Source organism: Archocentrus centrarchus, unplaced genomic scaffold, assembly GCF_007364275.1.
Source record: "Archocentrus centrarchus isolate MPI-CPG fArcCen1 unplaced genomic scaffold, fArcCen1 scaffold_42_ctg1, whole genome shotgun sequence".
Classification (NCBI taxonomy): Eukaryota; Metazoa; Chordata; class Actinopteri; order Cichliformes; family Cichlidae; genus Archocentrus; species Archocentrus centrarchus.
Genome location: NW_022060268.1, coordinates 498,623 through 570,283, shown reverse-complemented (window position 1 = coordinate 570,283; position 71,661 = coordinate 498,623). Strand labels below are relative to the sequence as shown.

At 43.6% G+C, this 71,661-nt stretch overlaps 3 protein-coding genes and 1 long non-coding RNA gene across 4 annotated transcripts; 2 read left to right on the top strand and 2 right to left on the bottom strand.

Annotated features, from left to right (window-relative positions):
• Positions 1 to 2,718: 2,718 nt before the first annotated feature.
• LOC115777073 (E3 ubiquitin-protein ligase TRIM21-like) lies at positions 2,719 to 9,567 on the bottom strand. Its single transcript, XM_030724896.1, has 2 exons — positions 9,460 to 9,567; positions 2,719 to 4,727 (listed from the first exon to the last, which is right to left on the bottom strand). The coding sequence occupies exon 2, from the start codon at positions 4,716 to 4,718 to the stop codon at positions 3,063 to 3,065; it is 1,656 nt and encodes a 551-aa protein (XP_030580756.1). The 5' UTR covers positions 4,719 to 4,727; positions 9,460 to 9,567; the 3' UTR covers positions 2,719 to 3,062.
• A 31,958-nt stretch (positions 9,568 to 41,525) lies between these two features.
• Positions 41,526 to 48,352, bottom strand: LOC115777070 (E3 ubiquitin-protein ligase TRIM21-like). The gene is made up of 2 exons (XM_030724892.1): positions 48,245 to 48,352; positions 41,526 to 43,502 (listed from the first exon to the last, which is right to left on the bottom strand). The coding sequence occupies exon 2, from the start codon at positions 43,491 to 43,493 to the stop codon at positions 41,838 to 41,840; it is 1,656 nt and encodes a 551-aa protein (XP_030580752.1). The 5' UTR covers positions 43,494 to 43,502; positions 48,245 to 48,352; the 3' UTR covers positions 41,526 to 41,837.
• Positions 48,353 to 55,856: 7,504 nt separating this feature from the next.
• Positions 55,857 to 62,585, top strand: LOC115777042 (histone deacetylase HDT3-like). Its single transcript, XM_030724858.1, has 3 exons — positions 55,857 to 55,951; positions 61,841 to 62,013; positions 62,141 to 62,585. Exons 1-3 carry the CDS (start codon positions 55,857 to 55,859, stop codon positions 62,404 to 62,406), a joined length of 534 nt encoding a protein of 177 aa, XP_030580718.1. The 3' UTR covers positions 62,407 to 62,585.
• Positions 62,586 to 64,667: 2,082 nt separating this feature from the next.
• On the top strand, positions 64,668 to 65,340 carry LOC115777027 (uncharacterized). The gene is made up of 4 exons (XR_004019574.1): positions 64,668 to 64,776; positions 64,896 to 64,961; positions 65,056 to 65,144; positions 65,232 to 65,340. It is a non-coding gene; the product is annotated as an uncharacterized LOC115777027 (long non-coding RNA).
• Positions 65,341 to 71,661: the final 6,321 nt, after the last annotated feature.

The following is a 71,661-nucleotide window of genomic DNA, read 5'->3' as shown; positions in this document are numbered from 1 at the left end:
AAAACAGCTAACTGATCATCTGCAGAGGAACGGTTTATTTGAAGAGTTTCAGTCAGGTTTCAGAATTCATCACAGTACAGAAACAGCATTAGTGAAGGTTACCAATGATCTTCTTACAGCCTCTGACAGTGGACTCATCTCTGTTCTTGTCCTGTTGGACCTCAGTGCAGCTTTGATACTGTTGACCATAACATTTTATTACAGAGATTAGAGCTTGCTATAGGTATTAAAGGTACTGCACTGCAGTGGTTTGAATCATATTTATCTCATAGACTCCAATTTGTTCATGTAAATGGGGAGTCTTCTTCACACACTAAGGTTAATTATGGAGTTCCACAGGGTTCTGTGCTAGGACCAATTTTATTTACATTATACATGCTTCCCTTAGGCAGTATTATTAGAAAGCACTGCATCAATTTTCATTGTTATGCAGATGATACTCAGCTTTACCTATCAATGAAGCCAGATGACACACATCCATTAGTTAAACTGCAGGAATGTCTTAAAGATATTAAGGCCTGGATGACCTCTAATTTCCTGCTTCTAAATTCAGATCAAACTGAAATTCTTGTTCTCGGCCCCACAAATCTTAGAAACATGGTGTCTAACCAGATACTTACTCTGGATGGCATTACTTTGGCCTCCAGTAACACTGTGAGAAATCTTGGAGTCATTTTTGACCAGGATATGTCCTTCAATGCACATATTAAACAAATATGTAGGACCGCTTTTTTGCATTTGCGCAATATTTCTAAAATTAGAAACATCCTTTCTCAGAGTGATGCTGAAAAGCTAATTCATGCATTTATTACTTCTAGGCTGGATTATTGTAATTCATTATTATCAGGCTGTCCTAAAAGCTCCCTGAAAAGCCTTCAGCTGATCCAAAATGCTGCAGCTAGAGTACTGACAGGGACTAGAAAGAGAGAGCATATTTCTCCCATATTGGCTTCTCTTCATTGGCTCCCTGTTAAATCTACAATAGAATTTAAAATCCTTCTCCTCACATACAAGGTCTTGAATAATCAGGCCCCATCTTATCTCAAAGACCTCATAGTCCCATATCACCCCAACAGAGCACTTCTCTCTCAGACTGCTGGCTTACTTGTGGTTCCTCGGATACTTAAGAGTAGAATGGGAGGCAGAGCCTTCAGCTTTCAGGCCCCTCTTCTGTGGAACCAGCTTCCAGCTTGGATTCGGGAGACAGACACCCTCTCTATTTTTAAGATTAGGCTTAAAACTTTCCTTTATGATAAAGCTTATAGTTAAGGCTGGATCAGGTGACCCTGAACCATCCCTTAGTTATGCTGCTATAGGCCTAGTCTGCTGGGGGGTTCCCATAATGCACTGTTTCTCATTCACCTTATTTACTTTGTTTATACTCCACTCTGCATTTAATCAATAATTGATATTAATCTCTGGCTCTCTTCCACAGCATGTCTTTCTCTCCCCTCAGCCCAACCGGTCATGGCAGATGACCCCCCCTCCCTGAGCCTGGTTCTGCTGGAGGTTTCTTCCTGTTAAAGGGAGTTTTTCCTTTCCACTGTCACCAAGTGCTGCTCATAGGGGGTCGTTTTGACTGTTGGGTTTACTCTGTATTATTGTAGGGTCTTTACCCACAATACAAAGCGCCTTGAGGCGACAGTTTGTTGTGATTTGGCGCTATATAAATAAAATTGAATTGAATTGAATTGAATTGAATTGAAGAAGAGAGTGAGAGCTCTTCATGTCATGTCCAGGACCACACTGGGCTGTGAAGGAAGGAGTGTAAATAAGCTGCACACTGGACATACCATAAATATAACAATTCAAATAGAAATATAGCATCAAGTAGCATATTGCAGCATTAATCTTCACAACAAGGTGAAGGTGTTGAAATAACTCTGTACAGCAGACAGAAATAAGACTGCAGAGCAGAGAAACAACAAAATCAGATGGCGATGATTTCCTGGAAAAGAATGTGTGTTCTGGTCTGATGTTTTGTGTCTACAGGACTCAGATGAGGCCGTTAACAGGCGACAGTGAAGGGCACAGAAGGAGGAACTGATAAGCTGTTACATGCTTGCATATTTCAATAACTGTGTAACTGTGTCTAAGTCTGTGTATAAAAGTTGAACTGAGATAGAGAGCGGATTCAGACTTGTGTGAAGCTGCACCGACTGCATCAGGCAGCTCCAACAATTCTGAACCAGATTAATCTGTAAACTGTTTGAAATGGTTTTATTAAATTTAATAATTGGACTCCTTATTCTGATTGTTCTGTGTCAATTCCTGTTCGATGAAACGAACACACAGAAACCTAAAGGCTTAAACAGCAGCAGACACACTCTTACTATTTTAAATTTCTTCAGCTGGTATGCCGTTCTGACCCAGATTAATCTGTAACTGTGTGAAAAATGCTAATTAAATTTAATAATTGGACTCCTTATTCTGCTGTTTTGTGTCATTACTGTTCGATGAACGAACACACAGAAACTTATTGATTAAAATGACCACTTTATTAGTTTTTAACAATATTCATGGTTTGATCAGATCAGTTTATCAGTTATTTCTCTGGGCTGCTGGGGGGTTCCTATGAGGAACTGAGTGTTTCTTCTTCTCTCTGTTTATCCTCCACTCTTCATTTAATCATTAGTTATTATTAATCTCTGTCTCTCCCCCCTCAGCAGATGACCACCCCTCCCTGAGCCTGGTTCTGCTGGAGGTTTCTTCCTGTTAAAGGGAGTTTTTCCTTCCCACTGTCACCAAGTGCTGCTCATAGGGGGTCGTTTTGACTGTTGGGTTTTCTCTGTATTATTGTATTAACAAACTTTATTGTGAAATGAAGCTTTTTGACATTTATTCTCTGAGATTTTGTCTTCAGCTCGAGTCTCGATTAGTGGGAAAATTTCCTGATTCAACTTTTCTTCTGTTTGCATCAAATTCCAGGAGAATCAAATCAAAGTGTGAATCAGAGTCCACGATAATCCGATTCTAGAGGAAACATGGAAACTGTAGAGGATTCACACTGAATATGTTCATTTGGTCCCTTCAAGAAAAATCAATCAGTTCATCAAATAAAATCAGTCGCTGATCGACTCAGTTTGATTGACAGGACAGATGATCAGAGGAGCAGAATTTTCACCATCATCATTCAGAAAGGGACTGAAGTATGGGTGGAGTTTGTGAGTGAAGGAGCAGCCAGTAAAGGAGTAGATCAGAGCTGCAGCATCTACATCATAGAAGGAGACCAGACCCTCCTCATAATCCACAAACACCCCCACCTTCTCAGGACCAGGCTGAAGACAGAGACTGACTGAAGGACCAGCAAGAGCTTTGTACTCATTTCCATTTCTGAGCCACACAGTCCAGAATCCATCCTGAGGTCTCAGTGTGATTCCTCCCTTCCTGTTGATGGACTCTCTGGCCACTCCTAAATCCCAGTCAGTCTTTCCTTTAACCTGAACCTCAAAGTAAAATCTGCCTGAAGAGAAACTCTGCTTTCCTAAAACATTAACACACTGAGAAAATCTCTCTGGGTTGTCTGGAAGTTCCTTCGTCACATCACTATCGTGTACTTGTTTTCCATCATCAGACAGGATGAGATCAGGATGTGCTGTATCAGGATCAAGAGTCACATCCACTGCATACTGCTGGACCCTCCTCAGCTCAGCCTCAAGCAGCTTCTTCATGTCTTTCCTGAGTGTGTCCTCCAGCTGAGCCACAGCTCTCACCACAGTCCCCTCATATGATGGTGGATGGATGCTGACCTCTGTCCAGTCCTTGGTGGGTGGAGCAGCTTTGAGGGAGGAGAAGCTTTGGAGGAGGTGGAGGTGGTCTTCAGAGCGTGAGAGCTGCTCCACCTCAGAGCTTCTCTTCATCAGCTCAGAGACTTCCTGTTCCAGATCTTTGATGAGACCTTCAGCCTGTTTCTCTGTTGCTTCCTGTTTGTCTTTGATCTCCTTCATGAGCTCCTTCAGGCCTCTCTCAACAGACTCCATCAGAGCAGTGAAGACCTGAACACCTTCTGCTTCCTCTCTGTCTGCAGCATCTTTGCTCATCTTCACTGACTCTCTGATCTGCTGAATCTTCAGTCGTCTCTTCTGGATCATCTGCTGAATTTCAGCCTCTGTCTTCCCCAGCTCTGCCTTCTTTCCTTCATATTCTTCTCTCAGAGGAACAAACTCATGGTTCTTGTGGTCTAAAACAGGGCAGAGCGCGCAGACACATGTCTGGTCGGTCTTACAGAACAGCTCCAGAGGTTTATCGTGCTTCGTGCACATTCTTCCTTCCAGGTTCTCCTCAGGCTCCACCAGCTGATGTCTTTTCAGACCTTTCGTGGTCAGATGAGGCTCCAGGTGAGTCTGACAGTAGGAGGTCAGACACACCAGGCAGGACTTCAGGGCCTTCAGTTTGGTTCCAGTGCAGACGTCACAGGGAACTTCTCCTGGTTTGGCAGCTTGTTGCTCTGAGCTGCTGCTGCTGGCTTTCTGCTGAGCTTCACGTCTGAACTGAGCAACCATCTCAGAGATGAAGGTGTTGACCCTCAGCTGAGGTCTAGTGGAGAAAGTCTCCTTGCACATGGGACACTGAGACCTCTGATTGATGTCCCAGTGCTGGGTGATGCAGGTCTTGCAGAAGTTGTGTCCACATGGTGTGCTGACTGGATGAGTGAACACATCCAGACAGATGGAGCACAGAAACTGATCTTCAGATCGCAGATTGCTGGCAGCAGACATGTCTGCACTCTGAGGGAGGAAGAAGAGAAACACACTGGATTTAAACTTCAGGTTAAAGTTCATCTTTAAAAAGAAAGAAACCAGTGTCAGTATTAAACTCTTTACATGTGTCTCTGAGCAGTTTGAGTTATGGATGCTCTGCTGTGAGCTCATGCTACTGCATCTCCTCACAGACTGCATGAGTGTGAACAGTGAGGGGGTGTCAGTGAGGCTGCAGGGTGGAGAAGTGGGTCAGTCTGGGTGCTGATGATGGGTGGAGCTGCCTCAGCTTGCTCCTCCACACCTGCTGTGTGTCTGCTCATTAAGGCTGTGCACTAAATCACTGCTGGAGCTGCATTTCTTTGTCACCACCATGATGGGAATTTGGTTTTTTTTTTGTGCGTCCGTGTTTTTCCAGCCTGGAATTCCCTCGTGGTCTCCTAAAAGTCTCCCAGGTGTTCCTGTGAGAGTCTGCAACACCCAGCCGGCCACCTGCCTCTGTGTCCCCCTCAGCCAGTGCCTTTCTGTTAGTGATGAGCACAGCGACACCTGCTGGCTAATCACCACATCTTGATAACGCTGCTCTGTGAAACAGTGACACAGAAAAGCCCGGCACAGTCCCAAACAAAGCTGCGTATTATACCAACTATCAATAATTATGATTATATGATTATGAAATTCCCGTAACAGTAGCTGTGATTGTAAAGGGTCTCAGTAAATAGTTTTCTCTCTGTTGTCATTGGTGAGGCTGTTTCAGTTTTTAGTTGCCTCGTTTCCTGTCATCATGGCCTCGGGGAAACCCTCAGAGTTTGGATGTGTTTGGTTGACTTTAAGCTTTCTGGAGTTCATGTCATCAGGTTTGTTTCACACCAACAAAGCTAGAAGCTGGAGCAGCCTTAGACTTAATTCACAGTTAATTCAAAATGTCTTTAAATAAATAAAAATAAATATGTTTTCCTTCTTTATTAAAGGCTTTGTTTTGCCAGTTGGTGGAAGCTTCCACCTTGGTGGCCTCAGAGTCTCGTCTCTGCTCTTTGTGGATGATGTTGGCTTCATCAGGTGGTGGCCTCCAGCTCACAGTGGAACAGTTCACAGCTGAGTGTGAAGCAGCTGGTATGAGAATCAGCACCTCCATGTCTGAGGCCATGGTATCAAGGTAGAGTGCCCACTCCAGCTCAGGGAGCTGCTGCCCCAGGTGGAGGAGTTTAAGTATCTTGGAGTCTTGTTCACGAGCGATGAAGAAGGAAACGGGAGATCGACCGACAGATCGAAGCTGCGTCTGCAGTGATGTGGACGCTGCACCGGTCTGTCGTGGTGAAGAGGGAGCTGAGCGTAAAAACGAAGCTGTCGATTTACCGCTCGATCTAAGTTCCTACCCTCACCTATGGTCAGGAGCTCTGGGTAGTGACTGAAAGAATGAGACTGTGAATGTGGTTTCTGATATGCCTGTGTTTAAACTCCATATATGGTTTTCTTTAAGAGATGTAACAAAGCTGAAGGCCTTTTCTTTAAAGTCCTCTTCTCTCCTTTGACCAAATAAGGAAAGGTCTGCATTCCTAGGCTCCCTGTATGGCTGAAAACTGCCTGAAACTGGTTCTATTCATGGAGCATGAACAATGCAAACAGATGTTGGGGTCGAACTCTGTGGTATATAAAGTAGGAAATGCTGATGTTCAGGAGAGACAGAGATGACACTTGGCGGTCTCTCCCAGGCACAGACTAGGAGTGCTCGGTATGACACTGTTCTCTCTTGTAAATGAATCTGTTATTTTAAGAAGAACTTTGTCAGTGGAGAATTTCTTCACTACATCCACAACACGAATACAAGCAGCAGCAATGAGCTTCCTTCAAAGGGTGGCTGTCCTCTCCCTTAGAGATAGGGTGAGGAGTGCAGTCATTCAGGAGGGGCTCAGAGTGGAGCTGCTGCTCCTCCACATCTAAAGGAACCAGTTGAGGTGGTTTGGACATCTGATCAGGATGCCTCCTGGGTGCCTGTTGGGTGAGATGCTCTGGGCATTTCCTACCAGGAAGAGGGCCTGAGGCAGACCCAGGACACGGTGGGGAGATTATATCTCTTGGCTGGCCTGGGAACTCCTTGGGGCCCCCCAGATGAGTTGGTGGAGGTGGCTGGGGAGAGGGAGGTCTGGGCTTCTGTGCTTAGGCTGTTGGCCCCACGACCCTGCACTGCTGTGGATGTCACATCCTGTAACATGAGCACGATGTTTGAGTCAGTCTGAGGATTTGAACCTGCAGCCTTTCTCCTGCTGTTCAGGACATATTTACAGCAGACGCTGTCACGGTCCTGAGCCGTGTGCCCAGGTTTGGTTCTGTATTTGTTCCTTGAGGTTCTGTTTTTGTTGTATTTCTGCTGTTTCTAAGTTTGTGTACAGTTTACATTCTCAGTTTGATTTCCTGAGCCTAGTTCTTAATATTTCATTCCCTTTGTTTCCTGGTGTTCTTGTGTTCCTCTGCCTGTTTTATCCCTCTGTGTCCTGCTCCCTTGTGCTGTGCATCATATCTGTTTTTACTTCCTGTGTTGTGTCTGTATTAATCATATGTTTAGATTCCCTCAGTGTGCCTCCCAATGTGTCAGGTCTGTGTTTCTGTGTCCCTGTTTATTCACTTCCTGTTTTATTGTCCTACTGTCCTGTTTCCTGTGTGTTGTGTTCAGTTTTGCTTCCCCTGTCTTGTTAGTGTCATTCAGTCCAGCTGTTCTTTCCAGCTGTTTCCTCTTGTCTAGTTACCTTGTGTATATATATTGTCTGAGTTTTTCCCCATCTGTAACTTGAGATTTTGAGTTATGTATCTCAAATTTTCATGTTAATAACTTGAAATTTCAGCTTAGCACTGCCAATCAGGAAGAAAGAGCTAATTTGCTTATAACCTGGAAGCAGATGCTGCCAGAGCATGTGCACTAAAAATGGGGTCGCGACAGTATCAGTGAGCTAGCAGTTACTAGCAAACCTGAACAAATTGTTGGCATGTTTTTGACCTTCAATGATCAAAATGTCTTCTCACCAAAAACAGCTGCATAAAAGGTAAGGAACCAACGTTTTCATGTTGATCTGTTGGACAGCTGATACCTTCAGCTTCCTGCTTCCAGTTAACAAGGAAATGATGTACGGATCACGGAGCTTCCTGATTGGCAGTCCTAAGTAAAAATTTTGAGTTATCAACATGAAAATTTGAGATACATAACTCAAAATCTCAAGTTACAGATGATTTTTTTATTTTTTTTTAGTAGAGGAAACAAGCTTCCATAGACGACGGCACAACAAAGGAAAAAGGAAAAACTCAGACAAAAAATTTGGGTTATTAAGTCGAAATTTTGAGTTACGGATGGCGACTGTTTTTTGTGTCCTGGGTAGCTCATTTAGGAGTGCTGCCATCTGGTGGACATTTGATATCCAACAGTCCTATTGTTACGTTACACGCTGGCTGGCGGATCTTTTAGCATAAGTATGCAATTATTATGTCAAAATCAGAGGACTGAAGAAGCAGGAGCATGCTGAAACTGAAGTGCTAACATGTACAGGTGCTTCTGATTATGTTGCTCTAACAGTGGATCAGACTCAGCTCAGATCACCCAGAACACGTCCTCTATTTTCCACATCTTTTTCAGCTACTGGATTCACATAATGAGGCAGTCATGTGATTTCAGAAAACTGGGCCTGGTTTGGGTTTTGTCACGTGATATTCTGAAAAATGCTCCGGGCCTCGACACAGGCCTCGGGCTTTGGTACCAGCTGCAACATCACTGCTCTGCCTGCAACACAGCTGACTTGTGACATTATGACTTGACCGGTGCAGACCCAGGGGATGCAGCTTTCATGAGTCTCGAGGACTTTCAAATTCAGCTCCTCATTTCCCAAGTACGGTGGATATTGGCTTCCCCCGCAGGAAAGAAGGAGGAGTATAGACAGCAAATGTGCAGTTTAGTTCACTCTTGGCCTCGGTATAATGACTTTGTGATGTCATGGATTAGGGACTTTGTTTCCACCGATGAGTCTCCATCTCCTCAATTGCCACACTCTCCAATCCACCACTGCAGCCATCTCCAGCCCTCTTGCACCTCTGTCAACTCATCCACACTTCCTCTGCTCTCCAGCTTCTCTCCTTCACTGCTGCCTGTTTCTTGTCTTAGGAAGAGCATCTCGTGACTGTTTGAGACCATTTCCCAGCCTGCATCTGCCAACGTGGGCTTTCTGTGGACATCCCAGCCCTGAAAAACTGTGTTTCATGTTTCTGAGCTGGCAGATAAAGAAGACATTTCCCATCATGCTTTAAACCTGGATATCTCAGAGGACATTTAAGCTTTGCTTCACAGACTGCTTTTGTTCCTCTGCACACACCAACAGACTGTTTCTCATGTTTTTACTCTGGACGTCTTTGTGACTGACTGCTGTGCACCTGAAATACCTGCCCTGCTAACAACTGCTAGAACGCCTGAGGCTTCCCCTGTGCCGGAGCACCCTGTACCCAGATCTGTTCCTCGGGTGAGGGCGGCTAAGGTTCATCCAGTCTGAAGCTCTGCAACCAGAGTCACCAGCATCTTCAAACTCATTATTATCAGGCTGTCCTAAAAGCTCCCTGAAAAGCCTTCAGCTGATCCAAAATGCTGCAGCTAGAGTACTGACAGGGACTAGAAAGAGAGAGCAGATTTCTTCCATATTGGCTTCTCTTCATTGGCTCCCTGTTAAATCTAGAATCCAATGAACTGCAGATTTGTGTGGAAACAGGAAATGTGATCAGCTGCACTCACCACTGTTGCTGAGAGGACCCTGATGGACTCGGTGAATCTTCTTTTAGAGACAAACAGGACTCGACTGCAGCTCTGCTGCTGCTGCTCTCTCACACTTTCACTTTCACTTCTGGAAAAATGAGCTGAACTTCTCATATTTCAGGTGTTGCTCCGCCTCTTCCTGTAGATGTTTGTCTGGTTTTGCTGCCCCTCCCTTCACAGGATGAGGAATCAGCCGGTTTATACTCAGTGACAGTGTGCAGCAGGTGGGAGGAGTGAGGAGTGCTGTGAGGGTAAAGGTCACACAGTAATGACGTCCTCAGGTGATCAGAAGAAACTCACCTGGATTTCCTTTTTCCACAGCAGACTGAGAGCCTCTGGTGGCCACTGAAGGAGGTCACAGATGTTCTCTCTGAGCTGAAACGATGGTTTAAACTGAAAATGTTAGAAATGAATTCTTTAAAGCTCTGATCTCCTTCCAGCTGCTTCCTGTACCACCTCTTTAGTTTCTGTTAAAGCAGCAGAGTCCTGACAGGGTAGATCCTCATGCCCCTCACTGAGAGCACTGGGCTGTTAGTGAGGGGCAAATATGGTGCTGTGTTGGATGAACTGGTTTCCTTGTTGTTGGGCTTATCCCCTCCTGAGATAATGATAGTGAGTATTCTGCATTTAAGAGGAATATATGCTGACTGATTGTGGCTCAGCTGATGTCAAAGATGTGCCATGTGTTCCTGAATTAACATAAAGTCAAGGGGACCCCAGGCCTCCCAGCTCAACGGGATTCCCTGTGTGTGTGTGTGTATGTGTGTGTGTGTGTGTGTGTGTGTGTGGGGGGGGGGGTCGTCAAGGGGACCCCAGAGCCAAGCGCGTAATGTGCAGGGGGAGATAGGAGGGTGCAGTTCGAAAAAATGAAAAGCGCTCCAAAAAGCAGACAACCAACAATTTTTCAGTGTTGGTCAACAACACCCCCTTGTAAAAAGCAGAAACATCAAAATGAGGTAAATGTAGATGTATTGTTGATGATTTAACCCTTGTGCAGTTAGGGTCATTCAAGATGGTCATTCAAGATGGCGGCGCGCATAGTCGCAGCGGCTCAGTGCTCTCCTTTTCGGTGCTCTGTGAAATTGTGTATGTTGTTATGTGTGCTTCAACTGTGGCTCAACACATCACCATTATGTCGGGCGGACATTATAACATACAGACGGCACGAACTCCTACATATAGGAGCACAAAGTGAGCAGGCGGTTACGGCTGACTTCCTCCACTCTCACAACATCCCGGTGGACATCGCCAGACCACCTGGCTCTTTGTGGTTCATCATCCCTGTGAGGGGCGGTCGCAGACGGAGACGGCGCAGAGAAAGGAGGCAGAAAAGAGGCGGCAGAGCTGGCGTTTTGGAGAGGCTACGTAAACGGCCTCATAGACCTCCGTTACCCAGTGTTTTCCTCGCCAATGTAAGATCACTCCCGAATAAAATGGATGAGTTGAGACTGCTGGTGGCTACAAACAGGACCGTGAAGGACTGCTGCGTTTTGCTCTTCACTGAGACCTGGCTTCATTCATCCATTCCTGATGCAGCCATCGAGCTAGCCGGCAGGACAACGCACCGGCATGACAGAATGCGGACCTCCGGTAAGAGCAGAGGAGGGGGTGTGTGCGTGTATGTAAACAACAGCTGGTGTACAGACAGTATGACTGTGAACAGCCACTGCTCTCCGGACCTGGAGTACATGACTGTTAAATGCAGGCCCATCTATCTGCCCCGTGAGTTTACAGCTGTTTTGATCACTGTTGTTTATCTCCCCCTGATGCTAATGCTAACTCGGCTGTTAGTCTCTTACATGACACGGTTTGCAGTCAACAGAGCAGATATCCTGAGGCTGTACACATCATTGCAGGAGACTTTAACCATGTCGATTTAAAGACTGTTCTACCCAAGTTCCATCAGCATGTTAAATGCCCTACAAGAGGGAACAACACACTGGATAAAGTCTACTCTAACATCAAGCTGGGTTTCAGGGCTGTGCCACTGCCACATCTGGGCCAGTCAGACCATCTGTCCCTGCTTATGATTCCAGCATACACCCCCCTCAGCAAAACTGCTCTTTCTACATCTAAGACTGTTCAGACCTGGCCTGAAGGTGCCTCTCAACAGCTGCAGGACTGCTTTGAAACAACTGACTGGGACGTATTCAAGCACCAGGACCTGGAGCAGTATACCTCGGCTGTTCTGGACTACATCAAGTTCTGCACCGACACTGTAACTGTGGACAAGAATATCCGGGTTTTTCCAAATAGAAAGCCATGGATGAATGGAAAGGTGCAGAGCTTACTCAGAGAAAGGAACATCGCCTTCAGAGCTGGTGATGGGGCGCTTTACAGCGCTGCCAGAGCCAACCTGAAGAGGGGCATCAGGGAGGCCAAGGCTGTGTATAAGAGGAGGATTGAGGACTGTTTCCAGAGCCACGACTTCAGGCAGTTGTGGCAAGGGGTTCGGCATATTTTGAACTACAAACCCAGCCTGTTAGTTGATCAGCGCAACATCAATCTGGCAGAGGAGCTGAACAGCTTCTTTGCACGCTTTGAGGTACAGCAATCAGAGACAGCCATCCAACATCCATCAGCAGGCAGCAGCAGCATCCTCAGGCTGCAAGAGCAAGAGGTGAGGCGTATGCTGGAAACTGTGAACCCCAGGAAAGCTGTGGGGCCCGATGGTGTCTCTGGACGGATACTGAAGGTCTGTGCGGCTCAGCTGGCTGGTATTTTTACCAGCATTTTTAACCAGTCCCTGAGCCAGGCTGCTGTCCCTTCCTGCCTGAAGTCCTCCATTATCGTCCCCATCCCCAAGAAGAACACTATCAGAGGTTTGAATGACTACAGGCCAGTAGCACTAACACCAATTGTTATGAAGTGCTTTGAAAAGCTTGTCCGGGCTCACGTCATCTCCAGTCTCTCTCCCAGACTAGACCCCCACCAGTTTGCCTACAGAGCCAACCGGTCCACAGAGGACGCCATTGCCACAACCCTCCACTCTGCCTTCTCTCACCTGGAGCAGGGGGGGAACTACGCTCGGCTGCTCTTTGTGGACTTCAGCTCGGCGTTTAACACCATCCTTCCTGGCAGACTGGTGACTAAACTGTCAGATCTGGGGATACCACGCTCCACCTGTCTTTGGATCAAGGACTTCCTGACAGACCGTTCCCAGAGGGTAAGAGTAGGTCCCCACCTCTCTTCAGCCATCAGCCTCAGCACCGGCTCTCCACAGGGCTGTGTGCTGAGTCCCCTACTCTTCACCCTCTACACACATGACTGCACCTCCATACATGCCAGTAACTGCATCATTAAGTTTGCGGATGACACCACTGTGGTGGGGCTCATATCAGGCGGGGATGAGTCAGCATACCGGGACGAGGTGCAGCGGCTGTCAAGGTGGTGCAGTGAGAATAACTTGATCCTGAACACCACTAAGACAAAGGAGATGGTAGTAGACTTTAGGAGGACAACACATGTCATTCAACCTCTGTTCATCGAGGGGGATGAAGTGGAGCTGGTTTCAGATTTTAGGTTCCTGGGAGTACATCTGCAGGATGATTTGACCTGGAGTATCAATACGACCAGCATTGTCAGGAAGGCCCAACAGAGACTGCATTTCCTGAGGGTTCTTAGGAGCAACTATCTGACCCAGAATCTGCTGGTGTCCTTCTACCGTTGCTCTGTAGAGAGCATCCTGACCTACTGTCTGTGCGTGTGGTTCAACAGCTGCACAGCAGCAGACAGGAAAACACTCCAGCGAATCATCAACACGGCTCAAAAGATCATAGGCTGTCCCCTGCCCTCCCTCCAGGAACTGTTCAATGCCCGCTGCCAGAGGAGGGCACAGAACATCCTCCAGGACCCCTCACACCCTGGACACTCCTTGTTTCAGCTACTGCCATCAGGCAGACGTTTCAGGACAATGAAGGCCAGAACAAACAGACTGAGGAACAGCTTTTATGCCAGGGCTATCATTGAACTGAACTCTGTGTGGTTTGGACAGTGATGTGGGGTGGTAGTGCTGACTGTGTGCGTGCGTTGGTGTGTGTATTGGGGCTAGATTCATCTTAATTTACTATTGTGCACTGTATTTTAGTAATCATTTTTATCACTCATATTTTTATTATTTTATTATTTATTGTCTGAGGCACCTAGAAAGGAATGCATTTTAAATTTCGTTGTGCAACTTCTGTGTACAATGACAATAAAGATTCTGATTCTGATTCTGAATTCACAAGTGTGTTTCTGGGGTATGAAGGACCCCCTCTGTAAGGTCTGCAATGGGGACTCGCAAACATGTGATACATACGTGGGGCTCAGGTGGGGTCGAACCGACCCCCTGACAAAGTGAATCCCCATGTTGCTGCTTAGGCCCTGTGTGTGTGTGTGTGTGTGTGTGTGTGTGTGTGTGTGTGTGTGTGTGTGTGTGTGTGTGTGTGTGTGTGTGTGTGTTTATCACTAACACGGGGCCGAGGCACAGTTTGGACAGTAGACCATGGCACACTTGCCACACATGTGCACGGGAAAACCATGACACAGAGTCTTGGTCTTGGCATCCCTGCTCCTGGGGCACACACGACACCTCTTCCTCCTCGCCTTGGACAACGCCTTGGGGTTGCCGCCATGCTTGCCGTCGCGCGACAACAATGATGAAGACAACGTCAAGACCGAGTGGTGTCGGGATCCTGCTGCTGTCGCGTTGTTGCTTTTGCTGTTGCTGTTCAATTCAATTCAATTTTATTTATATAGCGCCAAATCACAACAAACTGTCGCCTCAAGGCGCTTTGTATTGTGGGTAAAGACCCTACAATAATACAGAGAAAACCCAACAGTCAAAACGACCCCCTATGAGCAGCACTTGGCGACAGTGGAAAGGAAAAACTCCCTTTTAACAGGAAGAAACCTCCAGCAGAAACCAGGCTCAGGGAGGGGCAGTCATCTGCTGTGACCGGTTGGGCTGAGGGGAGAGAAAGACATGCTGTGGAAGAGAGCCAGAGATTAATATCAATTAATGATTAAATGCAGAGTGGAGTATAAACAAAGTAAATAAGGTGAATGAGAAACAGTGCATTATGTGAACCCCCCAGCAGACTAGGCCTATAGCAGCATAACTAAGGGATGGTTCAGGGTCACCTGATCCAGCCCTAACTATAAGCTTTATCATAAAGGAAAGTTTTAAGCCTAATCTTAAAAATAGAGAGGGTGTCTGTCTCCCGAATCCAAGCTGGAAGCTGGTTCCACAGAAGAGGCGCCTGAAAGCTGAAGGCTCTGCCTCCCATTCTACTCTTAAGTATCCTAGGAACCACAAGTAAGCCAGCAGTCTGAGAGCGAAGTGCTCTGTTGGGGTGATATGGTACTATGAGGTCTTTGAGATAAGATGGGGCCTGATTATTCAAGACCTTGTAGGTGAGGAGAAGAATTTTAAATTCTATTCTAGATTTAACAGGGAGCCAATGAAGAGAAGCCAATATGGGAGAAATATGCTCTCTCTTTCTAGTCCCTGTCAGTACTCTAGCTGCAGCATTTTGGATCAGCTGAAGGCTTTTCAGGGAGCTTTTAGGACAGCCTGATAATAATGAATTACAATAATCCAGCCTAGAAGTAATAAATGCATGAATGAGCTTTTCAGCATCACTCTGAGAAAGGATGTTTCTAATTTTAGAAATATTGCGCAAATGCAAAAAAGCGGTCCTACATATTTGTTTAATATGTGCATTGAAGGACATATCCTGGTCAAAAATGACTCCAAGATTTCTGACAGTGTTACTGGAGGCCAAAGTAATGCCATCCAGAGTAAGTATCTGGTTAGACACCATGTTTCTAAGATTTGTGGGGCCGAGAACAAGAATTTCAGTTTTATCTGAATTTAGAAGCAGGAAATTAGAGGTCATCCAGGCCTTAATGTCTTTAAGACATTCCTGCAGTTTAATTAATTGATGTGTGTCATCTGGCTTCATTGATAGGTAAAGCTGAGTATCATCTGCATAACAATGAAAATTGATGCAGTGCTTTCTAATAATACTGCCTAAGGGAAGCATGTATAATGTAAATAGAATTGGTCCTAGCACAGAACCCTGTGGAACTCCATAATTAACCTTAGTGTGTGAAGAAGACTCCCCATTTACATGAACAAATTGGAGTCTATGAGATAAATATGATTCAAACCACTGCAGTGCAGTACCTTTAATACCTATAGCAAGCTCTAATCTCTGTAATAAAATGTTATGGTCAACAGTATCAAAAGCTGCACTGAGGTCCAACAGGACAAGAACAGAGATGAGTCCACTGTCAGAGGCTCTAAGAAGATCATTTGTAACCTTCACTAATGCTGTTTCTGTACTGTGATGAATTCTGAAACCTGACTGAAACTCTTCAAATAAACCGTTCCTCTGCAGATGATCAGTTAGCTGTTTTACAACTACTCTTTCAAGAATCTTTGAGAGAAAAGGAAGGTTGGAGATTGGCCTATAATTAGCTAAGACAGCTGGGTCAAGTGATGGCTTTTTAAGCAGAGGTTTAATTACAGCCACCTTGAAGGTCTGTGGTACATAGCCAACTAATAAAGACTGATTGATCATTTTTAAGATTGAAGCATCAATAATTGGAAAGACTTCTTTGAACAGTCTAGTAGGAATGGGATCTAATAAACATGTTGCTGGTTTGGAGGAAGTAACTATTGAAGTTAACTCTGAAAGATCAACTGGAGCAAAAGAGTCTAAACAAATACCAGCAGTGCTGAAAGCAGCCAAACATGAAGAATAATCTTTGAGATGGTTATGAATAATTTTTTCTCGAATGTCTAAAATTTTATTTGTAAAGAAATCCATGAAGTCACTACTAGTTAACGTGAAAGGAATACTCGGCTCTACAGAGCTCTGACTCTTTGTCAGCCTGGCTACAGTACTGAAAAGAAACCTGGGGTAGTTCTTATTTTCTTCAATTAATGATGAATAGTAAGATGTCCTAGCTTTACGGAGGGCTTTTTTATAGAGCAACCAACTCTTTTTCCAGGCTAAATGAGCATCTTCTAATTTAGTGAGACGCCATTCCCTCTCCAGCTTTCGGGTTATCTGCTTTAAGCTGTGCGTTTGTGAATTATACCACGGAGTCAGGCACTTCTGATTTGAAGCTTTCCTTTTCAGAGGAGCCACAGTATCCAAAGTTATACGCAGTGAGGATGTAAAACTATTGACGAGATAATCAACCTCACTGGGAGCAGAGTTTAGGTAGCTGCTCTGCACTGTGTTGGCACATGGCACTGAAGAGCATAACAATGAAGGAATTAGATCCTTAAACTTAGTTACAGCACTTTCAGAAAGACTTCTACTGTAATAAAACTTATTCCCCACTGCTGTGTAATCCATTAAAGTAAATGTAAATGTTACTAAGAAATGATCAGACAGGAGGGGGCTTTCAGGGAATACTGTTAAGTCTTCAGTTTCTATGCCATATGTCAGGACAAGAACCAGAGTATGATTAAAGTGGTGGGTGGGCTCCTTTACATTTTGAGAGAAGCCAATTGAATCTAACAATAGATTAAATGCAGTGTTGAGGCTGTCATTCTCAGCATCTACATGGATGTTAAAATCACCCACTATAATGATTTTATCTGAACTGAGCACTAAATCAGATAAAAAGTCTGAGAAATCAGACAGAAACTCTGAGTAAGGACCAGGTGGATGATAGATAATAACAATAAAACAGGTTTTTGATTTTCCCAATTAGGATGGACAAGACTAAGAGTCAGGCTTTCAAAAGAATGAAAACTTTGTCTGGGTCTTTGATTAATTAATAAGCTGGAATTGAAGATTGCAGCTACTCCTCCTCCTCGACCTGTGCTTCGAGCATTCTGACAGTTACTGTGACTCGGGGGTGTTGATTCATTTAAACTAACATATTCATCCTGCTGTAACCAGGTTTCTGTAAGGCAGAATAAATCAATACGTTGATCAATTATTAAATCATTTACTAATAGGGACTTGGAAGAGAGAGACCTAATGTTTAACAATCCACATTTAATTGTTTTATTTTTTGGTGCAGTTGATGAAGCTGTATTATTTATTGTTTTTGAATTTTTATGCTTAAATAGCTTTTTGCTGATTTTAGCTTTGGTTTTTGGTGGTCTGGGAGCAGGCACCGACTCTATGGGGATGGGGTTTTGGGGGGATGGCAGGAGGAGAGAAGCTGCAGAGAGGCGTGTAAGACTGCAGCTCTGCTTCCTGGTCTCAACCCTGGGTAGTCAGTTTTTAGGAGGGTTAATAAATTTGGCCAGATTTCTAGAAATGAGAGCTGCTCCATCTAAAGTGGGATGGATGCCGTCTCTCCTAACAAGACCAGGTTTTCCCCAGAAACTTTGCCAGTTATCTATGAAGCCCACGTCGTTTTTTGGACACCACTCAGACAGCCAGCGATTCAAGGAGAACATGCAGCTAAACATGTGGCTCCTGGTCTGATTGGGGAGGGGCCCAGAGAAAACTACAGAGTCCGACATTGTTTTTGCAAAGTTACACACCGAGTCAATATTAATTTTAGTGACCTCCGATTGGCGTAACCGGGTGTCATTACTGCCGACGTGAATAACGATCTTACCAAATCTACGATTAGCCTTAGCCAGCAGTTTCAAATTTCCATGAATTCAATTCAATTCAATTCAATTTTATTTATATAGCGCCAAATCACAACAAACTGTCGCCTCAAGGCGCTTTGTATTGTGGGTAAAGACCCTACAATAATACAGAGAAAACCCAACAGTCAAAACGACCCCCTATGAGCAAGCACTTGGCGACAGTGGAAAGGAAAAACTCCCTTTTAACAGGAAGAAACCTCCAGCAGAACCAGGCTCAGGGAGGGGCAGTCATCTGCCGCGACCGGTTGGGCTGAGGGAAGAGAACTGTGGAAGAGAGCCAGAGATTAATATCAATTAATGATTAAATGCAGAGTGGAGTATAAACAAAGTAAATAAGGTGAATGAGAAACAGTGCATTATGTGAACCCCCCCAGCAGACTAGGCCTATAGCAGCATAACTAAGGGATGGTTCAGGGTCACCTGATCCAGCCCTAACTATAAGCTTTATCATAAAGGAAAGTTTTAAGCCTAATCTTAAAAATAGAGAGGGTGTCTGTCTCCCGAATCCAAGCTGGAAGCTGGTTCCACAGAAGAGGGGCCTGAAAGCTGAAAGCTCTGCCTCCCATTCTACTCTTAAGTATCCTAGGAACCACAAGTAAGCCAGCAGTCTGAGAGCGAAGTGCTCTGTTGGGGTGATATGGTACTATGAGGTCTTTGAGATAAGATGGTGCCTGATTATTCAAGACCTTGTATGTGAGGAGAAGAATTTTAAATTCTATTCTAGATTTAACAGGGAGCCAATGAAGAGAAGCCAATATGGGAGAAATATGCTCTCTCTTTCTAGTCCCTGTCAGTACTCTAGCTGCAGCATTTTGGATCAGCTGAAGGCTTTTCAGAAAGCTTTTAGGACAGCCTGATAATAATGAATTACAATAATCCAGCCTAGAAGTAATAAATGCATGAATGAGCTTTTCAGCATCACTCTGAGAAAGGATGTTTCTAATTTTAGAAATATTGCGCAAATGCAAAAAAGCGGTCCTACATATTTGTTTAATATGTGCATTGAAGGACATATCCTGGTCAAAAATGACTCCAAGATTTCTCACAGTGTTACTGGAGGCCAAAGTAATGCCATCCAGAGTAAGTATCTGGTTAGACACCGTGTTTCTAAGATTTGTGGGGCCGAGAACAAGAATTTCAGTTTTATCTGAATTTAGAAGCAGGAAATTAGAGGTCATCCAGGCCTTAATATCTTTAAGACATTCCTGCAGTTTAACTAATTGATGTGTGTCATCTGGCTTCATTGATAGGTAAAGCTGAGTATCATCTGCATAACAATGAAAATTGATGCAGTGCTTTCTAATAATACTGCCTAAGGGAAGCATGTATAATGTAAATAAAATTGGTCCTAGCACAGAACCCTGTGGAACTCCATAATTAACCTTACTGTCTGAAGAAGACTCCCCATTTACATGAACAAATTGGAGTCTATGAGATAAATATGATTCAAACCACTGCAGTGCAGTACCTTTAATACCTATAGCAAGCTCTAATCTCTGTAATAAAATGTTATGGTCAACAGTATCAAAAGCTGCACTGAGGTCCAACAGGACAAGAACAGAGATGAGTCCACTGTCAGAGGCTCTAAGAAGATCATTTGTAACCTTCACTAATGCTGTTTCTGTACTGTGATGAATTCTGAAACCTGACTGAAACTCTTCAAATAAACCGTTCCTCTGCAGATGATCAGTTAGCTGTTTTACAACTACTCTTTCAAGAATCTTTGAGAGAAAAGGAAGGTTGGAGATTGGCCTATAATTAGCTAAGACAGCTGGGTCAAGTGATGGCTTTTTAAGCAGAGGTTTAATTACAGCCACCTTGAAGGTCTGTGGTACATAGCCAACTAATAAAGACTGATTGATCATTTTTAAGATTGAAGCATCAATAATTGGAAAGACTTCTTTGAACAGTCTAGTAGGAATGGGATCTAACAAACATGTTGCTGGTTTGGAGGAAGTAACTATTGAAGTTAACTCTGAAAGATCAACTGGAGCAAAAGAGTCTAAACAAATACCAGCAGTGCTGAAAGCAGCCGAACATGAAGAATAATCTTTGAGATGGTTATGAATAATTTTTTCTCGAATGTCTAAAATTTTATTTGTAAAGAAATCCATGAAGTCACTACTAGTTAACGTGAAAGGAATACTCGGCTCTACAGAGCTCTGACTCTTTGTCAGCCTGGCTACAGTGCTGAAAACAAACCTGGGGTTGTTCTTATTTTCTTCAATTAATGATGAATAGTAAGATGTCCTAGCTTTACGGAGGGCTTTTTTATAGAGCAACAAACTCTTTTTCCAGGCTAAATGAGCATCTTCTAATTTAGTGAGACGCCATTCCCTCTCCAGCTTTCGGGTTATCTGCTTTAAGCTGTGCGTTTGTGAATTATACCACGGAGTCAGGCACTTCTGATTTGAAGCTTTCCTTTTCAGAGGAGCCACAGTATCCAAAGTTATACGCAGTGAGGATGTAAAACTATTGACGAGATAATCAACCTCACTGGGAGCAGAGTTTAGGTAGCTGCTCTGCACTGTGTTGGCACATGGCACTGAAGAGCATAACAATGAAGGAATTAGATCCTTAAACTTAGTTACAGCACTTTCAGAAAGACTTCTACTGTAATTAAACTTATTCCCCACTGCTGTGTAATCCATTAAAGTAAATGTAAATGTTACTAAGAAATGATCAGACAGGAGGGGGCTTTCAGGGAATACTGTTAAGTCTTCAGTTTCTATGCCATATGTTAGGACAAGATCCAGAGTATGATTAAAGTGGTGGGTGGGCTCCTTTACATTTTGAGAGAAGCCAATTGAATCTAACAATAGATTAAATGCAGTGTTGAGGCTGTCATTCTCAGCATCTACATGGATGTTGAAATCACCCACTATAATTATTTTATCTGAACTGAGCACTAAATCAGATAAAAAGTCTGAGAAATCAGACAGAAACTCTGAGTAAGGACCAGGTGGACGATAGATAATAACAAATAAAACATGTTTTTGATTTTCCCAATTAGGATGGACAAGACTAAGAGTCAGGCTTTCAAAAGAATGAAAACTTTGTCTGGGTCTCTGATTAATTAATAAGCTGGAATTGAAGATTGCAGCTAATCCTCCTCCTCGACCTGTACTTCGAGCATTCTGACAGTTACTGTGACTCGGGGGTGTTGATTCATTTAAACTAACATATTCATCCTGCTGTAACCAGGTTTCTGTAAGGCAGAATAAATCAATACGTTGATCAATTATTAAATCATTTACTAATAGGGACTTGGAAGAGAGAGACCTAATGTTTAACAATCCACATTTAATTGTTTTATTCTTTGGTGCAGTTGATGAAGCTGTATTATTTATTGTTTTTGAATTTTTATGCTTAAATAGTTTTTTGCTGATTTTAGCTTTGGTTTTTGGTGGTCTGGGAGCAGGCACCGACTCTATGGGGATGGGGTTTTGGGGGGATGGCAGGAGGAGAGAAGCTGCAGAGAGGCGTGTAAGACTGCAACTCTGCTTCCTGGTCTCAACCCTGGGTAGTCAGTTTTTAGGAGGGTTAATAAATTTGGCCAGATTTCTAGAAATGAGAGCTGCTCCATCCAAAGTGGGATGGATGCCGTCTCTCCTAACAAGACCAGGTTTTCCCCAGAAACTTTGCCAATTATCTATGAAGCCCACGTCGTTTTTTGGACACCACTCAGACAGCCAGCGATTCAAGGAGAACATGCGGCTAAACATGTCGCTCCTGGTCTGATTGGGGAGGGGCCCAGAGAAAACTACAGAGTCCGACATCGTTCTTGCAAAGTTACACACCGAGTCAATATTAATTTTAGTGACCTCCGATTGGCGTAACCGGGTGTCATTACTGCCGACGTGAATAACGATCTTACCAAATCTACGATTAGCCTTAGCCAGCAGTTTCAAATTTCCATGAATGTCGCCTGCTCTGGCCCCTGGAAGACATTTGACTATGGTCGCCGGTGTCTCTAGCTTCACGTTTCTCAAAACAGAGTCACCAATAACCAGAGTTTGTTCCTCGGCGGGTGTGTCGCCGAGTGGAGAAAAACGGTTAGAGACGTGAATAGGTTGGTGGTGTACCCGGGGCTTCTGCTTAGGACTACGCTTCCTCCTCACCGTCACCCAGCTGGCCTGTTTTCCCTGCTGCTCGGGATCTGCTGGGGGGGAGCTAACGGCGGCTAAGCTACCATGGTCCGCACCCGCTACAGGGGCCTGGCTAGATGTAGGATTTTCCAGGGTGCGGAGCCGAGTCTCCAGTTCAGAAAGCCTGGCCTCCAGAGCTACAAACAGACTACATTTATTACAAGTACCGTTACTGCTAAAGGAGGCCGAGGAGTAACTAAACATGTGACACCCAGAGCAGGAAAGTGCAGGAGAGACAGGAGAAGAAGCCATGCTGGTAGTGAGTCGGCTAAGGGCTAAGCTACTAGCTAAGCTAAGCTAGCGAATTTCTAAAAACAAATAAAGTGAGTAATGTGAATACAGGTGATTAGTTAACATGGAAGTGCTTGTATGAATGGGTGTGCATGGGTAAATGTAAAAAACGTGTTGTATAAGCGCTTTGAGTGCTCTGACTGAGTAGAAAAGCGCTATATACAGTAAGAACTAGTCCATTTACCATTTGTTCTTCCATTTAAACTCAGATCGTTTGATGTTTGAAGCAGTGTCCGGAAATAGAACGTCTCTCAGATGTTAAACCTAAAGTAACAAGTCTGAAAATGTGAGGAGTAGAAAGTACAGATATTTGTGTAAAATGTAGAATAGAATAGAATAGAATGCCTTTGTTGTCATTTATTGATTGGAGGGCCACTCCTGTTCAGTGCCATGTAACAGAAAATCAAACTCTCTAAAATAAAAATATTATAATCTAGTATAATCAATATAATCAAGAGATATACAGAAATAAACAATGTGTAAAATATACAAAAAATAGAATGTATAAAAATATATACATACATTGGTGCATCTGTACATTGTAAGAAAAGTAAATATGTGTATACATATAATAATGAAGATGATGAATATTGCACTTGGTGAATGAATATTGCACTAGTGAATGAATACTGGATATTACACAATATAGGAATGTTAGATATTGTTCAGTATGAATAATATAATATTGCACAGAGATGTGGGTGTTGCACAGTTACGGTGGGTGAGTGTGTGAGTTCAGGGTGGTGATTGCTCTGATGAAGAAACTGTTCTTGAGTCTGTTTGTTCTGGCTTTGATGCACCTGTAGCTCCTGCCAGAGGGCAGCAGGTCAAACAGGTCAAAGCCAAGGTGTGAGCTGTCCTTGATGATGTTCCTGGCTCTGCTGATGCAGCGGGAGGTGTAGATGTCCATCAGGGAGGGGAGAGGACAGCCAACGATTCTTTGTGCTGTCTTGACTACCCTCTGAAGCCTGACCCTGTCTGCGTCAGTGCAGCTGCCGTACCATACTGTGATACAGTACGTCAGCAGGCTCTCAATGGATGAGCGGTAGAAGTCCAAGTTGTTCTTCCTGAGGACCCTCAGGAAGTGAAGTCGCTGCTGAGCCTTCTTGATAACAGCTGTGATGTTATCTGACCAAGAGAGATCAGCAGAGATGAGGACACCGAGAAACCTGAAGGTGTGGACCCTCTCCACATGCTCGCCGTTGATGTAGAGGGGAGCTGGGTCAGTCCTGTTCTTCCTGAAGTAGATGATGATCTCTTTGGTTTTCATGGTGTTCAGTACCAGGTTGTTCTCTGAACACCAGGCTGTCAACTTCAAGACCTCCTCTCTGTAAGCTGCCTCATCTCCCTTCGAGATGAGTCCGACCACTGTGGTGTCGTCAGCAAATTTGACGATGAGGTTGTTATTGTGGGCCGGACTGCAGTCGTGGGTGTAGAGGCAGTACAGGAGGGGGCTCAGCACACAGCCCTGAAGTTTGTGATGTTCTGAATGCCCTGCCACACCTCCCGTGTGTTATTGCTGGACAGATGGGACTCTATTCTCCTCCTGTAGTCCGTTTTGGCTTTTTTAATTCTTCTTTTCAGGTCAGCTCGAGCAGCACTGTACAGAGCTCTGTCGCCTGACCTGAAGGCAGCATCACAGGTTTTTAGGAGTGAACGGACCTGGCTGTTCATCCAGGGTTTCTGGTTAGGGAAAACCCGGATGTTCTTGCTGACAGTCACATTTCCGATACAGAACTTAATGTAGTCCAGTACCGTCCCTGTGAATGTTTCTAGGTCCTCGTGTTCGAATAAGTCCCAGTCTGTGTATGCAAAGCAGTCCTGTAGGTCGGAGAGTGCGTTTTCAGGCCAGGTTGTAATGGTTTTTACAGTAGGCCTGGCTCTCCGTCTGAGGGGGGTGTATGCTGGGGTGAGCAGCAGGGAAAGATGGTCGGACTGGCCGAGGTGGGGGAGGGGTTTGGCTCTGTAAGCGTGCTTAATGTTGGAGTAAACATGGTCAAGAGTGTTCTCCCATCTTGTGGAACATTTGACATGTTGGTGGAATTTCGGGAGTACAGTCTTTAAGTTGGCCTTGTTAAAGTCTCCCGCGATAATAAGAACACCGTCGGGGTGGAGCCGCTGCTGTTCGTTAATGGCGTTCAGCAGGAGAGAGAGCGCCATGCTAACGTTAGCATCGGGAGCTATATACACAGCTGTGACGATCACTACTGTTAGCTCTCTGGGTAGAAAAAAAGGCCGACATCTTACAGACATGTACTCGAGGTCTGGGGAACAATGTTTGTCTATGATTGTTCTGTTGTTACACCAGTCCTCATGCACGTAAATACAGAGACCCCCTCCCCTGCTCTTACCGGAGTCCTTGGTCCGATCTCCGCGTAGCAGAGTGCGGCCTGCTAGCTGCACGCTAGCATCGGGAATGTGGGGGTTTAGCCAGGTCTCGGTGATAATCATTACACAACAGTCACGAACATAGCGATTTCCAGCCAGCTCTAACTCTAGGTTGTCTGTTTTATTTACCATGGACCTGGCGTTGGAGAGATACAGGCTCGGCAGAGGAGGCCTGTGTGGTTGGCATTTCAGCTTCAGCATAAAGCCGGACCTGCAGCCCCGCTTCTGCTTCCTCTCCCTCCGCCGTCGGCGGCGCCTTCCAGACCCGATAACAATCCACGGAGCACCACGGTCTCGCTATGTTGTCTGGGATGTTATGGGCGTTGTGAAAATCACTCGATACTGATATCTTGTGCCAGTAGCCAATGTCCACAAGATCCTGGCGTGTGTAGCAGTTGTTTGCAGAGACAAATGCACCAAAACTAACAAATATGAAATACAAAAAGTACAAAAAAGAGCACCGAAAGGAAGAGCCGTGAGCCGCTGCGTCTGTGCGCGCCGCCATCTTGGATAAATATATCCAAGATATATTTATTTAGGGAGTAAAAGTAAATACTTAAGTAAAGAACAGATACCTGAAAAATCTACTTAAGTACACTAATGAAGTATTTGTTCTTCATTACTTCCACCTCTGGGTTTAACACAACATAATTCCAGTATCTTGCCCAAGGGCACTTTGGCATGCAGACCCATTCATTCTCTATAGTGATGCAAAACCTCAGCGGATGTAATATATATTTGGCCACTATGACCCTTGTGGCGCCGTTGCGCGTTTGAGATGCGATACTTTAATTGTTTTGTGTTCATCATCATCACCATCAGTGTTTAACAGGACTAACAGAGCAGGCTGAAGCTTTCAGGAGTCCCAGCCAGCGTCCTTTCTTTGCTCCTCTTGAAATAAAAGTTTAAGCATGTTTCAGGTTTGTGATCTGGGTCTGTTTGATGTCTTGGTTTTCCTCCTCTGCAGAGAATTTGGGTAGATACAGATGCAGCCACCTAATGTTGCCGCATCCAGCCAGACGTCGGCCAGCTGAAGTCCAGCTCCCAGCTGGCCAACGTCCGGCTGTCGTCGGGCTGGAAGTCCCCCTCCTTCTCCTGGGCGTATCTACTTTCCAGCATGAACACACCCCTTTCCCTCAATTGTAGACTGTCACCAAAAGGTGGCGCCTTCTTAACAAAAACGTTGAGTTCTGTGATTCAAAAAAGTTTTGGTGAAGTAGCAAGTTTTGAAAACCTAAAATAGATGCCTAAAATTTTTGTCAGTATGACCTTTCACACATTTCCATTGCGAATCACCAAAAGATTCCTTTGTTTCACTTCATCTTTTAACTAAATAAGTAAATAAATACAGTAGGTTAAAAAAGAAGCGGTGCTGCGCTGAGCCAACCCGGTCTCACGGCAGTTCGTGCAGTAGTCACGAAATGTAATCTATTGATTCGTGCTCATGAACACGAATTCCCTCTTTTTTTTCGTGTTACTCGGCACGACTTCTAACCTGCCTGAAAGGCAGTGGGATAAAGTTCGTGCCTCTGAGCACGGCTTCTAAGCTGCAGTATAGTTTGTTTTTTTTTGCCCCTGTCCCCCTTTTTTCCCCCCTTTTCTTTTGAACTGGAAGCTCAGAAGCTGAATTATGCCTTTAATTGCGATCCTTAACCGCCACTTTTCCTTTTGACATGAATTTCTCCTTGTTTCATTTAATGTGGGGTGCTGCTTATGGTTGTAACGATGACATTTGTGGGGCCTTTTAGGTCTAAATTTATATTTACGTGTTTATGGTTAGTGCTATATTCGGTGTCCAATTTTTTCTGTGAGTTCCGTGGTCTGAAGCCGTTTTTCCTCTGTGTTAAATCCATGAACCAACGATGAATAAATAAATGAACTACAGTACCCATCACCCCATCGGCCGTGACCACGGTCACGCGTATTCCCGTTGCTGTCCAGGTAAATTGCATTAGTTCACCCGCTTCGGGTGTTATCAGGTAATTACTGACTTTATTAGCGGTTTTCAGGCCCGTAGATATGGGCCAGCAAGGGCCGTCTGCACCTCGTAGTCAGTCGAGAAGATAGTTATCGTTCTAACGGAGGATCACTGACAGAGAAGGACTACAGAAGAAGGACTACAGAAGAAGGACTACAGAAGCCATGCTCGCTGACTTCCGGCGGATGCTGCAGTGTTCAGGTAAGAGGATTTCAATGGACAGCGTTTATATAGTGATATTATTACGGCAGTGAGTTCAATAAGCACTTGAAATTAGATTAATGTGGTGTAAGAGAGCGCTGATATCCCAACTCTGAGATGCATTTGTAGAGATTATTGCGGGTTTTGCCGTCTTTGAGACGCTAGCTTAAATTTTCTGTGCAAATGTTAGCGGATATCGTAGGAAAGCGTTCACTATTTAAACAATGTTATGACAGAAATATGAGCTTCTGGACTTACTAGTTAAGTAAAATGATTATTTTCAGCCACAGATTCCAAATAAATATCCCGATGAGCTTCAGTGCATCCATATTCAATATCTGCGAGTACAGTGCTTCATTTAATCTGCACTGAACTGACCCAGGCTTATCACAATGTAAAATAAAATGATACTGGTCTGAACACAGTTGCTGGATCAGGTGACCCTGAAGCCTCTCTTAGTTATGCTGCTATAGGCCTAGACTGCTGGGGAGGTTCCCGTGATTTCTTTATATTCACTGTAAACAAACCTTATATTAGCAAGTTTCTTATATTCACTATTTAAACAAAGAGCAGTCTGTTTATACTTCAGACTGCTGGCTTCCTTGTGGTTCCTATGATACTTAAGAGTAGAATGGGATGCAGAGCCTTCAGCTCTTCTGTGGAAAGAGCCTTGAGGTGACTGTTGTGATTTGGCACTATACACATAAAACTGAAAGTCTGGCTGCCTTTAATCCTCTGTGACAAACCTGAGGATCCATGAAACCTGCCAGCATCTGAGAATGAGCTGAAACTTGCAGTGAAACTTACAGTGTATTACAGTGTATTACTTACAGTGTATTAGCTTCCAGACTCTGGGAATCCTGTCAGTGAGCAGGGACTGATTCACTGTCCTCAGCTTTAAACAAACCCAGTCTCCATCTCAGGTTTTGACTCAGCCTGCTTTGGAATCACTAATCTAGAAGCATCAGGCTACTTACTTTCAACACCATAATTTTGTTACTGATTCATTAATATGTTTTACATTGTTGTTGTTTATCAGTGGAGGGAGCAGATTTGAGAACAGCAATAAGAACCACTAAATCTTTTTTTTTTTTTGTGGAAGAGGAGGTTCATCTTTAATATTCAGGCTATATCAGCTACCAGTTTATAAACCTGTTTAGTGCTGCAGCAACAATCAAACATTTCCGCTTCATACATCATTGTAGTTTGTGTCTTTGCTCTTTCAGAACTGAATTGGAAATCCAAAGGTGCTGGAAAGCTTCTTCTCCAACCCTCAAAGCCGAACTTCACCCATGAGAGCTGACAGCATGCAATCATTTTGAGAAGTGACACTCTCATAAATAAAGGTGAGCAATGATACTTAATGTGTACTTTTTGATTATCATGTTTAAAGGTTTGTCATTGCTCACAGTGGCCTTGTATTCATTAGGCATTTCCAGAATAGTATCCAGCAGTTTCTTGTGAGCTGAGCTGAATCATTTTTCTTTTAATACATGTTTAACATTCACTTGAGTATTACTTGTTATACATAACTGTGGCTCTGAAACAAAGGCTCTCCTGAAGGAGAAGAAGAGAGCCTTTAGATCAGGAGATAAGGAGGAGCTGAGAGCTGTGCAGAAGGATCTCAGAAGGAAAATCAGGGATGGAAAAAACACCTACAGAAAGAAGATGGAGGACCAGCTACTGCAGAGCAACACCAGTGGAGTTTGGAGAAGCTTGAACTCAAGTTCAGGCCACAAACCAAGCCCACTCTGAGACTTAGAGTAGAGTGGGTGAACAACTTGGACCACTAGAACTACCAGCATTTTCACACTACTCCTTTTTCTACCAAGCGCCTCCAAATGGCAGTTTACATCTCATTAGGCCACCTTTTGTTATGTACACGGGGCCAGTAGATCGGAATCTGTGTGGGATGGGTGTGGGGGTGGGGATGGGTTACCACTGATGACCCAGGGTTGCCAGGTGTATAAAAAGCCAGGTCACAACACATATTTCACCTTTAATAAGAACAAATTTGTAATTGTGATCTCAAATTTGGAAGAGATGTTTTGTGTTCTCCGTGCTTCAGGTTCACAGCAGATGGAAGGAAACTCAAACAGCCACTAATGTAGCCGTTGTGCTGACTGTAGACTGAGGGATCTCTTCAAATTGTTGTATTCCTCCTCTTCCTCGTCACCCACTGCTTCAGATCTTGCTATCACCATCAGACTGCAGCAGTTATGTTATTTAGCCATGAAACATGTCGTCACCCTCCCTTGATTTTTTTCAGGCTTTTCAGAAAACACAAAAAACTGAACCGAATGTTGAAAATTTAATTTAGACAAAAATAAAATTTAAAAAATGTCTTTGACCATTTTTTTAGGAGGGTGACGATATATAACCTTGTTCAGCCTGTTTAGGAATGCACTGAGATCAATAACCTAATTTCCAACGCAGATCTGGAGAAACAGCAAAAACCAACGGGACCCTACACAGCCACAGATGCTGCTCCAGAGCTAGAAGTTCTAAACCATAAACACCAACCTGGGAAACTTGCTAAGTGTGACAGGTCCAACGTAACCCCAGATACAGCCCAGCCACAGGGTGAACCAAATCTTTCAGATAATGACAACAGAGAACCAAACGCACCTCCCTCCTAAACTCACCAGCCTGCACCAACCTGACATTTCTCCTCCCTGAGTTAAATAGATGAATGGAAGTTAAGTGGTTACAAACATAAAAACCACGGGTCCACAGACAGGATCAGTGAGCTGAAATCAACACAAAGCTACCCGAGAGGCTGTATTGAACTACTATATATAATTTAATCATTTGTCCTGACTGGTTTCACCTCAGATGTTCTTTCTCCTTTTGGTAGATTTCTCCCACCTCTGTTTTGATGCCAAGAAGAAGAAGAAGCTGCTTCAGAGAAGTGGGCTTCATGGTCTCAGTGCACAGGCTGCCAGTCACACTCACACAGCAACATGTGTTTTCACTGCCACAATCAAAACATTGAATACATTTCCAAACAACATGTATTGTTGTTTGGAAACGTGTCATATTACTACATGCTAAGGTGTGTTATTAAAGAAAAAAATGAGTTCTATTTTTCTGGTTTGATGATATCCCAAGCTTTTGTTTCAAAACGTTTATTTTCCACTGGACAAAATATTTACTGTTGCACATTTATTTCTCATAGGGATTTTTTTTTTCCATATTTCAGTCTCTGGTTCTTGAGAGTCATGGCTCTGTCTGGTCTCTGACAGAGATCCTTAAAAATATTATTGGAAAGTACCTATTAATTTTACTTTCAAACAGCTTTATGTGAATGTTATCTTTTCATTTATAATTTTTAATATATTGATCACAGTGTAGTGTACAGTAGAGGCATCCAAAAATGATGAGACTGGGCTGCTTGTGTGTGATTTGGAAGGTTTGTGTCTGTCTGTGACTCTGCAGAGGTTAAAGCTGTGATCCAGTCTCAGTCTCTGACTGAAGGATGCTGAGACTCTGATTAGATACACAATGTGAAGTTCACAATTCTCTAAACAAATAAAATGGTAATGACAAACATGAACATCTGTACTTATTTCAGAGACATGAATGTTTACAAACATAATATTTATTTTAAGGATTGGACTTCATAAAGCGCACTGATGTTAGAGTGTGTGTTCATATTTAAATCATTTTGTAGGCTGAAATTGTAACGGTGGACCTGAGATGGTCCAGAGAAAGTAAACACATGTTAATTGGAGTAATATCAACAACAGACTGAGACAGACAGCTGTGAAATGCGCACACAATGACGTCACCTCATTCACTGCTAGCTACACTGCTAGCTACATCGTATCATTCATGATCATCTATGTAAACAATGTTTAAAGAAGCCGCCACAGCTCTGCGGCTGTAACTGTTTCAAATCATATATTTTTGCTCGTTTGAACTCTGAGGATGTTTTTTAAACGGTCTTAAAAGGCTGTTTCTATGGTGGTTGTCACGGACGCCTCAGTAGCTTCTTAGGCTAACCTGGCGCGTCCGGTTCCTGCTGCTAGCTGTCTGCCGCAGGAAGGCTGCGTCCCATTTCAAAGAGCCGCCGCTCCGTCGTAACTGTGGCTCAAACACCACTTTATCCTTTAAGAAAAGGCCTTTTATAGCCACTGATGGCACACACACACTAATGCACGTCACCAGTCTGTCAAGTCTGTCAGTCTGTCAAGCTTATTAAGTTTGCAGACGACATGACTCTCATCGGACTCATCTCAGACGGGGACGAGTCGGCCTACAGGATGGAGGTCAAACGTCTGGCGTCCTGGTGCAGCCACAATAACCTGGTACTGAACGCCCAGAAGACAGTGGAGATTATAGTGGACTTTAGGAAGCACACAGCCCCTCTACCCTCCATCATCCTGACTGACACCCCCATCACCACAGTGGACTCTTTTCGCTTCCTGGGAACTACCATCACCCAGGACCTCAAGTGGGAGCCCACCATCACCTCTGTTGTCAAAAAGGCCCAGCAGAGGATGTACTTCCTGCGGCAGTTGAAGAAATTCAACTTGCCAGCAAGGACCATGGTGCAGTTCTATACTGCCATCATTGAGTCCATCCTCACCTCCTCCATCACTGTGTGGTACGCTGGAGCCACCACTAGGGACAAACAGAGACTACAGCGCGTTGTGCTGAGAAGGTGATTGGCTGTAACCTCCCATCTCTCCAGGACCTGTACACCTCCAGGACACTGGGGCGTGCAGGTCGGATCACAGCCGACCACTCTCACCCTGGGCACAGACTTTTTGACCCTCTCCCCTCAGGCAGGAGGCTACGGTCCATACGGACCAGAACCTCCCGCCATAAGAACAGTTTCTTCCCCTCTGCTGTTGGACTCATGAACAATAACCCTAAGACTGTTACCACCACCCTCCACAAACGCTGATGACCCTATGTCTATGCACCTGTCTGATTGCACTGATGTACATATTAGTGGAATATAGTTTACATTCTTTTATCTTTTAATTAGTCTCTGCACTGTATATTTTGTAATTTTGTAATATTGTGTTATAGTTATAGCTCTAATATCTCTGTATATTTGCAATTTGTATACTTGTATATTGTCTTATAGTTTTTATACTTATTTGTTTTTTTCTGTAAGCACGAAGTACCGCAGCAATTTCCTAATGCTGTGAACCTGTTCACCCATATGGCAATAAAAACCTTCTGATTCTGATTCTGATTCTGTCACAGTGTGACTTCACGAAAACCTCTAAAGTATTGTTTATAAAATGGAAAATGAACCGGGCAGGGCTCTGATGATGGAGGCTCTGCAGCTGACGTTTCGCAATCCTGATTGACTCGCTGTACATTCGTATAATTAATCAGAGCAGAGTTTAGACTGCACAGTGTGCTGCTCTCACTGTTACTGTGTCAGCTGCTGCCTTCATATATGTTACTGCTGAGGTTTGATGAAGCAGGTGGAGGAGAGTCTAAGAATGCTTTGTTAGATTCAGCAAAGGTAATATGGATGACATTTAGTCTGAATTACTAACCCTAACCCTAGCTCAGCATACAATGACGATTGCCAGTATTATTAGTTTGAGAAGGAGTCATTTTGGTCGCAGTTTTGATTATAAAATCCATCCATCCATCCATCCATCCATTTTCTTCCGCTTATCCGGGGCCGGGTCGCGGGGGCAGAAGCCTAAGCAGAGAAGCCCAAGCTTCCCTCTCCCCAGCCACCTCCTCCAGCCCATCCGGAGGGACCCCAAGGCGTTCCCAGGCCAGCCGAGATACACAATCTCTCCAGCGTGTCCTGGGTCTACCACGGGGCCTCCTCCCGGTGGGACATGCCCGGAACACCTCACCCAGGAGGCGGCCAGGAGGCATCCTAATCAGATGCCCGAGCCACCTCAACTGGCTCCTTTCGATGTGGAGGAGCAGCGGCTCTACTCCAAGCCCCTCCCGGATGGCCGCACTCCTCACCTTATCTCTAAGGGAGAGGCCAGCCACCCTTCGAAGGAAACTCATTTCTGCCGCTTGTATTCGCGATCTTATTCTTTCGGTCACTACCCAAAGCTCGTGACCATAGGTGAGGGTAGGAACGTAGATCGACCGGTAAATCGAGAGCCTCGCTTTTACGCTAAGCTCCCTCTTCACCACGACGGACCGGTGCAGCGTCCGCATCACTGCAGAAGCAGCCCCGATCCGCCTGTCGATCTCCCGTTCCCTTCTCCCATCACTCGTGAACAAGACCCCGAGATACTTAAACTCCTCCACTTGAGGCAAGAACTCGTTCCTGAGCCGGAGATGGCACTCCACCCTTTTCCGGCTGAGGACCATGGCCTCAGACTTAGAGGTGCTGATTCTCATGCCAGCCGCTTCACACTCGGCTGCGAACCGTTCCACTGCGAGCTGGAGGCCCCCCCGTGATGAAGCCAACAGAACCGCATCATCTGCAAAAAGCAGAGATGTGACTCTGAGGCCACCAAGGAAGAAGCCTTCCGCCACCTGGCTACGCCTAGAAATTCTGTCCATAAAAATTATGAACAGAATCGGTGACAAAGGGCAGCCCTGACGGAGTCCAACACCCACAGGAAACAAATCCGACTTATTACCGGCTATACGGACCAAGCTCTCACTGTGGTTGTACAAGGACTGAATGGCCCGCAACAATGGGCCAGACACCCCATACTCCCGCAGAACCTCCCAAAGAACACCCCGAGGAACACGGTCGAATGCCTTCTCCAAGTCCACAAAGCACATGTAGACTGGTTGGGCAAACTCCCACGCACACTCGAATATCCTTGAGAGGATAAAGAGCTGGTCCAGCGTTCCACGACCAGGACGAAAACCGCATTGTTCCTCCTGAATCCGAGGTTCGACTAACGGACGCACCCTCCTTTCCAGCACCCTGGCATAGACCTTACCGGGGAGGCTGAGGAGTGTGATCCCCCGAAAGTTGGAGCACACCCTCCGGTCTCCCTTCTTAAAGATGGGGACCACCACCCCGGTCTGCCAATCCAATGGCACTGCCCCAGATCTCCACGCGATGTTGCAGAGGCGTGTCAACCAAGACAGCCCTACAACATCCAGAGCCTTCAGGAACTCAGGGCGAATCTCGTCCACCCCAGGGGCTCTGCCACCAAGGAGTTGTTTAACTACCTCAGTGACCTCACCCCCAGTGATGGTCAAGTCATCCCCCTCATCCCCAGACTCTGCTTCCACTACAGAAGGCGTGTCAGTGGGATTCAGAAGGTCCTCGAAGTATTCCTTCCACCGTCCGACTATAGCCTCAGTTGAAGTCAGCAGCACCCCCCCCGCACTATAAACAGTGTGAGTGAAGCACTGCTTTCCCCTCCTGAGTCGCCTGACGGTTTGCCAGAATCGCTTCGATGCCGTCCGAAAGTCTTTTTCCATAGCCTCACCGAACTCCTCCCACACCCGAGTTTTTGCTTTGGCCACTACCCGAGCTGCATTCCGCTTGGCCTGTCGATACCTGTCAGCTGCCTCCGGAGTCCCACAGGCTAACCAAGCCCGATAGGACTCTTTCTTCAGCTTGATGGCTCCCTTCACCTCCGGTGACCACCATCTGGTTCGGGGGTTACCACCACGACAGGCACCAACCACCTTGCAGCCACAGCTCTGAGCAGCCGCCTCAACAATGGAGGTGCGGAACATGGTCCATTCGGACTCAATGTCCTCAGCCTCCCTCGGAATGCTGTCGAAGTTCTGCCGGAGGTGGGAGTTGAAGATCTCCCGGACTGGGGCTTCTGCCAGGCGTTCCCAGCGCACCCTCACAATACGTTTAGGTGTGCCAGGTCTGTCCAGCATCTTCCCCCGCCACCTGATCCAACTCACCACCAGGTGGTGATCAGTTGACAGCTCAGCTCCTCTCTTCACCCGAGTGTCCAGAACATACGGCCGCAGATCTGATGATACGATTACAAAATCGATCATCGACCTGCGACCTAGGGTGTCCTGGTGCCATGTGCACTTATGGACATCCTTGTGTTCGAACACGGTGTTTGTTATGGACAAACTGTGGTTTGCACAGAAGTCCAATAACAAAACACCATTCGGGTTCAGATCGGGCAGGCCGTTCCTCCCAATCACGCCCCTCCAGGTCTCACTGTCATTGCCCACGTGAGCGTTGAAGTCTCCCAGCAAGACTATGGAGTCACCAGATGGAACACTCTCCAGCACCCCACCCAGCAACTCCAAAAAGGGTGGGTACCCTGAACTGTCATTCGGCGCATAAGCGCAAACAACAGTCAGGACCCGTTCCCCAGCCCGAAGGCGCAGGGAAACTACCCTCTCGTCCACCGGTGAAAACTCCGACGTACAGGCAGCAAGCCGGGGGGATACAAGAATACCCACCCCAGCTCGCCGCCTCTCACCGAGGGCAACTCCAGACTGGAACAGAGTCCAGCCCTTCTCCAGGAGACTGGTTCCAGAGCCCAGGCCATGCGTTGAGGTGAGCCCAACTATGTCTAGCTGGTATCTCTCAACCTCACGCACTAGCTCAGGCTCCTTCCCCACCAGAGAGGTGACATTCCATGTCCCAACAGCCAGATTCGATAGCCGGGGATCGGTCCGCCAGGGCCTCCGCCCTCGGCCACTGCCCGACACACATTGCACCCGACCCCTACGACCTCCGTGAATCGCCACTCCTCCGTGAATCGCCAACTTATCGTGGTGGAGGGGTTTGTGTGTCCCAGTGATCCCAGGAGCTATGTTGTCTGGGGGCTTGTCCCCCTGGCAGGGTCTCCCATGGCAAACTGGTCCTGGGTGAGGGTCCAGACAAAGAGCGGTTCAGAAGACCCTTATGAGGGAAAAAACAAGGGAACAGTTTACCCTGCCCGGGATAGGGTTACCGGGGCCCCACCCTGGAGCCAGGCCTGGGGAGGGAGCTCGAGGGAGAGCGTCTGGTGGCCAGGCATTAGCCCGTGGTGCTTGGCCGGGCGCAGCCCGAAGAGGTTACATGGGCCCGCCCTCCTGCAGGCCCACCACCCGCAGGAGGTGATTATAAAATAAAAGCGAAAATATAAACAAACAAAAAGCTTAACATTGTGAAGACTTGGAAGAACAATGTGACACTGATGAGAGGATTAGGCTTCCCAGGTCATTCCCAGGCCAAACCAGCTGGTGATCAGAATTATTATATTTATTTTTTTACCCAGTGTCGCTGGCGGTGCAGCGCTCACAGCCTGTCCGAGGTCCCGGGCTGAACTTCAAGCACAGCCCGTCCCTCCAGACAATACTCACCGCTCCACTATAATGACCGCTTTAATCTCATCTTTCTATTGTTTTTAATGGACAGTTCCGCTTACAATTACAGTTCAATGATGTGAGGATCCTTGGTACAGTATACAGCGGACTGTAAATGAATGCGCTTCCACTATTACTGCTCCTCCTGGTGGATAAACAAGACATTACCACCATTTTCCCCAAATGCTGCTTAGGGGCGTTCCCACCAGTGGCCGGAATTCCTACGTTATTAGCGGGGGATCGCGTTTAGGCCAAGGTTCGGCCACGAATCGGCCAAGGACCGGCCAAGGTCGCGTCACGGATCGGCCGGAAATTTTCAGTGGCTGCATCTGTATGGTTGTTGATGAAGGGGATGGAGGTCAAAAGTTCTCAGGAAGAAGTTTTTGCTTCTGATCCATATGAGAGATAAGCCAACCACAGATGGACAAAAGACAAAAAAATGAAAAAAAAAGGATTCAGAAGTTCATGCTTTTAATTGATTTAAAATAAATAAATAAATAAATAAATAAATAAATAAATAAAGCCAGTATAATAGACTAATGTCTTGAACATCCCAAATTGAAGTATTTTATGCAAATTATTAGAGGGGCCTGAAGATTACTGGGTGTGCAGGAAACTGGACCCTGATCAGGTACCTGAACAGACTGACAGCTCCACAGACTCATAAAAAAAGGCTTCTGGTTCCATAAGAAGGAGGAGGAGGAGGAGGCCGACCATCTCAGAAACAGGTGACCTGAGAGTTCTTGACCCATGACCTTTGTGTACAAGTCTGAGGCCAGAAGGAGGGTCATCAATAGGAGACCTCTCCAATGTGGGGAGTGGTAGGCCTTAAACACGCTCAGTCACAGATCTCAGTGAAGAACCAGAACACATTAGGGGGGTCAAAGGTCAAAGAACCCCCAGGCAGAAAGCAATTGATTTCAATGTTGTAATTTCAGTTATGCTATATTCAGTAGTATGACTCAACTACTATTGTAAGGCCACCCCTACAGGGGCCAGAATTTTGTGGTTCCAAGAGTATAATTTGTTTAATGCTTCCTCCAACACTAATTATTGTTCTCTTATAAATTCCCACGAGGCCTCAGGGGGACACGCCCTGATTTCAGTTAGATGACCAAAGATAACAAGTCTGCAGTGAGCTGCATGTAAGGTCAACAAACAATGGTGTTGTGAGTAGGGATGCGCCGATCCGATCGGTATCGGTCCGATACTGGCCTAAATTACTGGATCGGATATCGGAAAGAAATAATGTAATCCGATACATTAAATAACGTTTTGCTCAGCTGGAGGTCTTTCATCAACCACCTGATCAGTAAGTGAAGAAAAGAGAACTAACTTTGTAGCTGCTCCATCCACCCTGTTTGTTTCACACAGGGAAAAACTGCAGTACAGAAGTTAAAATATGCAGATGAACTGTTAATATGAAAAAAAGTATTTGTTATCCAGTTACTTGGGTAATCAATATAAATAGAATACAGAATTGCTAAAATAATCGATAGTTGCAGCCCTAATGAAATTTGCAACATGCTTCTCACACAGAAGCAACAGGATTCAGGTGATAGTTATTGTTGTAAGTAAAGTTTATTTATAAATCATTTTTCACAGACAGAAAAGCACTGTACAATAATTAAAACACAATATCACCCCCCCCACCCCCAGAAAACACTATGTTAAAAACATAATAACATTACCATATTAAAAGAAAAAGAATAAAAATAAAGTCAGAAACCAGAAAGCCTGGTTAAACAGAAAAGTTTTCAACTATTTTTTAAATGATGCCACAGAGTCAGCTAAATGGAGCTGGAGTGGTAAACAGTTCCAGAGCTTTGGTGCCACTGCGTAAAAAGCTTTGCCCGCCCTGGTCCTTAGTCTTGTATGTGGGACAACTAAAAGACTTTGATTTTGTTGTGTGAGAGACTGTTGACTTCTTTTTTTTTTTTTTATGTTTTTAAATGCTTTGATCAATTTTAAATATCAGATTTATATCGGTATCGGCCGATATTCAAATGTAAAATATCGGTATCGGTATCGGACATAAAAAAGTGGTAGCATGCCATCCCTAGTTGTGAGTATGACCTCTGACCCTAAAAGTATCTACGTTTTGACCAAAGACTTTGTCCATAACATTTTTATTTTTATTTTTGTTTTGTTTTGTGGTGAAAATCCCACCATAGGGGGTTTAGGTTTAAAGCATAGAATTACACAAAGTGGAAAAGATAAAAAAAAAACACAACAATAACCCCCCAAAAATAGTTAAAGCCAATTTTATTTCACTGCTGAACTAGTAACAACTGCTAATGTTGTTTTAGGTCAAAGTTATGCATTTTTCCCCTTCATAATTTAGTAACTTGAGGTTTATGAAGCCATACTTTGTCTGCCATAATTATGCTTTTTTGGGGTACAGACCCTTACAGAATACATATAATTTTGAGTCCAGTAGAATACTTTGAAATGATTTTGATTGTCGATCTCTCTAAGATATTTTATTTCCCCAGATTTTCATGTAAAGGAGTCAGAATTGAACAGTAATTTTACAGGTACAGACAAACTTATCCAAGAGCTGTTTAAGATTAGAGAACTTTAAAATTATTATTTTTAGATATTTTGAGATTCATCCCATGTTTTGCTTTTGTTTTTGTGTGTTATTTCTGTTCCACTTTAGCTCACATAGAAGGTGTGTCAAATTTTTATTTAAAGACAATAATTTGTATTTTAAATTTTCTGATGAGTTTGAGACCAAACTAACTTTACAATTGGATGAAAAATGAGACAGCTGACACTGAGCTTAAAAAAAACACACACAAATACTTGCAATGAAGAAGCAGCTTATACACACACACACACACACACACACACACACACACACACACACACACACACACACACACACACACACACACAGACAGAAGCTCATATTAGCTTTTGCTTAATCTGACATTTAACTCTAGGTGCATTAGATCAGGTTCACTTTTGGTGGATTGAATCCACTTACTTAGTAAATTAGTAAATTAGTGGTATACTAAAATTGTAAGATAATTTTTCTCAGGCTGATAAGCAAAATAAAAGATTTATAATAAAAGCCATTGAATAAATAGATCCTTAGAATATTTATGGGCATTTTGATGTCCTGTCTTAGTTTGTGTAAATTTAATTATTGACCCACAGACCTGCAGTTCATGGTATTTGTTTAACTGACAGGGAAAAATTGGAACTTTCTTCACTGGACTTTTTCCACAGGTACCTGAGATCATACCTGAGACATTATGAGCCTTTAACAGGAAACTAACCAGGATGACGGCCAGATGTGAACAGCTGTGTCTACAGAGGTGCAGGAATGCATCTCAGGGACGAGTGCTGATTACTGTGGTTTGAGCATCATGGCTTTGGTGAATATGAGCAGCTGTGCTGAAGGCTGAAAGAAGGCTGCATATATAACTATTACCTGTGCACTGATCAGTGATCATTTCTTTATGTTTGCAGTAGGATTTTCATCATGGAACTGGATTTGATCCTGAAGGGATGCAATCCACATTTTTAATGAATTTGAGGAAAATTATTAGATAGTAACTGTTTCATGTTACTGTTTGTCATGTGGGCCAATTTATATGCAGGATTTACTTTGGACTGATTAAATTTATATGTTAATCCACTTCACTGAACAACATTGATACACCAAAGACTAATGCTTGTTGTCTTTTTGTTTTTCAGGCCATAAGAAAGTATAGAAAGTAGGTACATCCATTATAAATATGACATTATTAAACCCTGTCTAAAACTTGTGCCAAAAATGGACAGTCATAATGTTATAAGATCAGTTTTCATAAACGGGCCTGCTGATGAAGTCGACCTCAGAAATGTCTGAGGTCAGAAGGAGGATTGAAGGAAATGAGTTTTTATGAAGTTTCAAATGTACTCATGGTATGTTTGCTCTCACCATCTTTACATTTATTTACCTGAGAAATCTGTCAGACTGGAAAATAAACATGACTGATTAATGAAGCTCATAATGTTTGGTGTCAGCCAAGAAAAGTGTGTTCGTTCAGGGTATGTCTCTATCACTAACAGATGATCAATAACAGACACAGGTACTCTGTATAATGATGTAACCAAGATTGATCAGCTTTGACTTTATGAAACTCTGAAGAAGAGAGTGAGAGCTCTTCATGTCATGTCCAGGACCACACTGGGCTGTGAAGGAAGAAGTGTAAATAAGCTGCACACTGGACATACCATAAATATAACAATTCAAATAGAAATGTAGCATCAAGTAGCATATTGCAGCATTAATCTTCACAACAAGGTGAAGGTGTTGAAATAACTCTGTACAGCAGACAGAAATAAGACTGCAGAGCAGAGAAACAACAAAATCAGATGCTGATGAGTTACTGGAAAAGAATGTGTGTTCTGGTCTGATGTTTTGTGTCTACAGGACTCAGATGAGGCAACAGGCGACAGTGAAGGGCACAGAAGGAGGAACTGATAAGCTGCTACATGCTTACATATTTCAATAACTGTGTAACTGTGTCTAAGTCTGTGTATAAAAGTTGAACTAAGATAGAGAGCGGGGTCAGACTTGTGTGAAGCTGCACCGACTGCATCAGACAGCTCCGACAACTCTGAACCAGATTAATCTGTAAACTGTTTGAAATGGTTTTATTAAATTTAATAATTGGACTCCTTATTCTGATTGTTCTGTGTCAATTCCTGTTCGATGAAACGAACACGCAGAAACCTAAAGGCTTAAACAGCAGCAGACACACTCTTACTATTTTAAATTTCTTCAGCTGGTATGCCGTTCTGACCCAGATTTATCTGTAACTGTGTGAAAAATGCTAATTAAATTTAATAATTGGACTCCTTATTCTGCTGTTTTGTGTCATTACTGTTCGATAAACGAACACACAGAAACTTATTGATTAAAATGACCACTTTATTAGTTTTTAACAATATTCATGGTTTGATCAGATCAGTTTATCAGTTATTTCTCTGGGCTGCTGGGGGGTTCCTATGAGGAACTGAGTGTTTCTTCTTCTCTCTGTTTATCCTCCACTCTTCATTTAATCATTAGTTATTATTAATCTCTGTCTCTCCCCCCTCAGCAGATGACCCCCCCTCCCTGAGCCTGGTTCTGCTGGAGGTTTCTTCCTGTTAAAGGGAGATTTCCTTCCCACTGTCACCAAGTGCTGCACATAGGGGGTCGTTTTGACTGTTGGGTTTTCTCTGTATTATTGTATTAACAAACCTTATTGTGAAATGAAGCTTTTTGACATTTATTCTCTGAGATTTTGTCTTCAGCTCGAGTCTCGATTAGTGGGAAAATTTCCTGATTCAACTTTTCTTCTGTTTGCATCAAATTCCAGGAGAATCAAATCAAAGTGTGAATCAGAGTCCACGATAATCCGATTCTAGAGGAAACATGGAAACTGTAGAGGATTCACACTGAATATGTTCATTTGGTCCCTTCAAGAAAAATCAATCAGTTCATCAAATAAAATCAGTCGCTGATCGACTCAGTTTGATTGACAGGACAGATGATCAGAGGAGCAGAGTTTTTACCACCGTGATTCGGACAGGGACTGAAGAATGGGTGGAGTTTGTGAGTGAAGGAGCAGCCAGTAAAGGAGTAGATCAGAGCTGCAGCATCTACATCATAGAAGGAGACCAGACCCTCCTCATAATCCACAAACACCCCCACCTTCTCAGGACCAGGCTGAAGACAGAGACTGACTGAAGGATCATCAAGAGCTTTGTACTCATTTCCATTTCTGAGCCACACAGTCCAGAATCCATCCTGAGGACTCAGTGTGATTATTCTCTTCCTGTTGATGGACTCTCTGGCCACTCCTAAATCCCAGTCAGTCTTTCCTTTAACCTGAACCTCAAAGTAAAATCTGCCTGAAGAGAAACTCTGCTTTCCTAAAACAGAAGCACACTGAGAAAATCTCTCTGGGTTGTCTGGAAGTTCCTTCGTCACATCACCACAGTGGACTTGTTTTCCATCATCAGACAGGATGAGATTAGGATGTGCTGTATCAGGATCAAGAGTCACATCCACTGCATACTGCTGGACCCTCCTCAGCTCAGCCTCAAACAGCTTCTTCATGTCTTTCCTGAGTGTGTCCTCCAGCTGAGCCACAGCTCTCACCACAGTCCCCTCATATGATGGTGGATGGATGCTGACCTCTGTCCAGTCCTTGGTGGGTGGAGCAGCTTTGAGGGAGGAGAAGCTTTGGAGGAGGTGGAGGTGGTCTTCAGAGCGTGAGAGCTGCTCCACCTCAGAGCTTCTCTTCATCAGCTCAGAGACTTCCTGTTCCAGATCTTTGATGAGACCTTCAGCCTGTTTCTCTGTTGCTTCCTGTTTGTCTTTGATCTCCTTCATGAGCTCCTTCAGGCCTCTCTCAACAGACTCCATCAGAGCAGTGAAGACCTGAACACCTTCTGCTTCCTCTCTGTCTGCAGCATCTTTGCTCATCTTCACTGACTCTTTGATCTCCTGAATCTTCAGTCGTCTCTTCTGGATCATCTGCTGAATTTCAGCCTCTGTCTTCCCCAGCTCTGCCTTCTTTCCTTCATATTCTTCTCTCAGAGGAACAAACTCATGGTTCTTGTGGTCTAAAACAGAGCAGAGCATGCAGACACATGTCTGGTCGGTCTTACAGAACAGCTCCAGAGGTTTATCGTGCTTCGTGCACATCCTTCCTTCCAGGTTCTCCTCAGGCTCCACCAGCTGATGTCTTTTCAGACCTTTCTTGGTCAGATGAGGCTCCAGGTGAGTCTGACAGTAGGAGGTCAGACACACCAGGCAGGACTTCAGGGCCTTCAGTTTGGTTCCAGTGCAGACGTCACAGGGAACTTCTCCTGGTTTGGCAGCTTGTTGCTCTGAGCTGCTGCTGCTGGCTTTCTGCTGAGCTTCACGTCTGAACTGAGCAACCATCTCAGAGATGAAGGTGTTGACATGAAGCTGAGGTCTAGTGGAGAAAGTCTCTTTGCACATGGGACACTGAGACCTCTGATTGATGTCCCAGTGCTGAGTGATGCAGGTCTTGCAGAAGTTGTGTCCACATGGTGTGCTGACTGGATCAGTGAACACATCCAGACAGATGGAGCACAGAAACTGATCTTCAGATCGCAGATTGCTGGCAGCAGACATGTCTGCACTCTGAGGGAGGAAGAAGAGAAACACACTGGATTTAAACTTCAGGTTAAAGTTCATCTTTAAAAAGAAAGAAACCAGTGTCAGTATTAAACTCTTTACATGTGTCTCTGAGCAGTTTGAGTTATGGATGCTCTGCTGTGAGCTCATGCTACTGCATCTCCTCACAGACTGCATGAGTGTGAACAGTGAGGGGGTGTCAGTGAGGCTGCAGGGTGGAGAAGTGGGTCAGTCTGGGTGCTGATGATGGGTGGAGCTGCCTCAGCTTGCTCCTCCACACCTGCTGTGTGTCTGCTCATTAAGGCTGTGCACTAAATCACTGCTGGGGCTGCATTTCTTTGTCACCACCATGATGGGAATTTGGTTTTTTTTTTGTGCATCCGTGTTTTTCCAGCCTGGAATTCCCTCGTGGTCTCCTAGAAGTCTCCCAGGTGTTCCTGTGAGAGTCTGCAACACCCAGCTGGCCACCTGCCTCTGTGTCCCCCTCAGCCAGTGCCTTTCTGTTAGTGATGAGCACAGCGACACCTGCTGGCTAATCACCACATCTTGATAACGCTGCTCTGTGAAACAGTGACACAGAAAAGCCCGGCACAGTCCCAAACAAAGCTGCGTATTATACCAACTATCAATAATTATGATTATATGATCATGAAATTCCCATAACAGTAGCTGTGATTGTAAAGAACAACATCTCAGTAAATAGTTTTCTCTCTGTTGTCATTGGTGAGGCTGTTTCAGTTTTTAGTTGCCTCGTTTCCTGTCAGCATGGCCTCGGGGAAACCCTCAGAGTTTGGATGTGTTTGGTTGACTTTAAGCTTTCTGGAGTTCATGTCATCAGGTTTGTTTCACACCAACAAAGCTAGAAGCTGGAACATCCTTAGACTTAATTCTCAGTTAATTCAAAATGTCTTTAAATAAATAAAAATAAATATGTTTTCCTTCTTTATTAAAGGCTTTGTTTTGCCAGTTGGAAGCTTCCACCTTGGTGGCCTCAGAGTCTCGTCTCTGCTCTTTGTGGATGATGTTGGCTTCATCAGGTGGTGGCCTCCAGCTCACAGTGGAACAGTTCACAGCTGAGTGTGAAGCAGCTGGTATGAGAATCAGCACCTCCATGTCTGAGGCCATGGTATCAAGGTGGAGCGCCCACTCCAGCTCAGGGAGCTGCTGCCCCAGGTGGAGGAGTTTAAGTATCTTGGAGTCTTGTTCACGAGCGATGAAGAAGGGAACGGGAGATCGACCGACAGATCGAAGCTGCGTCTGCAGTGATGTGGACGCTGCACCGGTCTGTCGTGGTGAAGAGGGAGCTGAGCGTAAAAACGAAGCTGTCGATTTACCGCTCGATCTAAGTTCCTACCCTCACCTATGGTCAGGAGCTCTGGGTAGTGACTGAAAGAATGAGACTGTGAATGTGGTTTCTGATATGCCTGTGTTTAAACTCCATATATGGTTTTCTTTAAGAGATGTAACAAAGCTGAAGGCCTTTTCTTTAAGGTCCTCTTCTCTCCTTTGACCAAATAAGGAAAGGTCTGCATTCCTAGGCTCCCTGTATGGCTGAAAACTGCCTGAAACTGGTTCTATTCATGGAGCATAAACAATGTAAACAGATGTTGGGGTCGAACTCTGTGGTATATAAAGTAGGAAATGCTGATGTTCAGGAGAGACAGAGATGACACTTGGCGGTCTCTCCCAGGCACAGACTAGGAGTGCTCGGTATGACACTGTTCTCTCTGGTAAATGAATCTGTTATTTTAAGAAGAACTTTGTCAGTGGAGAATTTCTTCACTACATCCACAACACGAATACAAGCAGCAGAAATGAGCTTCCTCCAAAGGGTGGCTGTCCTCTCCCTTAGAGATAGGGTGAGGAGTGCAGTCATTCAGGAGGGGCTCAGAGTGGAGCTGCTGCTCCTCCACATCTAAAGGAACCAGTTGAGGTGGTTTGGACATCTGATCAGGATGCCTCCTGGGTGCCTGTTGGGTGAGATGCTCTGGGCATGTCCTACCAGGAAGAGGGCCTGAGGCAGACCCAGGACACGGTGGGGAGATTATATCTCTTGGCTGGCCTGGGAACTCCTTGGGGCCCCCCAGATGAGTTGGTGGAGGTGGCTGGGGAGAGGGAGGTCTGGGCTTCTCTGCTTAGGCTGCTGCCCCTGCGACCCTGCACTGCTGTGGATGTCACATCCTGTAACATGAGCACGATGTTTGAGTCAGTCTGAGGATTTGAACCTGCAGCCTTTCTCCTGCTGTTCAGGACATATTTACAGCAGACGCTGTCACAGTCCTGAGCCGTGCGCCCAGGTTTGGTTCTGTATTTGTTCCTTGAGGTTCTGTTTTTGTTGTATTTCTGCTGTTTCTAAGTTTGTGTACAGTTTACATTCTCAGTTTGATTTCCTGAGCCTAGTTCTTAATATTTCATTCCCTTTGTTTCCTGGTGTTCTTGTGTTCCTCTGCCTGTTTTATCCCTCTGTGTCCTGCTCCCTTGTGCTGTGCATCATATCTGTTTTTACTTCCTGTGTTGTGTCTGTATTAATCATATGTTTAGATTCCCTCAGTGTGCCTCCCAATGTGTCAGGTCTGTGTTTCTGTGTCCCTGTTTATTCACTTCCTGTTTTATTGTCCTACTGTCCTGTTTCCTGTGTGTTGTGTTCAGTTTTGCTTCCCCTGTCTTGTTAGTGTCATTCAGTCCAGCTGTTCTTTCCAGCTGTTTCCTCTTGTCTAGTTACCTTGTGTATATATATTGTCTGAGTTTTTCCTTTTTCCTTTGTTGTGCCGTCGTCTATGGAAGCTTGTTTCCTCTACTAAAAAATAAATAAATAAAAATAAAAAATCTTCATCTGTAACTTGAGATTTTGAGTTATGTATCTCAAATTTTCATGTTAATAACTTGAAATTTCAGCTTAGCACTGCCAATCAGGAAGAAAGAGCTAATTTGCTTTTAACCTGGAAGCAGATGCTGCCAGCGCATGTGCACTAAAAATGGGGTCGCGACAGTATCAGTGAGCTAGCAGTTACTAGCAAACCTGAACAAATTGTTGGCATGTTTTTGACCTTCAATGATCAAAATGTCTTCTCACCAAAAACAGCTGCATAAAAGGTAAGGAACCAACGTTTTCATGTTGATCTGTTGGACAGCTGATACCTTCAGCTTCCTGCTTCCAGTTAACAAGGAAATGATGTACGGATCACGGAGCTTCCTGATTGGCAGATGATTTTTTTATTTTTTTTTAGTAGAGGAAACAAGCTTCCATAGACGACGGCACAACAAAGGAAAAAGGAAAAACTCAGACAAAAAATTTGGGTTATTAAGTCGAAATTTCGAGTTACGGATGGCGACTGTTTTTTGTCTCCTGGGCAGCTCATTTAGGAGTGCTGCCATCTGGTGGACATTTGATATCCAACAGTCCTATTGTTACGTTACACGCTGGCTGGCGGATCTTTTAGCATAAGTATGCAATTATTATGTCAAAATCAGAGGACTGAAGAAGCAGGAGCATGCTGAAACTGAAGTGCTAACATGTACAGGTGCTTCTGATTATGTTGCTCTAACAGTGGATCAGACTCAGCTCAGATCACCCAGAACACGTCCTCTATTTTCCACGTCTTTTTCAGCTACTGGATTCACATAATGAGGCAGTCATGTGATTTCAGAAAACTGGGCCTGGTTTGGGTTTTGTCACGTGATATTCTGAAAAATGCTCCGGGCCTCGACACAGGCCTCGGGCTTTGGTACCAGCTGCAACATCACTGCTCTGCCTGCAACACAGCTGACTTGTGACATTATGACTTGACCGGTGCAGACCCAGGGGATGCAGCTTTCATGAGTCTCGAGGACTTTCAAATTCAGCTCCTCATTTCCCAAGTACGGTGGATATTGGCTTCCCCCGCAGGAAAGAAGGAGGAGTATAGACAGCAAATGTGCAGTTTAGTTCACTCTTGGCCTCGGTATAATGACTTTGTGATGTCATGGATAAGGGACTTTGTTTCCACCGATGAGTCTCCATCTCCTCAATTGCCACACTCTCCAATCCACCACTGCAGCCATCTCCAGCCCTCTTGCACCTCTGTCAACTCATCCACACTTCCTCTGCTCTCCAGCTTCTCTCCTTCACTGCTGCCTGTTTCTTGTCTTAGGAAGAGCATCTCGTGACTGTTTGAGACCATTTCCCAGCCTGCATCTGCCAACGTGGGCTTTCTGTGGACATCCCAGCCCTGAAAAACTGTGTTTCATGTTTCTGAGCTGGCAGATAAAGAAGACATTTCCCATCATGCTTTAAACCTGGATATCTCAGAGGACATTTAAGCTTTGCTTCACAGACTGCTTTTGTTCCTCTGCACACACCAACAGACTGTTTCTCATGTTTTTACTCTGGACGTCTTTGTGACTGACTGCTGTGCACCTGAAATACCTGCCCTGCTAACAACTGCTAGAACGCCTGAGGCTTCCCCTGTGCCGGAGCACCCTGTACCCAGATCTGTTCCTCGGGTGAGGGCGGCTAAGGTTCATCCAGTCTGAACCTCTGCAACCAGAGTCACCAGCATCTTCAAACTCATTATTATCAGGCTGTCCTAAAAGCTCCCTGAAAAGCCTTCAGCTGATCCAAAATGCTGCAGCTAGAGTACTGACAGGGACTAGAAAGAGAGAGCAGATTTCTCCCATATTGGCTTCTCTTCATTGGCTCCCTGTTAAATCTAGAATAGAATAAACTGCAGATTTGTGTGGAAACAGGAAATGTGATCAGCTGCACTCACCACTGTTGCTGAGAGGACCCTGATGGACTCGGTGAATCTTCTTTTAGAGACAAACAGGACTCGACTGCAGCTCTGCTGCTGCTGCTCTCTCACACTTTCACTTTCACTTCTGGAAAAATGAGCTGAACTTCTCATATTTCAGGTGTTGCTCCGCCTCTTCCTGTAGATGTTTGTCTGGTTTTGCTGCCTCTCCCTTCACAGGATGAGGAATCATGGTATTTATACTCGGTGCTTTGAGCAGCATGTGGCAGGAGTGAGGAGTGCTGTGTGGGTAAAGGTCACACAGTAATGACAGCCTCAGGTGATCAGAAGAAACTCACCTGGATTTCCTTTTCCACAGCAGACTGAGAGCCTCTGGTGGCCACTGAAGGAGGTCACAGATGTTCTCTCTGAGCTGAAATGATGGTTTAAACTGAAAATGTTAGAAATGAATTCTTTAAAGCTCTGATCTCCTTCCAGCTGCTTCCTGTACCACCTCTTTAGTTTGCTCTGATGCACAGACTGCAGCTTCTCAGCTTGTTAATCCTTTTTTGTTAAGTCTGAATGGAAGACCAGTAACACAAAACAGCCACTCCTGCTGGTGTTATCATGGTCCCCAAACTCTCTGCTCTGGCTTCCTCTCATATGTCTTGCTTCCTGGTCATTCCACACACTGATCCATGACTCTCCTGCACCTGTTCTCACACCTGTAGGGAATTACTCATCACTCACCTGTCCCTAACGTGCCCTCGTTAAATGTGTATTTAAGCTGGGAAAGAAGCCACAGTCATTGCTGGCTTGCTGTGTCATCAAGGTATTCCTGATGGGTTGCTTGTTAACTTTTGTGAAAGGCTGTCTTTGTGTGGAATTAAGTCCCACTTTAAGCAGAATCAAACCTGTGTCCACTCTGGAGCTTTCTGAAACACTGGATGTAGTGATGAGCAAATGAAGCTTTTGTGAAGCACTGAATCAGTTGTTTCTAAAATGGGTTCATTACTTGAAGCTTCAATTGTAGCGCCCTCTTTTGGAAAAGTGCAATACTTTTAATTACACACACTGTCAGGGTGCGGGGCGAGTGGTGTGGCTCTGTGTGTCCTTTTCCTCCCTCTCTCTAGGCTGGGCTGTCTGTGGCTGGGCGGAGCAGGAGGCTGTCCTCGGTTGGTTGTTGCACCGGATGCTCATCCATCAGTGATTTTTCTCTGCTTTGAAGACCTGCTGAATCCTCCAGTCCTCGCTGGAGTGTTTGTTAACCTACATGACCGCGGACGACGCTTTATAATCCTTCCAGCCTGCCTGTCCTCCTGGACCACTGCTCCCGCATTACTCACCTCACCTCCACCTCTACTTATCAAGCATTCTAGTAAGCTATTCCACTCATCTCCTTCTCCTACCGTTACTTAAAACCACGTATTCCTGTCAGGCTCGCTAATCGTTATTTCCCTCTTTTAGACTTACTTCCCGGTGACCCATGCTTGTCGTGAATGCCGTCTGTGACAAATCCTGCACTCGCTCCACAGAGACCTTGCATGTTCAGCTGTTGGCCTTTTGTAAATAAACCTTTCGACGTTTGTTGTGACACTTGGCTACCGAGTCTGCTTTTTGGGATCCTTCTTCGGAGCTTTTCCCTGGCCATGACACACACTCACAAAACTCAGTGATCTGAAGCATCTTTGCATTGTCTGAATCACACACGTTATGACCAAACATCATGATATCAGGTTCTATTACAAATAAAGACTGATGGATGTGTGTGTTGTGTTATTGAGCAGAGTGCCGGGAAACTGGCTGTGCTTGTGTAACTAAAAGTGAGGGTTGTCAGTGAAGTACACTGTTCAATTTGTTTTCACAGAGACCTGCAAGGGACAGAGGAGAAAACAAACAGGAAAAAAAAGCTCTTTCGTGCAAAAGTTTTTAATTTAAGGCCATGTGCTTCTGCATTAATCTTGATACGACAACATCTGCCATCATGTTGAAAGGACAGGTGAGAGAACAGCAACAAAAGTTGTGTTTAATTCATAACTCAGCGGTTACTGTTGGCCATAACAACGCTAAAACTGTACAAGTATGAACCTGGCTGACTGTCTCGATCCTTCACTCGACACCCCCTGGACACACACACACACACACACACACACACAGAGCTTGAGCTTTTATTTTGAGTTTAAAGTTTAAACCAATCTCAAAATAAAAATTGTGCAACTAAACTCTGGAAAATTTCTTTGCAGTGACCCAATCATTCATTTTTAAACACTGAATATTGGATCTGTTTGAATACTGGATTTGACATTTCTCCTTCCCTCCAATTGAGAGAGTTAAGTGAAATGTCAAAAAAGTAACTTAAAGGGCCAAATTGTATGTTATTTTTGACATCAATTCATGGACAGGAAGTGGGCGGGGCCGGAAGCGTTTGGACACCCCTGCTTTAAATAAACTGAGGTACACTGTCACGGTTGCTGCAGCTAACTAGGCAGGAAGGACCTCAGAGCAGGACACAGGCGAGAGCAGGATTGGTACTTTAAATTTTATTTACAACGTTTTAATGTAAACAGGCTGTTCAGAAGCAGCTACACAAAGAAAACTTGAAATCCGAAACTTGAAACCCGAAAACAGCAAAGACGATGGGAAGCTTGACACAGAGGCTTCGAACCTCTGTCGAGCTTCTGAAGCGCAGGTGTTTCGAAACACTGCTCCGAAACCTGGTTCAAAACACCTGCATCACGTGACTGTGGCTAAGCGAGGCTTTTGCGCGTTTTACTCCTGCTGTTTCCAGGCGGCCGAGGCGCCAGCATTCATTTGTTTTTCTTCTTCTGGGCTTTGTAATTGCTGAATGAATGTTTTTGATACCAACGCTTTTATTTTTTACAGGTGGACACTCGCACGTATAACCGATTATTGTTACTGTGGACGGTGAAGAACGAAGTAGGCGATCAGTTCACAAACAGGAGAAACATTTTCTTTTGGTGCAAAAACATATCAACGAACTGAGCGCACAGGGACAGCTGACTGTGGGGCTGAAACCCTTAAACCTCCACTTGTTTCTCCAGTGCTGAAATGACCTCTGTTTATTCTCAGGGCCATCAGGGGAACTTCCCCCAGTCTGACCTGCATCCACCCTCCAATCAGTGTCCTCCTCAGTCATGCTGATCACCACGATCGCTGCAGAAGCCTGTAACAGTCGTAATTGTGGTGTCTCTTTACGACAGTCTAAGCTTTTCATTGATGATGTCACCAATGTGCGCCACCACTCCTCTGTAGAGAGAGCGCAGGAGAAACGTTTGCAGATGTTTCATTGAACAGCATTATCAAGATGTGGTGATTACAAAACTGTCCAGCAGGTGTCACTGTGCAGATGGTTTCAGATTGTTTTGAAGCTTCAATACAATTCCGGTGTTACACCATCATATTCTGCGACCACAGGGGGCGATAGCGTACATCCCTCTGCATGAACGTGCTGAATACCAGCGAGAAGGAGACTGTTTACGTAAACTGCTTAAGCACCAAAACAGGAGATTGTAAACCTTACGGAATATTATTTCGTTCTCATTGACGAAGGAAATGCGTTTTTTTTTTAATTTGACATTGAACACAGCTGCATTGAATGCTTTTATTCTATCGTTTGAAATACATAAACCCACTACTACCCATCCTTCAATAAATTGGTAAACGATAAATAAATATTTCCAAGCACTTTTTTGGGAAGGGGTTCAAACGATTTATAAGATTTTCTGCCACCCAGCTCAGCTCTCATTTGAAATAAGATGATCCCCAAATAGCCATTTTGACACAGCTAGGTCACAGAATATGATGGGTATCAAAATCTGTGACCCATCATAATCTGTGACCTCACTGTACAGGTCAAAGTTCCATACAACTATTTCTCACCATTGTGCCACTCCCCAACTACAATCTGGACTTACCTTTTACAATATGTGACCCTCACATAGCCATTTTCACACAGGTCACAGAATATGATGGGTCACAGATTGTGATGGGCTACCCATCACAATCTGTGACCCATCATATTCTGTGACCTCACTGTACAGGTCCAATAATTATGTCAGAGTTCCATACAACTATTTCTCACCGTCGTGCCACTCCCCAACTACAATCTGGACTCACTTAAAATCATATTTGAGTCTCATTTTGTCCTTGACTGGGTGATACTTATTTCACATATTACACAGTCTTTTTTTAACGTCATTTAGTGCTTTTTTGTCCCCAAAAGTCTCCAATAACTCAACAAAAAGACGTTACATTTGTCGCTCGCTTTTTGCTCTTTGCAAAAGGGGTTTGTAAACTCACTAAATGTAGCGAGAAAGCGAGAAAGAGGCCAGGGCTCCAAGCACCTGCCTGGCTTGCCTGTCCGCACGCCCCGCCCCTTATATAGTAAAAATTGGCAGACAGATTTAATTGAGAGGAGCTAAGAGCAATTCCACAGATACAGAGCAGGTACCCGAGGTATTTTGTTTAGGATTTAAGCCTGAGCCATGGATAACAGTTTAGTTGAAGAGCTAATGCTCTACCTTACAATAGGAGAATATCCATCAAATATGGACAAACAACAGCGCTACACTGTGCAGCGGAGGGCCGCTAACTTCACCGTGATTGGTAAGGAATTTCACACGGCAACAGAAAAAAAAATCAAGACCACAAACTTCTGCTAAACAACATTTTTAAACTGTTTGCACTATGTTGTACAACAAAAATATATTTTAGATGGTGAATTGTTCTACATTAGACACAAGGGCTCTAAGAAAGAAACCAAGGCCAAAGTCGTCTGCAGCGCTCAAGAGGCCGATGAACTGTTCACTCTGTTTCATGCTAGTGACATTGGAGCGCACTGTGGACAGTTAAAAACCAGAGATGCCCTTTCACAGAGATATTATTGGCCTGGAATGTCTAGGGACATTGAAAAATGGGTATGTTCAAGTATCGTGTTAGCACAAATTTCTAATAGCATCATTAAATTATTTTCACACTTATATTTGTGAAACAATTACATTGTTATTACAGGTGTCCCAATGTGCAGTTTGCCAGAGGAATAAACCCACTCTTAAGGCAGAGTCACAGAACAAGCCCATTAATGTAAGTTTTGTGCTACTAATCTTTCTTTCTTATAAATTACCCTTACTCCATGGCTTTGTTCATTTATGAGTATGTGGAAGATAAGACTTATTTACAACAATAAGATTTGTATGCCATCAGAGGTGGAAGCCAAAGACTTTACTCTGTTTCATTTAAGTGAATACACAGTAAATAAAAAATAAAATAAAAAAGTTAATAAATAACAAAATAAGTAAAGAAAAATTAAATAATTTTATAGATTTAATTTATTTTGATTTAATGTATGTATGTTTATATATATATATAGATATAGATAGATAGATAGATAGATAGATAGATAGATAGATAGATAGATAGATAGATAGATAGATAGATAGATATGTGTAATCATTTCATAATATTATTCCCGCATCTAAAAAAACATACTTGGAGTGTAGCCCTCATTCTTTCATGCATGTTAGATAAATCTTTTTAATCTTCCATGGCAACCATTTCCACAAAACACTTTGTGGAACCAAGTGTGAGATGCATCTCCTCCTTGGAGCTACAATTTTCAAGCTTCTGTAGTTGTTACTAAAAAAAAAAAGCCAAGTGACTTAAGCTAAAATGCTGTTTCTTTCCACAGACAAAAGTTCCATTCGAGCTTGTGGGAATGGACCTTATTGGGAAGCTGGTCACGACCGATCAGAAAAATCAATATATATTGGTCCTGATTGATTATTGCACACGCTGGCCACAGGCATACCCGTTAAAATCAAAATCGGCAGTTGAGGTAACCCAAGCCCTGTTAAAGTTCATCTACCAATTTGAGTTGCCAAAACGTATACTTACGGACCAGGGGAAGGAATTTGTTAACAGTGTAAGTATTTTTACATTTTCTTGTTTGGTAAAATTTCATTTCATTTATTGTAAAAATTATGACATATTGCCCAAGTCAGCTGCACTTTGGGTATTTGCAAGGCTTACTGCTTTCAACTTAATGTATTTTATACTCACCAGTTCCTCTATTGTTATTCTTCTTGTGACAATATAGATCAACACAGAAGTCTGCAAGGCTTTTCAAATCAAAAGAAGCCTTTGTGCACCATACCACCCACAAACAAATGGTTTGGTGGAAAGATTTAATGCCACCATACAAAGGTAAATATAACATCTGATCTGTGTGTCATTTTAACTCCGGGGTATAGTTTGTTATGTGAAAAGTTTTTTTCTAAAAAATTAATTGTTTGAGGATAAAAACATTTTCTATATTCCATAATATTGCTTTCAATCCTTTTCTATCAAAAGCTTTATGTATTAAGTATTTATTCAAACAGAACACAGTCACTCAATATGACAAATATTGAGTGACCCTTAACGCCTGTTGTTGCAAATATGCGACTAACCGTTTGATTCAATCAACCAGCCAAGATAGCGCCTGCATTCCCCCAATGCCTGTTAGTGCATATTCGCTACGGACCTAGGAACCTTTGACAAGCACTTGTTTCTACTGGGATCGCAAAGTGGCGGATTTATTTCGTGTTTACACGCGAGGATTACTCTGTTACTCCTACCTATCGGTAGGAGGCTGGAAAAGTTGATCCTGGGGTGTTGTGCTGTCCTCGCTTTTGAGTTTCCTGTTTTTCACCAGCTAGACAGCCAGATAACGATGCTCCAATAAAGAAACTTCTCTTTCCGTTTTTTTGCTGCTTTATTGAAGAATGGCCTCTGACCATTGTCCACTTTCGACCATCGTAAAAGAACAAATCTTGTCCAAAACAACAACGTTTCACGATTGATATTAGCCTAATTCACGAACATTCGGCATTACATTCCGCCATCTTGAATCTGTCTACTTCCTGTATTTTTGTAACCACAAACAATGCTACAAAACAACCACTGGAGGGAGTTCTAGGGCAATTTTACCAAAAACTGCACACGGTGTAACTTATAACTTACAAAAGCCAGAACACTCCCCGCCTGGTACAATACAATTGTGCCACTACAATTAACATTTCTAATAAACATTTTACACTGTTTACAGTTATAGCACTCTTAATTTTCCTCTGACAAAAGCAAAACTATGTCAGCAATGGGTCTTAAAAACACTTTTTCATTTCCATCTTTCACAGTTTTTACTTCTGCTTTTCGAACCTTATTATCCTTACTCTCAAATGTTCTTACAACCTTTCCCATGGACCAGTTGTTTCTGTGTGTGAGAGCATCTTTCAATAACACAATGTCACCAACTTTAATGTTCGGTTTATCATCAGTCCATTTTCTCCGTTGCTGTAGAGTCGATAGGTATTCACTTTTCCATTGTTTCCAAAAACAGTCTGCCAGACACTGTACTTGTTTCCATTGCTTTGAGTAGAGGTCTGGTGGTGCAAAGCTTCCTGTTGGTGCAGATAATGCATTGGTCTTCTGGGTGAGAAGCATTGCCGGTGTGAGAAGGTTTGGTTTGTCTGGATCTGTTGAGATTGGTACAAGTGGTCTTGCGTTCATTATTGCCATTACTTCTGCCATGAATGTATTCAACACTTCATGTGTGAGTTGGATATGTGCGGCCTTCAAAAGAATCCCATCCAGGATGCGCCTCGCAACTCCAATGAGTCGCTCCCATGATCCTCCCATGTGTGAAGAGTATGGGGAGTTGAACAGCCATGTGCATCCTTTCTCCAGCAGGTAAGCATTCAGTTCTGTGTCCTTGTGATCAATTTGCAGCTCATTACATGCTCCAATAAAATTAGTCCCTCTATCAGAGCGAAGCATTTGAGCAGGACCACGGATGCAAAAGAATCTTCTTAGAGCGTTGATGAAACTTGACGTCGACATTGATTCAATGAGCTCAATGTGCACTGCTCTTGTGGACATGCAGGAGAAAAGTACAGCCCAGCGTTTACTGTCTGCACTCCCTCCTCTGGTGCGACGTGTGGTGACTGTCCAGGGCCCAAAGACGTCCAGTCCAACTAGTGAATGGTGGCATGGGTGTCAGCCTATTAATGGGTAAATCTGCCATCTTTTGAGTCTGCATTTGTCCTCTGAGTTTTCGACAAAGAATACATTTGTGAATGACAGAAGAAATGAGCCGTTTACTGCCAATGATCCAAAAGCCAGCTCCTCTGAGTGCTCCTTCTGTTATGAGGCGCCCTTGATGCGCTACTTTTTCATGATAGTATCTAATAAGAAGGACAGCTATATGATGAGCCTTTGGAATAATGAGTGGGTGTTTCTCCTCTTTTGTTAGGTCAGCAGGTGCCAAGCGTCCTCCTATTCTGAGGAGTTCATCTTCATCAATGACAGGGTTCAACTTTTGGAGACAACTTTGTTTTGGAAGTGGCTGATTTGCTTTCATGCACCTGTACTCCTCTTTGAATGTTTCACTCTGTACTGCGCGAATGATAAAACTTGGCTGCTTTGGACACTTCCTCTGCAGTGTTACTATCACGAAAACACATCCAGCCTTTACTTTCTGTGTCTGTTTTCTTGAATGATGCTGCCACACGTTTTAGTGATGCGACAGTGCAACACAATCTCATCCAATGAGAAAATCTTTCAAAACGACATGGCTCTAGCTGTGCTACTGAGGTTTTGGTAACGAGGGTTTTTACATCAGGTCTGATCTCTGCATCTGCGTCAGGGTTGATGAGAGTAAAACTATCACAATGTGATGGCTCTATGTCATGTTGTGCCAAAAAAGAAGGACCACTAAACCAGTTTGTGGAAGCTAATGTGGAAGCTGCAATTGGTCTAGTGGCTATGTCTGCCGGATTGTCACTAGTGGATATGTGAAACCACTGTGTTGGATGTGTGGTCTTCCTGATTCTAATCACTCGGTTAGCCACATAAGTGTAGAATCTCTTTGTGTTGTTATGTATGTAACCAAGAACGATTTTGCTATCTGTAAAAAATCTGATAGTGTTTACTTCAATGTCCATCTCATCTTTAATGAGTTCGTACATCTCCACAGCTAAAACTGCTGCACATAACTCCAATCTAGGAACAGTATGAGCTGGTTGGGGGGCTACTTTGGACTTGCCCATGATGAACCCCGTGTGCCACTGACCTTTGCTATCTAGAGCTCTTAGATAGGCTACTGCTCCTATGGCCATGGTTGAGGCATCTGAAAATATGCACAATTCTTTCTTCACAGCAGCGGCCTGAGAGAACGGTAGGTAAGCCCTTGGTATTTGTAGCTGCTCAAGATCTTTCAGTGAATTTCTCCATTTATTCCATCCATCTTCTCTTTCTGCGGGAAGTGGTTCATCCCAATCCTTCTGCTCTGTGGATAGGTCACGAAGAAGAGCTTTTCCCTGCATTGTGATGGGTGAAACAAAACCTAGTGGGTCATATAAACTGTTAACGATGGCCAAGACACCTCTCCTGGTGAATGGCTTTTGCTCAGTGGTTACATGAAAAGTAAAACAGTCACTTTTAAGATCCCACAGCACCCCCAAGCTCCTTTGCAGGGGTATGTTGTCCAGCTTCAAATCCAGGTCTTTTAGATCCTTGGCTCTTTCAACAGCAGGGAATGCTTCCACTACCTTGTGGTCATTACAAGCTATTTTGTGTAGCTTTAAATTTGACTGAGCCAGCATGTTTTGTGCATTCGTGAGTATCTCAACAGCTTCTTCTCCTGTTGCTGTGGATGCAAGGCCGTCATCAACATAAAAATGTCTCATTATGAATTGCTTTGCCTCATGTCCATACTCTTCTTCTCCCTCGACTGCAGCACGCCTCATACAGTAAATAGCCACAGCTGGGGACGGACTGTTCCCAAAGACATGAACCTTCATTCTGTAGTCACAAATGCCTTTGCTAGTATCGTTATTCTCATACCAAAGGAATCTCAAATAATCCCTATGATCTTCTCTCACTTCAAAACAATAAAACATTTGTTGCACATCAGCTGAAAATGCTACAGGCTCTTTTCTAAAACGCATAAGGACACCTAGTAAAGTGTTGTTTAGGTCGGGTCCACTTAATAAGACTTTGTTAAGGGACAGTCCTTCGAACTCTGCACTTGAGTCAAAAACTACTCTCAGTTGGTCAGGTTTTTGTGGGTGGTACACACCAAAGGATGGTAAGTACCAGTGTTCTTTGTCTGAGTCCAAAGGTGGAGCGACCTCTGCGTGGTCATTGTCCAGCATGTTTTGGATAAACTCTGTGTATTGTCTTTTCATCCTGGGGTTCCTGTCCAGTGTTTTTCTGAGGGACTGGAGGCGTTTGAGCGCTTGCTCTCTGTTACTTGGAAGCTCTGGTCTAGGAGAGCGGAATGGCAAAGGTGCCACCCAGCTATTCCTCTCATTTTGATACACTTCCTTTTCCATAATGTCAATAAAGTTTTTATCCTCTGCTGACAGTGCTGGTTTGTCATCATCTTTTGTCCTATTAAACACTGTTTCTCCCAGCTGAATGTTATTCATGTTTTCACTGTCCTTTTGGGGGGCAGGTATGGTGTTAAGCTGGTAGTTGCAACCACTTGACTCTTTGATTTGAAACATGTTAGGGCATGGGCAGAGGTAAGAAGCACGTCCATTCTGAAGAACATGTGTTTTGAGCACATTCACATTAAGCGGTTTATGCGTCTTCCCCATGCAAGCTTCCCCAACTATAACCCAGCCTAAGTCTAATCGCTGTGCATAGGGTGCACCATATGGCCCATTGATTCTCGCTCTGACTTTATGGACTTGTATAATGTCTCTCCCCAAGAGCAAAAGAATAGGTACTCGTTTTTCCACAGGTGGCACCTTCTCAGCTATCTTCTGTAAGTGTGGGAACTTCATAGCAACTTGTGGAGATGGAATCTCTCTTCTGTCATCCGGAATCATGTCACACTCAATCAGGTTTGGGAGTGGGAGCTTTACTCTACCATCTATTGACTCAATCATAAAGTTTAATGCTGTTCTGCCAACGTTATCTGACAGTCCTGAGCATGTCCTGAGCTTGTAAGTGTCTGAGTGTGTCTTAATCTTAAAAAGCTCAAAAAACTGAGACTTAGCTAGTGACTTGTTACTTTGTTCGTCAAGCACTGCGTACATCTTCCTTGCCTGTTCTCTTTTCCCATCTGGATAGACTAATACAGGACTTATTTTTGAACATGAATATGGGATGTCTACATCGCCACACACTTCTGTGCATTTAGAAACGACTGAGACGCTTTCACTATTTTGCGTCTCCCCGCCATTCTCTTTCTCAGCTTCAGAGCTTTCAGCTGGTGCAAGAGGTGGACCTGGATGTAGCGCTGCTAAATGTCTGTCGCTGCCACAGTCCATACACTTTATTTGCACACTGCAGTCCCTTGCTAGATGCTGAGTAGAGCCACAGCATTTAAAACAGATTCTGTTCTCTTTTAAAAAAGACTTGCGCTCATCTATGGGTTTTGCTCTGAAACTTTTGCACTTCTTAAGTGGATGAGGTTTCTTATGTATAGGACAAAGCTTATCAGGGCTTTCTATAGGTTTACTGTAACTAGTTTGAGCTGAACTGGTATCTGTTTTGTGTACACTAATCACTTGCCTGTTGTTGCCTTTGAAGCTTTTCTCTTTTTTGATGCTTGCGTTGGCAGGAGGTGTGATGACAAAACTTGGGTCATTTTTTATTTTGGCTTGTTGTCTTACAAACCCCGAAAAGACACTGAAAGGGGGAAAGGTAACTTTGTGTTCTTCTTTGTACTTTGCCCCTGTTGCAATCCATTTTTCCTGTAGTCCATAGGGCAACTTCTCCACGATGGGATTGACTCCACGAGCCGTGTCCAAATATGAGAGGCCTGGTAGGTATCCTCCATCTTTTGCACATTCAATTTCCTGCAGAATGTCACCCAGCTCTCTTAACTTTGCGTTATCTCTGTTGTTGAGTTTGGGAAACTGTTCAGTCTTTTTTAACAGTGCATTTTCCACTACTTCAGGAGAACCATAACACTCCTCGAGTCTTTGCCACACAAGCTCCAGTGCTGCAGTTGGATTAAAGACGTGGACTGAGCGGATTCTCTGTGCCTGCTGACCAGACTCAGCTCCAAGCCATTTGACTATTAAATCTAGCTCTTCTTGGGCTGTAACATGCAAGTCTTTAATAGCATTTTGAAATGATGCCTTCCAAGCCCAGTAGTTCTCTGGCTGGTCGTCAAACTGCAAAAGTCCTGTACTTAACATTTCCCTCCGTGTGAGGTACTTCGCAATCTCCTGTACACCCTGTGTCTCTATAGCTGCTTGAGGAGTGCCAAATGGATACAGTTTGGGTGGACTAAGTCTTTCTCTGTGTTGTGCTAGGTGCTCCACTTTAACCTTATTCTCTTCTGCACTGTGTGAGCTGTGATAATCTATTTCTGCATTCATGGCCTTTTCACATTGTTCACGTGCAGCCTTGTGACAGGCGAGAGGATCTACTTGCAATGTGAATCCTTCAACACAAATATCTGAGTGTTTTTGTACATACTCTGCAGTACGCTGTTCCGGGCTGGTGGATGGTCCCACTAATGGATAGTCCTGTTCAATTTTTGAGAGTCCCTCCTCCTCTTCATAAACTGCAACTTCTGCTTCTGCAGCCGCAACAGCCTTCTGAGAACTCAAAATATGCAAATTAGCCTCAAGTTCAGTTTTCTGCTTCATTATGGCTGCCTCCTTTTCCGAATAAGCCAGTTGTGCACGTGCAGCCTCCACTTTTGCTCGTGCTTTTAATGCTGCAGAACTTGTCGATGAACGTTTGGATGAATGTGAGCGTGCAGACTTACAGCGTGTGTCTGTGTTGCTTGCATTGTCCTTGTTCTCCATGTCATCTGCTTTACCTGACTGCAGACTCATGGTTGCTGCGCTATATATCTCCTTGTGGTTGTTGCCTGCTGCGCTGATGTTCTTTTACTGTGCTGTCCTCGCTTTTGAGTTTCCTGTTTTTCACCAGCTAGACAGCCAGATAACGATGCTCCAATAAAGAAACTTCTCTTTCCGTTTTTTTGCTGCTTTATTGAAGAATGGCCTCTGACCATTGTCCACTTTCGACCATCGTAAAAGAACAAATCTTGTCCAAAACAACAACGTTTCACGATTGATATTAGCCTAATTCACGAACATTCGGCATTACATTCCGCCATCTTGAATCTGTCTACTTCCTGTATTTTTGTAACCACAAACAATGCTACAAAACAACCACTGGAGGGAGTTCTAGGGCAATTTTACAAAAACTGCACACGGTGTAACTTATAACTTACAAAAGCCAGAACAGGTGTATATAAGGTAAGTTGTGCTAAGATAAAAATACTCACCTGTTTATTGTGGTCTTATACACTCGACATAATGATGTGAAATATTTGTGACAAGTGTTTTTGAAGTTATTATAATATTTCGCTTTGTAGCATATATGCGACAGTAGGCCATAAGGGTAACTAGCGCTATATAGAGAAACGCTTTTCGAGTTAGACCTGGTTTAGTGTTTAGACCTTGTTTCGACCCGGTATAGACCAGATTTAGACCAGGTTTAGATCAGGTCCACAACTGGTCCAGATCCAGTCTAGATCTGGTTTAGACTTGCTATTTTTTTATTTTTTATCTAGAGCTCAATGAATACTTCCATGTTTTATAGGAAGCGCGTACGTGCGCAGCTTCACGTCAGACCCCCCCCAGATGACAGTGATGATAGTTGTCTCTGTCACAGTGCAGGCAGCGATGAGGAATATTTACCCAAGCCAGGTTATGATGAGAGCAGCAGTGAGAGTGACATGAGCAGAAGTGAAGAAGAAAATGTTCCTAAGCCAGGTGAAGCAGGATTAGCACCAGCACCAGACAAATGTTGATACATTTTGATGTTGGCTGATAGATTTTAGATTGAAAATGCTGAATTTCGTTTCATACATTTTCACATTTCTAATTATGATCCCTGCAGATGGTGATGAGAGCAGCAGTGAGGAGGAGGTTGTCACCACCAGTGGCCAAGCAGCAAGACAGAAGCAAAAGAGACCAAACAAAGAAAAAGTGGCGTGGAAGACTGTGAAACAGACTCAGAGCTCTGCAAAAAATGTGCCCATGTGGCAAGGTGCTCTCCCAGACAATGACTCAATCAGACTGCCAAGAAGAGGCCAAAAAGAGGGGGCGGCCCTCATCGGACATGGAGCGAGAGTTCCAGAAGAAGCAGCGCAGGGGACCAACTAAAGCTATTCCCACACAAGATGTCCGTGCTGATGGAGTGGGTCACTGGCCGCAAATTGACAGTGTGCGGCAACGCTGCAAATTTCCAAAGTGCACGGGCCACACAAGCATTGAGTGCACAAAATGTGACGTTCACCTGTGCCTAAGACTAAAAACTGCTTCTGTGCATTCCACGAATAAGAAAGACATTATGTTAAATAGTTTGTTTACATTGTTGTGCCTGTGTGTGGGTGTGGGTGAGTGGAGGTGGTGTGGGTGTGTGTGGGTGTATGAGTGTCAGCCCTTGTTCCATAAAGTTGAAAAGTTGAGTAACTTTGTTTTGAGTCAACATTGTTATTGTTGCATTGTTTGTGAAGTTTTCTGTGCATTCCCAATCATTCTTTTAGGTTCAGCACATTTCAAAACTTAATTTACAATTCAAATTAATCTCGAATTCAAATTAATGCAATGTTTCCTGTAATATTTGTGTGTATTGTGTTGGTGACAATAATTGGTGTTGGTGGTAATATTTATTATTGAATGCCTGCTGTTGGGTGAATAAATAAAACATTGTTTTTTTCACTGTTATATTACTCTGTTATTGTTATCTTAGTATGGACCATTATGCCTGTTGTTGCAAATTTGCAACATACCAAAATTTCTATTTATTTTTTGTGCAAAAGTGAAATTAATAATCTCAACAATATTTACTATCTACTTAAAGGCAAAAACACACATGAAACATTTTTTCATATACAGCTACATAAATTCAGGCGTTAAGGGTTATAGGTTAGCCTGTGCTACAGGTTATGGTTGTTGGCCTACAGTCCATACATGTTTTCACAGTACTTAACCTTTTCTATGTTTAGTAATGTTACAACCTAACTCCAAACTGTATTAGATGAATCTCTTTACTCAACATTATATGTGGTTGGATGGGAGACTTTGAAATCTCACCATAGTTGTTCAATCAGATTCAACTCAGGACTCTTGAAAGGCCTCTCAAGGACATTTACAGAAACACTTTGCCTTTCCAGGAAAACATAATCTCTCTTTTTTTTTTAAGGGCAATAGCTAAGCTTGTAAATGAAAAACCCAAGACATGGGACACGTACCTCGATGCCGTTTTGTTTGGGCTCCGGACCAAAAAACAACTGACAACCAGATTCTCACCGTACTTCCTCATGTTTGGAAGAGAAGCACGATACCCCTCTGAAGTTCCAGAAAAATATGAGGTAAGACAGACAGATGCAACAAAACATTAAGCATATCACCTACAGGGACAATAATAAATGCTTAAATATATATTGTTATATTTTCTACAGACGGGCTCTGTTGAAGAAAAATTTTTGGAGGAAGAAGTTTCCATCAATATCAAGAAACAGGAGGAAGTTTTTAATATTGTTGAAAGCAATGTGGAACGAGTGCAGGAGAGGACCAGGAGGAGACTTCAGTGCAAATCAACAGAAACTACACTGCAGGTTGGAGAGACTGTGTGGAGGGCAAATATTCGCAGCCAACAAAGGAAAGGAGGGAAACTAGACCCTGAATTCTTGGGACCATTTACAGTAACAAGAATAGAAGGGAAATGTGTGGAGTTGGTGGATGGTTTGGGCAAAAAAGTCCAGAGAGTGAGCTTGGACCACCTTAAGCGCCATGTAGAGGAGGTCCCAAGAATACCCCAAAAATTAAAAAGAAAGGCAAGCAAAGATTATCCCACAACTCCAGCCACACCAGCAACTCCAGCCACACCAGCAACTCAAGCCACACCAGCAACTCCAGCCACACCAGCAACTCCAGCCACAACAGCAACTCCAGCCACAACAGCAACTCCAGCCACACCAGCAACTCAAGCCACACCAGCAACTCCAGCCACAACAGCAACTCCAGCCACAACAGCAACTCCAGCCACAACAGCAACTCCAGCTGGACCGATTTGTTCTCCACCCATATCAAAAATGTCTACTGAAAAATGTATTACGACACACGCTAATATAGCAAAATGTTACCAACAGCTTGTATATTATCTAAAATTATTTATGATGCCCTCTGTGTTCTCAAAAAGGTGTCAAGGAGGCCTGGAAAGGAAAGAGGGTGCATGTCCTGCTGTCCAGAGTAGGAAAATACAAACTTTTTTATTGGGACATAGCAAAAACAGCCCCTGGCCAGCAACTAGAAAGCAAGGTATTTTTTTTATACCCCTAAAGGTGTAAGGATGACCTTTATTACTAAACACAGATAGCAGTAATGACAGGTCATTGTTGACAGGTCATCAATGCCTACCTCACAAAATGTGTGGAAAAGCATAACCAGCGTCAGAAAATCACTAAGGCTTTCTTCATTGACTCGTATGAGATGACCAACATCTGGCAGAAGAAGACATCAAAACTGAAGGTATTTTCAAATAATTCACATTTTTTATACGTATAGCTTTAGACATAATCATAAATCAATGGAAATGAACTATTAAAGACAGATATTAAATACATTTCTACAATGTTTTCTATCTTTAGTGCAAACCAGAAACATTTGATATTATGTTGGGGGCAGTTCATGAACCTGGACACTGGATATTTGCAGTAAGAGATATAGTTATTCAGTATTTCAAGTAAGATGTTTAACTACTGATCTTACTGAATACATACAACACTTCTGTTTTTTTTATGTAAATAGGCTATTTATCCAAAACAAAAAAGGAGCATTGTACTTGATTCCAGTGGCCATGCTTCTTCAAAACTTAAGAACTGTTTGGAATCCACCAGGTGATTTTTCTGCTACTTTGTACTCTCAAAACTCTGAAAAAGAAACTGAGAAATGTCATTAACACCGAGACATGTCTATCTTTAAAGGGCATTCATGAGGAAGCTTGGAAATCCAAATGTTTTACGGTGGAAAGCTGAAACACTGCCACATTCTTCACAGACAGACTGCAGTTCTTGTGGTGTATTTGTTATGAAAGTGAGTCTTAATTTCAATAATTATTTTTTTTACAAATGTCTGTTTTTAATTTTTATTTATTGAATACCATAAACTGTAATTTATGTACTCCTAATTCCTAGTATGCCGAAAAAATTCTGGGAGAAGAGCCCCTGACATTCCCAAATTCTCAGTCAGCGGTTGACAAATACAGAATGGAAGTGGCCACAAAACTGCTGACAGAAACAGGTATGCTTTGTATTTACTCTGTGAAACTTTACACATCTTCAAATGTAATGTAATAGAGTGATTATAGCCAATATAGTAAGAAGTAAATATATTCATAATTATATTGTTCCTCAGATGATCTAACAGAGTTGTGCCACTACTGCGGGGAGGCAAATCCAGAACCGGAATCCACAGCCTTTGAGAAGAGTTCCCACATTGACTGGGTTTGTTAAAGATAAAACAGTGTCTATGCCAGATTTCGTCAGTGTACAACACATGTTCTCTCCTAAATATTGAAATAATGTATTTTTAAAAATTGCACGAATTATATCCAGAAACATTATAAATTCTTAAATCATACATAAAGGGATGGTAAATCATTATTTTACTATTTAACCAGTTTTGTATTTTTAATAGCTTAAATGATTAACTGGGAAAGAAGTTTATTTCAGATCATAGTAGACTGTGTAAGTTAATTGTGTGGTAAAAATCATCAGCGTTATGTTTTTTTTTGGTTACAGATCCAATGCGAAGACTGTGGAAGGTGGTTCCATCTCAGATGTGTGGGGAATCATGTTGTCCAGCATGCACAGAATAGTCATATGCATGCATATTTGTTGGCAGTTCACATAGTTCTCCAGCCAGTTAATACAAGCATTTATTAGAAAAATGCAAATATATATAAACGCATATTTCAAATGTTATTTTATTTGATTTTTTTGTGGTACTATATTGTGGTACAATTACCTTGTATATTACATATACCTTAATGGTATTTACTGTACATTATATTGTTCTGTTAGTATTTGTCTTGAAAAAAAAAAGGATCATGATTCAAACTACTTGTGGTCAAAATGTTAACATTGCTTCGATAAATGTAATAAGAATTTATTAAAATGAATAACTATTTTGTCAATGTGGTTAAATACTAAATAAGACATCACAGCTATAAGACATTACAACGGTGAGAAATAGTTGTATGGAACTCTGACATAATTATTGGACCTGTACAGTGAGGTCACAGAATATGATGGGTCACAGATTGTGATGGGTAGCCCATCACAATCTGTGACCCATCATATTCTGTGACCTGTGTGAAAATGGCTATGTGAGGGTCACATATTGTAAAAGGTAAGTCCAGATTGTAGTTGGGGAGTGGCACAATGGTGAGAAATAGTTGTATGGAACTTTGACCTGTACAGTGAGGTCACAGATTATGATGGGTCACAGATTTTGATACCCATCATATTCTGTGACCTAGCTGTGTCAAAATGGCTATTTGGGGATCATCTTATTTCAAATGAGAGCTGAGCTGGGTGGCAGAAAATCTTATAAATCGTTTGAACCCCTTCCCAAAAAAGTGCTTGGAAATATTTATTTATCGTTTACCAATTTATTGAAGGATGGGTAGTAGTGGGTTTATCTATTTCAAACGATAGAATAAAAGCATTTAATGCAGCTGTGTTCAATGTCAAATAAAAAAAAAAATGCATTTCCTTCGTCAATGAGAACGAAATAATATTCCGTAAGGTTTACAATCTCCTGTTTTGGTGCTTACACAGTTTACGTAAACAGTCTCCTTCTCGCTGGTATTCAGCACGTTCATGCAGAGGGATGTACGCTATCGCCCCCTGTGGTCGCAGAATATGATGGGTAGCAGAATTTGGTATAACACTGGCACAAATGCTTCGAAGGCTTCAGTGTTTCACAAAGCCTCGTTTTGCCCGTCACTACTAAAGACACAGCAGGAACATCAACTTAGACATTAAAAAATGACGAGGACTCGAACACAGAACTAAACACCACTGAGACTTTAATACACAGAGGAAACGAGGGGTGAGTGGAAACAACTGGGCACAACAGGTGAAATGAATGAGACTAATAACACAAGAAGTAAAACACAACACAAAGGAGCACGAGACTACCAAAATAAAAACAGGAAGTGAACAAAACACAGGCAGACCTAACACCGGAAACTTGACAAAGGGGATCAGACATTCACAAAGAAACAGGAAGGGAAACTAAACAGAACATCCAAACAACAAACTGAGAAAACTATAAGAAACACTAAAAGGCACAACCCAAGAAAAACAAAACAGCTATACAAAAGAAACACAAAACACTGGGCCACCCTGACACTGACTTTGTGTTATTCAAAGGTTGCATGAAAATACTGCAGTTTAGTGCAGGATAAACAGGTTAGTTTGCTAACTCATGAAATACTGGGTTACATCTGGTTGAATTCAATTCACACAGAGCAGTAAATCTCAGAGCAGCAGCAGGTCAGCTGATCACAGCCTGCACACAAAGAAAATCTGCTGGGCTCCGCCCCTCCTGCTGCACCTGGAGCAGCTGCTCTGGTTTTGTTTCTGTATTCATACAGTCAGTTTTCAAAGTTCATAACAGAGCTCATGAATCTGCAGACGTTCATGTTTTACAGTGAATCCCAGTTAATGTTTGTTCATTATTTGTTGTGTTTAACATGAAAACTGTAAAACTGACATCAGTGCCATGGCTGATATCAGCTGCTTCAGCTGCTCTTTAACCTGTGAACTGGCAGTGCCCCGCCCACCGAACGTTTGTGGTGCTTTCAAATTTGAAGCCTCATAGGGTCACAGTAACGCTGCAGTCCGCTCTTACAGTGCTTTTATATGACAGACTACACCCTCAGAATTGGATTGACACCTCATCTGGCCAATCATGTTATGAAATGGGTTTTCCAGAGCCAATAATAACCAGACAGTGTCATGTGACTTCTCTGGACATGCCCCAGGGTGTGTTTTCACATGGACCCACAAAGTTGCTGCACAATTGCTATTTTCCCACCGCCAAGGAGCCGGTTCGCGTGCCAGTGCTCGTGCTGTTCCCAATGAACCGGCGAAACGCTTAAGAACGGGCCCGCGTTCCCACCGCGTTTCTGTGAACTGCTCCTTTACGTATGAGTGTGGGCGGGTCCTCGTCTGGACACGGAAGCTGAAGCGCACAAACGTGGGAGAACACGCTCTCCTTTCTGTGCTGCAAATACGTTTTAGGGTCCAAACCAAACTACTGCAGCATCTGTGTGCAGCACAGAGGGAAACACAGCCAGAGATTAGAGCAAGACGACAAGTACGCACTTTGTGTCCTTTTATCTGTGATATGAACTGATACAAAGCAGCAAGTTCAGCCTTAGAGCCCAACCTAATTCACAGCTGTGAAAATCACTTCGCTTTTCTCCTGTAATACACATGTAATATGGTAGAAAACTTGATGCTGAGACGGCAGAGTCACGCCCTTCTGCCGCTTTCGGCACGGGTTCCTGGTTTCAGACCAGCTAGTTTGCGGGGCCAGAATTGAACTCGTTTTTCGGCCGAGCACCGAGTGCTTTGGCGGTGGAAAACCCGCCTAACGGTTTAATAAAGGCACCGGCTCTGGAACCCTGTTGGTGGGAAAGAGGCCAATGAGCGCTATTACGTGAGCAAAGTCAAGCCAGAAGTAAGACTCTGTGCGCCGTAGTGACTCAAGAGTGTTTACAGTACTTTTTCTCACTAACAGATTGTGTAAATATCTCAAAACAAGCTATTTTTCTTCAACGAAGTGACAAAGTGACTCACGAGAGCGGATTATTATTTATTAGAGGATTTGTCGCTGATTCGACCGTTTTATCGCTGCAGAATGAACACGAATGAACAGCTGTTACTCTGAAGGCGTTTCATAGTAAGTCCAAGTCTTTATTCCCAGCTCCTGCTCGTATTATATGCCATTTAGATGTAAATACATATGTCTCGATGGGTTTTCATGGCAGATACATAATGGCTAAGAGCAATGTTTATTGATATTCGTGATATTCACTTTGGGTTCCTTTGTGTTCGTGGGGATGGGGGTCATTGTTTGCAAGGAGGTTGTAGGTTGTATATCAGGACAATTGGGAGGATTGTGGTTTTTTGTGTGTATATGTAGTGTTTACATTTACTGTAACTGTTGATCAATATGCAGTTTATTTATATTGGGGTGTGTGTGAAGGAATCACTGAAAATAGACTGGGGGGGGGGGGGGGGGGGGTGTGAATTAAGGCCTAACATTTTCCTGCTTTTACAAATTAGGGCAACCTCTGATTTATATTACTATAATTATAATTAATTTGTACTATCAGTAACTTTGTGTATGGCAGAGGATTCCTCAGGGTAGTATCTTTGATTAGAGCCTCATTGATGACTGTATGTTGACTGCAAAAATGAAAAATATAGCTTGTCTTCTTCACAAAGAGACCAAGCTTTTGCATGTACTCCAAAGAGTTCAGGGACAGCAGCTGATTTAATTTGGGTATGCTTTTTCAGGCGTTTTTGCTGATTCTGGAGCAGTTAAGGGTCTCCACTTTTGGAGCCTGAACAGTGTTTTGGATAATTGCATTAAAAAGGCTCCAACAGCACAAACATGGTCCACAGGTCCAGTTCAGGGACTCCAGTTAGGTGAAGTCTAGCAGACAGCTAGCAGCTACAGCCACCTGTCAATCAAAGAGGCTACGCCTCTAATAAGACAAGCTTTATTAAAACAGATGAGTTATAAACACATCCTCCCCCCATGCAGCTGTTATGAAGGGGGGTATTATCCACAGACACCAAAGCAGTTTCTGTATCAGGCTGTAAACATGTTTAACATGGGAGTCTATGGGGACTGACTCACTGCTGCCTCTGCTGGACACCTGAGGAACTGCAGAGTTTGTGTAAGGATAATTTTATTCTATAACATCTAAATAATGAGTATTTAAAATGCATTTTATTGGCATTGAGAAAGTTTTGAGATGTTTAAAGAATTAATAATTATACATCACAAATTTTTGGTTGCGTCAGTCTTTTACTATAAGGAGCATGCTTTTATGAATAATCCAGATCAGAATAGAGTTAGTGAAACTTTAATGGCTCATTCATTGTGACTTTTGTTGTTGGGCTGAGGGTGACTCAGGGTGAGTGTGGTTATCTCAGCTCAATCACAGGTCCACCTCACAGGCCAGATGTTCCACATGTGGTGCAGAAACACCTGCTGTAACCCACAGCTCAGATCCTGAGTTTTGGGCCACACTGAGGGACATCACTAGGTCCTCATATGTTCTGCTATTTCAGGGTTGTATATGTGACTGTCTTTCCTGTGATGTCACAGAGGTGGAGCTCCACTGCTGGATGTTTTCTGCTGTCAGGGCTGCTGCTGCCTGTCCTCACTGGCTTATTCAATTCAATTCAATTCAATTCAATTCAATTCAATTCAATTCAATTCAATTCATATGTGCCAAATCACAACAAACAGTCGCCTCAAGGTGCTTTGTATTGTGGGTAAAGACCCTACAATAATACAGAGAAAACCCAACAGTCAAAACGACCCCCTATGAGCAGCACTTGGTGACAGTGGGAAGGAAAAACTCCCTTTAACAGGAAGAAACCTCCATCAGAACCAGGCTCAGGGAGGGGGGGTCATCTGCTGAGACCGGTTGGGGCTGAGCGGACAGAAAAGACATGCTGTGGAAGAGAGCCAGAGATTAATATCAATTAATGATTAAATGCAGAGTGGAGTATAAACAAAGTAAATAAGGTGAATGAGAAGAAACAGTGCATTATGTGAACCCCCCAGCAGCCTAGGCCTATAGCAGCATAACTAAGGGATGGTTCAGGGTCACCTGATCCAGCCCTAACTATAAGCTTTAATATAAAGGAAAGTTTTAATCCTAATCTTAAAAATAGAGAGGGTTTCTGTCTCCTGATTCCAAGCTGGGAGCTGGTTCCACAGAAGAGGGGCCTGAAAGCTGAAGGCTCTGCCTCCCATTCTACTCTTAAGTATCCTAGGAACCACAAGTAAGCCAGCAGTCTGAGAGAGAAGTGCTCTGTTGGGGTGATATGGTACTATGAGGTCTTTGAGATAAGATGGTGCCTGATTATTCAAGACCTTGTAGGTGAGGAGAAGAATTTTAAATTCTATTCTAGATTTAACAGGGAGCCAATGAAGAGAAGCCAAAATGGGAGAAATCTGCTCTCTCTTTCTAGTCCCTGTCAGTACTCTAGCTGCAGCATTTTGGATCAGCTGAAGGCTTTTCAGGGAGCTTTTAGGACAGCCTGATAATAATGAATTACAATAGTCCAGCCTAAAAGTAATAAATGCATGAATGAG

Coding starts and splice junctions, on each gene's coding strand:
- LOC115777070 (XM_030724892.1), bottom strand. CDS start 43,493: ATGTCTGCTGCCAGCAATCTGCGATCTGAAGATCAGTTTCTGTGCTCC.
- LOC115777073 (XM_030724896.1), bottom strand. CDS start 4,718: ATGTCTGCTGCCAGCAATCTGCGATCTGAAGATCAGTTTCTGTGCTCC.
- LOC115777042 (XM_030724858.1), top strand. CDS start 55,857: ATGCGCCTCGCAACTCCAATGAGTCGCTCCCATGATCCTCCCATGTGT. Junction 55,952..61,840: donor GTGCATCCTTTCTCCAGCAG/GTAAGCATTCAG, acceptor CATGTTTTATAG/GAAGCGCGTACGTGCGCAGC. Junction 62,014..62,140: donor AGAAAATGTTCCTAAGCCAG/GTGAAGCAGGAT, acceptor TGATCCCTGCAG/ATGGTGATGAGAGCAGCAGT.